The sequence below is a fragment of the Salvia hispanica genome, chromosome 4, assembly GCF_029641045.1.
Source record: "Salvia hispanica isolate PSC_SH4W2 chromosome 4, Shi_PSC_v1, whole genome shotgun sequence".
Lineage (NCBI taxonomy): Eukaryota > Viridiplantae > Streptophyta > Magnoliopsida > Lamiales > Lamiaceae > Salvia > Salvia hispanica.
In genome coordinates this window covers 19,096,471-19,159,686 of record NC_142695.1, presented here as the reverse complement: position 1 = coordinate 19,159,686, position 63,216 = coordinate 19,096,471, and the positions used below count along the sequence as shown (strand labels likewise).

Here is a 63,216-nt window from a genome sequence, read left to right as displayed (position 1 = left end):
GATTTATATGGATTTGTTCCTAGATAAATCTTGGATAGATTTGAATAATTATAATATAATATTATTTTATTCTATGGATTTATGTGGATTTACTCTGTGATAAATCCTAGATGAATTAGGATAACATTTATATTAATTTATTTTATCCTATAAATTTGAATAGATTTAATTCTATTAAGACAAATCTTAGATGGATTAAAATAAGTATTAATCCAATTTATCATTATCTTTTGGATTTATGTCCTAGATTGATTAGGATGTTATTGATATGTAAGAAAATCCTTATTTAATTGGATCTAGATAAATTTGTTTATCTAAGAAATCCTAAGTAATGTTTGATATATTCTGGATATCTATTCTAAATAGAATTAAGATTTGTATAAATCTTGGTTGATAGGATTTTATTTTTATCTTATGGATTATGATGGAATTGTTTCTATCTAGTAATATCCTAGTACGATTTAAATAATGATAATCCTAGATCAACGTTATCTTGAATTGTAGGATTTGATTTTATCGAAATAAAATCTTGAATAATCCTAAATGGATTTAGATAGTTAACTCTATCTTGATAAATCCTATCAGTAATTGGATAATTATGATCCAATATAAAACTTAATTATTTAATTGATTCTCCCTTGACTAAATTAATAATTGTCGATAATTATCCTGTGTGTTTAAATGCCATGCATTAGATGGATTTTTCTGTTTATTTGGTGTTTATCTATTTTAAGTGGATTATCTGCTTTATCTGCTTATGTGATAATTATGCAAAAACCATATAAAAATATCTAAGTGATGATTACAACAAGTGCGTTGTATACGGTCTCCATCGGTTGGACTGCCAAATTTTGTGAAGCTGATTTTCTAATATTATCGCCACCTACAAAGTAGGGACAATAATCCTACGAAAACAGTAAGTTCATAAGGGCGGACTTCTCACATAATAAATAGAATGAACTAGAAAGTGGTTCCCAATATTATTGCCACCTGCAAAGTGGGAACAATAATCCTAAGGAACTGCGAGTTTCAGGGTTCAACCAGAATTTATGAGATAGCTTGGTTTTGTTATCAGCACATGAACATTGTTATGGGAGTGTGTTGTAGAAATAAAATTCTGTAATGCTAAATCTGATGGTCGTGCTTAGGCAGCATTAGGCGTGTTGACCTCCAAAGGAGGAAGATATTGATGCGTCGGTGTTGTGACCAGTAAAATTGTCAAAGTTTTAATGCGTATTAACCTCCAAAGGATGATACAATTTATTGCAGTTGTAAGATACATAATTGTTTTGTGGTTATTTGTGATTATGTATTGAGCATGAGTATGTGATAATAAGTTTCTTTGTCAAATCTTCATTATGTCATTTAATATTTGTCTGCGATCCTTAAAGAAAGAAAACTCGAATGCCTAAATTATGTAGACCGGAAACGAAAATGGATAAAATTCTCATCGCTGAAAGCTTGGAGTTTATACTCAATGATTCATGTCCTCCATTTCCTCGACATAATTCCACGAAGAAAGTTCGAGAATGTATTATGCATGTACTTGACAAGCTCTTTGAGGAATAAGGTCAAGCTATTTTCCTTTAAGTAGCTCGACAAGTCTTGGTTAATGACGATGAAAGATGGATATCAATAGAATCTGTCAAGATGATTCGATTGGAATATCCTAGAGTGACAGAATGTTTTGAGGATCTTTTGATCACTCAAATAGTTTCTGACACAAGTCATCGCCTAAAGTAACAAGAAATGACTATAAGAAGGTTTAACTGAAAAGTAGAAAATCTTCAGAATAATAGTCGTTGTGTTACTATTAGAGGAAAGTAACATGATAGATGACGAGTTCATAAAGGCTGCATTTTTCTTAAGTCCTAGTTCATTTGAACAAAAGACTAGATATGGAAATGGGAGAGCCTGGATTGTCATCGAAGTTTGTTTAAAGCGAGAAAAGATGCTTTGTGAGTTGGATTGACCTATTTTATAGAAGGACAATGACTTACATGACAATGCAACTTCTAAGTAAGAGATCTTGATCCAGTTAGGTTTTTGTTGCAGTGGGAGCTATTAATGCTCAACTATTGTTTTATGGTTGATGCTTAAGGCATCATAGTATTATAATAATGTAAGCGCGACAAAATTGAGTATTCAAAAACACATCAACTTCTTAATCATTGAATGATAAAGTATTTATGGCTCTTAGCCTTAAGGCCAAGAAAATACTTAGAAATTGTTCGAACTGATCTAGACTATCAAGATTTTAACATTTCGTTAAATAGCTTGAGAGTTGAGAAAGTCTATTTGATGCACTATGATTTACAATCATTTGATTTTTCAAGAGATTCAGAATACTTATAGAAGTGCAATATAGAAAGACTAGTGAGTCTTAATGGTTTACACCATAAGAAGACGAGCAAAGGTTTATGATCAGTAGTGGGAGTCTAATCTCCATTAACGAATCTAAGCATTCATCTAATGAATGAGATAGTTATGTAAGAAGGAATCGAAATCTTTCTAAGACAAGTTTGATTATGTGATGAGTTGTACTCATTAAAATCTTATCATTGATGGGATAAACATTAAAGAAACTACCAACATCAGTACCTTTTACAAAACACGAGTTGTGGACTAGAGCGTCTCTAGTCTAGCACATCTCAAGGTGTAATGTTGTTCCAACACGTGTTGGAAAAGTGTCCAAGAAATTGGAGTTGAGTACTGAGGCATGTTTTAAGGTTTGTCCCAAATGATGTAAGGTTATAAGTTCTGTAATCTTCAAAGATATAATTCTTGTATGAAGATTAAGAGATGAACCACAAGCCTAACAACATGATAACTCTTATAATAAAGAGACAGATATCGGATTTTCCACGTTACCAAGAAGTCATACCATTAGAAACTATTGCACTAATAAAATCAACTTCAGTACCTAAGATTGTAAGAACCATATCGTAGTGGGAGCGTTCCACTGGAACACAACAAGTTCATGGGTCTAAGAGTGTCGCAAGACTCAGTCTTAGATCAACTTGAACATAATCCCTTTAACTACAATGTAGTATTGGTTCATTTGGATATTCATCCTTGAAAAGGTGATAGATTTCAAACTACAATCTAAGATAGACAACATGTTTTACAAGACTTGCAAAACTACCTATAGGCTGTGTCAGTCAGTGGGAGCTAGTATATTTGCAAGTGTAAATAAGGATCTCAAAAGGCTAGACAATGACAATGAGTTATGCCCAAAGAGAATTATCTTCTCGCTATCGTTGTGCTAGGATTTATTTGATCCTATTGTCTATTAGAACTTACATAAATTAGAATGTATGTATTATGATTGTCAAGACAACCTTCTATAAATAGAAGTCTTAAGGAAATCATCTACTAGAACATTCTAATGGGATATGTAATTAAGGGCAAGAAACGCATGATTGGAAGCTTATATAAACCTTCGTGGTCTTAGGCAAGCATCTAAATCAGAGTATATGTGTTTTATCAAAATTGTCAAATATTTGGAATTTGACTTGTGTCCTTAACAGTGCTGTAAGCACAAGGAAGTTGAAAGGTGCATTACGTATGGTATTATTGGTACTCTACGATGATGAAATCTACAAAAGTTGCAAACAACTAAGATTGACATCTGGCGTAGGAAACTGGTCGTCTACCCAGTTTAAGATATATGATTTAAGAGAAACTAATTACATTCTTAAGCATCTAAGTCCTTTTAAGATGCTAGAAAGAATGTTGACATTCTCTTAGGAATTTTATATCTACACATTGCTTGGAACATTTAAGCATTAGAAATTCCATGAAAAGGTTTATACCTCTCAAGATGGAATTGCCTTGTCTCTAGTCAAGTGTCGTTTGACGCTTAGTGAGATCAAGAATTATGAGACTAGTTTCGGAGATAGTTGTCTCATGTCTGCTATAATGTGTACTAAGTTTGATATTAGTTGTGCTTATGCATAGCAAGTATATATCATATTAACCATGGCAAAGAATTTTGATTGAGGTAATGAATATACCCTAGTGCTTGAGAAAGACTAGTAATTATATTCTAGTTTACCAGTCATTCATGTAATGTTCTTGGGGTTACACTGTCTTAGTTTTATGACTAATCAGTGATCGAGTAAGTCATCCTCTGAATATGTGTTTACCTTAGGAATATCTTCCTAATAGCTTTAATCGTAAGTTTGAGTACGCCTACGAGTATTATTTTTGGATTACTCTAGTAAAGGCTAACTCAAGGGACACACGAGTTTATTAAGCTAAGCAATCACATATGGGGATGAAATTAATTAAAGATCAAGTACGCAGCAAAGACATTATGGTGAAAAAGATATTATCAGAGAACAACCAAGCAGATTTTTCTTTCACCTTGTGAAATGAATGGTAGTTCGATATATCTAGTATCGATACCTGCTTTGTGTATAAGTAGGAGAGTTTTTGGCAGTGGGTATACTCGAAAGCATGTTTTGAGTATAAGTGGGAGATTGTTAGGTTTGGTATACTGAAAAGCATGTTTCGAGCAAGTTTCGCGCGAATAGAATCTTGCTTGTATACATAAAACTCTACAATCCACTTTTAACCCGATTCAGTATTATTCGAGCAGTCTCAGACGAATAGAATCACTATTATTATTACATTGTGTTTGCTTGTGCATTTATAAGATGTTTTACAAACATTTAAATGCATAAGAAGTAAACAAAGTCTAAGTCTTTTGCTTAGTAGATCGGTTGTGGGCGTCGTCCACTTTAAGGTAACACGGTCATATCTATGCAATGCTTTGCAAAAGAAAAAAGAAGAATTTCACAACCTAGATAGGCTTTGGCTACCTATCGTGAAAGGTTGCAATGTCAGTCCGCATATTTCTAAGCCTTACTGAAATAAGATGACATTGGTGTGGTATAGCACTGAACGGATCTAACAGCAAGACGTGTCTTTATGCTATCTACTGAAAGACTAGGTCTTGATAAAATAGTATTTCTTAATCTACATATGTTAGCATTGAGCATACGGTATTGATTATGCACTACTTTGACTTATCAAATGGTGCGGGTTTTTCGCAACCCAATAATCCTGATATATTGGGTAGTGGTGATTAATATCTAGCGGTGCTAGGATTGCTATTATGTTGAAACGTGCGCGAGGTGAGTCTCGTTTGATAATGTCTTCAAGAGGAGCTCGAACAAGGTTTTATTATTCGGAAAACTGGCCAGTTGGAGTTTTATTACTTTATGAATAATAAATAAGTATTTCTTGCTAAGTCCACTCTATGAATTAATAAGATATTAATCAATTAAGTCCATAGCAGACATTAATTAATTAATGGATATTTATATCTTAAGCGCGGGAAATAAATAATAAATAACAGAAACCCGAATTACTTGTAATTTCGGATTTGGATGGGGAGAGTTCAATATTACTTCTGTAGTGGCTGCTCGTAATATTCCAATTATAACTTATATTAAATTGTGGGTTCAATTTAATTAGTAAAAAGTAAATTGGATGAGCCCATATCCAAAACCTTCCATAGATCCCTGTCTGGGCCCAAAATGAACTTAATATAAATAGGAGAATAAAGGAGACAGAATTAACACAATTTTATTTCTTAAAATTTTCGAAAATTTTGAAAATCACCAGCTGTGGAGAATTTTGAATTCTTCACCTATTCTCAAAAGGATTTCTTCTGTCTTCTTTATTCGAGTTCTAGTATTTTGATAAGATCAGCCCACCCTGATATCGAGATATAGTTCGGGAACCAGAGAGAAGATCCGTGGTCTAGTATCGAAGATCATCACGTGGAGAAGGCGCAAGAAATCGTCGATTCTTTGGAGAATCAAATCGGTATCTAAACCGTAGAATTCATGTTTTAGGATTTACTTTCTTTGAGCATGAATTATTTGCGTTCTAGCATGCAATTATCTGCTTAACATGTGAATTGATTAATCGCATAATCGGTCAAATAGATCCTACGTCTGATTTATTTGTTACCTAGAATGGCTGACCCATTTTTCTTAGACCCGGAGTCTGAGGTAGAAACTGACAAAGAGAAAGGAGAGGCGGAAGAGCCCTCTAAGGAAGATCCGACCAACGCAACAAAGAGGGTTAAACCTTTTCCCTACCAAGGGGATGCCAAGAAGAAAAAGGACAACCTTGTGGATTTCATGGAGATCTTTGGAAAGCTGGAGATTAATCTCCCGTTCTTGGAGGCTATGAAGCTGCCCCCGTTCAGTAAATTCATTAAGGAGTTCATTGCGGGCAAGAAAAAATCCGATGGAAAGATCGTGATCGGGGAGAATGTATCTGCAGTGATTCAAAAGAGGATAATGCCGTCAAAGCAAACTGACCCAGGTATGTTTACCTTACCTATCACTATAGGAGGTGTCAAAGTCGAGCATGCTATGTGTGATCTAGGTGCATCTATTAATATGTTGCCGCTTTCCATATATAAAAAACTGGTAGGAGCAAGAATGATCGATACGAAAGTAGTGATACAGTTAGCTGATAGATCATGCATTAGCCCTGAAGGAGTACTAGAAAATGTGATAGTTAAAGTTCATGATTTTCTATACCCTGCCAATTTCCATGTGATTAAGATGAGTGAAAACGAAACTGCTGAGTCTAGTGGCGTTCTTTTAGGAAGACCATTTTTGAGAACCGCTAAGACTATAATTGATGTTTTTGATGGCACCATCTGTTTAGATTACAATGGGGAAAAATTCACTTTTAGTATTGATGAAGCTATGAGGAAACCACTTGACGTGGAAAACCTCCATTTTGTGGATGTGATTAACCCCCTGGTCCAGGAGTTTCTTGAGACCGAGCTATTGCAGGAACAGGCTGATACCTCGGAAATGACTGAATCTATGAGGAAAGAAGTTGCAGGATGGTGTGAAGCAGTTATTAAGCAAGGGCTATCTGATGAGGAAATCACAAAGTCAATAATGGATTTATGTGGCAAGACAGGATCCCCTGGGTCCAAGGGATAAGTCCAACTGGCCAGTGTGGAAAAGTTGCCAGAGTTGGACGAGCGGGCCAAGAAAGGAATGGAGAAGAATCCGTTGCCACCTGAAGTACCCCCTCCAAAGAAAGAGTTGAAAAACCTCCCTCCCGGTCTGAAATATGCCTACTTGGGCGAAGGCGAATCTCTGCCTATCATAATCAACAGCCTTCTGACCCAGGAGCAGGAAGTCAAGCTATTGGAAGTGCTGGGGAGGAACCAGAAAGCAATAGGGTGGACTCTATCTGACCTAGTGGGGATCAGTCCCGATCTATGTATGCACCATATCCGTTTGGAAGAAGGAGCCAAGGCACACCGGGATCTCCAGAGGAAACTCAACCCCAACATGAGAGAGGAAGTCTTAAAGAAAGTATTGACGCTGCTGGCCCTGGGAATCATATACTCCATTCCCGATAGTGAGTGGGTGAGTCCTGTCCACATGGTGCCGAAGAAATCAGGAATACAAGTAGTCAAGAATGACCGCAACGAGCTTGTGCCCACAAGGTTAGTCACGGGGTGGAAAATGTGCATACCGAAAACTTAATGCGGCCACACGGAAGGATCATTTCCCGCTACCCTTCATTGACCAAATGCTGGAGAGGTTGGCCGGAAAGCAATACTTCTGCTTTCTAGATGGCTACAGTGGATACTTCCAAATTTATGTCAATCCGGAGGATCAGGAGAAGACCACATTTACCCGCCCCTTTGGAACATACGCCTACCGGAGAATGCCTTTTGGTCTGTGCAACGCACCTGGGACATTTCAGTGATGCATGATGAGCATTTTCTCGGATCTACTGGAGGACTGTATAGAAATTTTTATGGATGATTTCACCATTTATGGAGATTCTTTCGAGACGTGCCTGGGGCACCTAGATGTTGTTTTGGAGAGATGTAGGAAGAAGAACCTGGTACTGAACTATGAGAAATGCCACTTTATGGTCAAGGAAGGGATAGTACTGGGACATATTGTATCTGAGAGGGCATCGAGGTAGATCAAGCAAAAGTGGAGGTGATCTCTAAGCTTCCACACCCAACGAATCAGAAGGAAATTCGAGGATTCTTGGGGCATGCAGGGTTCTACCGAAGGTTCATTAAGGACTTCGCAAAGATCGCCCAACCCTTAACAAGACTACTCCAGAATGAGGTGGAATTTGAGTTTGATGATAAGTGTAAAAAAGCCTTCCAGCTACTCAAGGATCGTCTGGTCACAACTCCGATAATCCGCTCACCCAACTGGGATTATCCCTTCGAGGTAATGTGCGATGCGAGTGACTTTGCAGTAGGAGCAGTGCTGGGCCAAAGGATCGAAGGAAAGAGTTATGTCATATTTTATGCCTCGAAGACTCTCAACCAGGCCCAGAAGAACTATGACACCACCGAGAAGGAAATGCTAGCTGTGGTGTACTCATTCGAAAAATTTCGGCCATATCTACTGGGGTCGAGGGCAATAGTGTTCACTGACCATGCAACCATTAAGTATCTCCTAGCCAAGAAGGAATCAAAGCCAAGGCTAATCCGATGGGTGCTGCTATTGCAAGAGTTCGACTGGGAAGTCAGAGATAAAAGAGGAACCGAGAATAGAGTGGCTGACCATTTAAGCAGAATTACCCAGGGAGAAGATGAGGAAGCCGTCCCTGATGCTTTTCCAGAGGAGCACTTGTATTACTTAGGGGAATCCACTAGACCAATCAGATGGGTAGCAGTGTTAGCATTAACTGGGCCCGAGGAGTCAGAGAAACGGAAAGGCAAGCCGAATGACGAGCCTTGGTTCGCGGACCTGGCAAATTATTTAGTTACTGGAGAATTACCTACCGCACAAGAAAACACTAGAGCCCAGAGGATGAAGATTAAAAGTGATTCCAAGTACTACTTTTGGGATGACCCGTACCTCTGGAAGATGGGTCCAGATCAAGTGATAAGAAGGTGTATTCCAGAGTGGGAGCAAAGAGACGTACTAAACCACTGCCATGCACTAGCGTGTGGTAGCCATTTCGGCCCAAGGAAAACGACAAGAAAGGTTCTGGATAGCGGTTTCTACTGGCCTTTGTTGAATAGGGATGCTTATGAGTTCTGCCAGAATTGTAACAGGTGCCAACTGACCGGAGGGATTTCTTTGAGAGATGAGATGCCACAGACTCCTATAATAGTCTGTGAGATCTTTGATGTTTGGGGCATGGACTTCATGGGCCCATTTCCATCCTCGTATGGAAACACGTATATATTGGTGATACGCCCGGATTTTGCACTGTTTTAAGGCCATTATTTGGTCCGTTTTGTTATCAAAATCACTCTACATGTCCATTATTTGCATATTCTATACATTTTGGTATTTTGACGTGTTTTGTGAGAAATGTGCATATTTGAGCCGAAAAGGGGAGTAAAAACGCATAGTCTGGAAATCTGGAGTCAGACGGCGACCAGCGACCGCCGCGAAGTTGTACGGCGACCGCCGGCACCCGGCGGTCAGAGCTATGTGGCGGCACGCCTCGGAAATTTACGCTAGGAGAAGAGTCTCGCCCGGCGACCGCCGGAGGACATGTGGCGGTCCGCCACCGAAGGGTCAGAGTCTCTGGACTCCAACGCGGCGACCGCCGGCCAAGGTGCGGCGGCCCGCCGGAGAAAGGCGGCGAATCCGACCAGCCCTAGATTTGCTCCAAGATTTACCAAATTTTGAAGATCTTTTCCTTCTATGATGAGGAATAATCTTCCCCTATAAATAGGACCTCAAGCTTCATCAAAAAGAGTTTTTCACACAACAAGAACACATTTATAGAGAAAGAGAGTGACTACTTGCAACATTCATAGAGATCAAAAGCTAGAGTACTTCAATTGTGCAAGGAGTTGGAGAAGGATTTCAAGAACATCAAGAACGACAAGGATTCAACCTACGGGTTTTATTTGCTTTAGTTTTATGTTCAAATTGCTTTCCCTTCAATCTATGTTTTTAGTTTATTCAGTCATGTGTAACTAAACTCATAGGATTCTAGGGATGTGTTAGTAGCAACTTTGGTTATACAATTCCGTTTTCTATTTAATATCCGTTTTGTTTTTACTTTGTTTCTTCCCTAAGTTAATCATGATGCTTCATAATTGAGTGACACAATTATGTATGATTCAATACAACTTGCTTCATAACTGTGACAGAGTTCTAGCGAGTTAGATCCACTTAGTAGACACTACAGTTAGCTTCCTTTAAAACGGCACTGTTAATTGAGAGTGAGGACTTTTCAAGGGTCTTAGGAGCTTTTTGGAGTTAAGTGTTAGGATTGACAACCCTAATGTTAGTAATCAACGTTTGTATCGCATGAGCATAAGCTAGGTGACTCGTCCTTTCAAAGTATTAACTGTGCTAGGGTATTGTAGTTTGGAATTTGTATAACCATAAAAGTGAAAGCACATCCCTGGAATTCCCCTTATCTATATACTTTTCTCTCCGTGATTTGCTTGCATTTAGTTGTTTACTGTTTTTAATATTTACTGTTTTCAAAAGTTTTCAAAAATTCTTGTTTCTCCAGATAGTAATTGAGTTCTAGTAGAAGATAGACACTTTGTGTACATCTTCCCCGTGTTCGATACCCGGTACTAACCTTTTGCTATACTATACCTACTCTGTATACTTGCAGGTATTTATAGTGCAAATAAATAGTGCATCAAGTTTTTGGCGCCGTTGACGGGGAAGACAATTCACTTTGGAGTGATATCTTCAAACGGATAATTTTACTACTTTGGATTTTTATTGCTTTTTGTTTTAATAATTTTTTTTTTTGTTTTCGAGTCTTGCAGGTTTTGTATGCGAACGCGTTCTGGGAAGTACATCTTAGAGCCGCTTGATTTAGAACTTGAAAGAACTCATAGAATAATAAGAAGTGAAAAAGGATCAGGAACAATGGGTGACCGAACAGATATTGAGAAGCTGCGGGATATGGTGAAGTTGCTGATGGATGAGAGAGATGCAGATAGAGCAGCCCGAGAAGCCATGGAAAAGAAGAACAGAGAAACATTACCTGTGATGAACATGTTCAATCATGGGAATATGATCACTTTTCCTAATGGCCCTCGTATTGATGCTAACAATTTTGAGTTACGCATGCCCCTTATCCAAAGGGTCGAGCAAACTCCTTTTTCAGGTAGGGCGACTAAAGACGCTAACCGCCATCTCTCCAAATTCGTGGAAATCGCAAACACTCTGAAATTAAATGGTGTCGACGACGATGCCATACGGGTAAGACTTTTTCCATTCTCATTGATTGATTCTGCTAAGGAGTGGTTTGAGTGTATGCCACCAGAAAAGGTCTCCACATGGAAGGACATCGTAGCTACCTTCCTCGACAAATACTACCCGCCAGGCACTATTTTGAAGCTCAAAAGTGAGATCTTTCAGTTCACACAAGGCCATGACGAGCCCCTCTATGAGGCATTTGCTCGTTTCAAAGCTCTTCTTCGAAAGTGCCCAAACCATGGCTTTTCCATAGACCATCAGGTAGGAATCCTCTATAATGGATTTAATGAAAAAATATGTGCTATGCTTGATTCAGGGGCAAATGGAGGATTTCTAAGAAAGACAGGAGAGGATGCCATGGCGGTGATCGAGGAGTTCGCCACCAACAGTCGGGGGTGGTCGAAGGAAAGGCATGCCACGAGAAGAGTAGCAGCCATAGAAGAGGCCGAAGAAAGTTCTTTTGCTAAGGAGTTAGCAGAACTTAGAGTCAGGATTGATCAAATGGACATCTCGAGGAAGGAAGATCCAATTCCGGCAACTTCCATAGTGGCGGTCAAGGCACCCGAAACTGCCATATCAACTGTGGAAGAAATCAACTACGTGCAAGGAGGCGGATTTAATGTTAGCAAAGGAGGAGTGGTTGAGCCGATGAAGAAGGAAGACAAGTATGAACAAGGAATCACGAAGATTTTGGAGGTAATTACGCAAGATAGGAAGATTAATGACACCAAGATCGGAGTGGTCGAAGCAAGGATAAACAACCTCGAGCAAGGAATGAACACAATCTCGGCAGCTGTAACCAATATTACCACTCAAATGGAGCAAATTCAGAAGAAGTTAGATGAGGATAGAGCAAAGGCAGCAGCAAGAGTGGATGATATTAACAAGAAGTGGGTGGCAAAGCAGAAATCTGGGGACTGCCCAGTCGCCGGCGGACCGCCGCACACCCCGCAGCGGCCCGCCACTGAGATGGCAGAGTCAACCACGCAGGACTGCCCAGTCGCCGGCGGACCGCCGCACACCCCGCAGCGGCCCGCCACTGAGAAGGCAGAATCGTCCACTAAGCAGGAGCTTGTGCGGCACAACGGGATTGTACTCCCTTTTCAGCCAAAGAGGAAGTTCAAGCTTGAAGAGCAGTTCAAGCAATTCCTTAACATGTTTTGCAAAGTCCATACTAACATTCCACTTGTTGAATCGTTGCAGGAGATACCAAAGTATGCGAAGCTACTAAGGGAGGCGGTAATGAGGAAAAAAAAGCCGACTAAAGCCGACCTTAAGCTACCGCATCATTGCAGCGAGATCATCCAAAAGGAAAGGGCAGTGAAGCAAAGAGATCCGGGCCAGTTCATCATTAGGTGCCGAATTGGAGAAGGGAAGGTTGACAAAGCACTGTGCGACTTAGGATCGTCCATCAATCTCATGCCACTGAAGTACTACGAAAAGCTCAACATCGGGCCACTCAAATCTTCAGATGTAACACTCAGGTTGGCCGATAACTCGTGCATCAAGACTGTAGGTATGATTGAGGATGTCTTAGTAAAAGTTGATGATTTTATTTTTCCTGCCGACTTTATTGTGCTTGACATGAAAGTAGACAAGAACGTCCCTCTAATCTTAGGGAGAGATTTTCTTGCCACTTGCAAAGCTTTGATTGATGTAGGTCGTGGCGAGATTACAATCAGTGATAATCATGGTCAATCCACCTATAAGATCGAGAGCGAGATGCTAAAGTTTGAGGAGGCAAAGCGGGCAAAAATGGAACAACCGTGCAGAGCAGTCATGGCTACCGACTTGACCAAGTCCAAAGATCCCATTGAAGCGGAGGATCCTTCTACCTCCACTATCTACATTGTCAAAGAGGTAAGACACTCTTCTAAAAAGGGAGATGCTAATTCTTCTACATCTGCTCCACAGAAGAAGAAACAGAAGAGAAAGAAAACACCCAAAGAGGACCCCGAGATATACGTCATCAAAACGAAAGAGGGGAAGTACAAGTGGTGGAAGAAGCTAGGGACCAAATTGCTCCCTATGCCAATTTTCAACACTCGAGTTATTGATCCGCCCAACTAGTGGGCCACTTCAAGTCGAGCTAACGACTTTAACAAAAGCGCTTATTGGGAGGCAACCCAATTCTCTTTTACTTTTTTTTTATTTTCTCGTTTTTTTTATGTTCTGTTAAAAAAAAAAAAAAAAAAAAAAAAAAAAAATAATAATTTGGTGGCGGTCGCCGCATTTAAAGCACGGCGGTCGCCACACGTGTGTTAACATGTGCAGGAAGGATCGGGCCTAGGGCAGGCTTAGGGCGGGCCAGAGTAACCGCTGCACGGGCCGCGGCGACCCGCCAGGATTGCTGTTTATGAAGGCCCGTGTGGCGGCCCGCCACGAGAGACGCGGCGGTCGCCACACGCAGTCCAGAGACGGGATTGCCACCATAAAAGGTATGTTTTCCATTCCTTTTCACTTTCCTTCTCAAATTCCTTCCTTGCACACAACCCCCACCTATATAAATCACCAAATTCACACACCCACACTATCATTCTCTCAATTCTCTCAAAGTCTAGAGCTCTTCTTCTACAAATTCTCTCCACAAAAAGGTATGAATCCTAACTCAATTTCTGGGTTTTTCTTTACTTCTTCCATGGATTGTGCTTTATTTTGGGTGAATTGTTCGGTAGAATCTCTTAATTCATGATGGGGGATGATTATGTGTATGAATTTTTGAATTCTATGGTTTAAAATTTGCTTGGTTGGTGATTATTAAGTTGTGAATGATGATTCTCTCTTGGTTTTTAGAGTTTAAAAGTAGCAATCATGTTCATAGCATTGTGAGGCTATTATTACTTCCATGAATTGCAATATTTGTGATTTTGTAGAGATTGTTGGTTTTTATGGATATTTGGTTGATACGTCTCTGCATGGGGGATGAATTCACGTTGGGGGATGATTTTTTGTGTCCTAATTTGGTTGTTTTGCTTAAAATGTTTTTATGCTAAAAATTAGGATGCTATTTTACCCAAGCTTGCATATAAGTTCTTATCTCTTGATTTTTACTTGGTTGAATGCAAGTTTGGGGGAACTTTTGATCTCCTACTTGTTGATGCTCTTTTAAGAGTGTAATTTCTTTTGTAGGATAATGGGATCAAAAGGGAAACCGGAGAATGCAAAGAACTTATGCATTAGCCTTGCCACGGAAGAGCAAAAGGCTATGTGGAAGAAAGTGTCAGCCCGAGAAACGGCACCTTCTAGATATCCCCACGATTTCCCTCTCCAAACTTTGGGGATCATGGAGGATTTTTGGAAGTTGTGCGACGTGGGTGATGGGAATGGCCTCGTCTACATGTTCCAAAGGAAGTGGCCATCGTTTCGAAAGTATACTCTCGAGTTCCTCAGCTCGCTAAAGGTTACTAAGGATCGCCGCCAAAATTTTCCACTTAGCATCGATTTCCGCCTAGGGAACCGTTGGCACTCGCTCACCATGGAAGAGCTTAGTGGGATCTTCCATTGCTTCGACCCCAACCCCGAAGAGGACAATGAATATGAATTTTCCGAGGTTTGGGGGGCGATGACAAATGAGCAAGAGCATGCAGCGGGCTATGCCAAGTCTTCATCAATTCGCAACCCCGTCTTGAGGTACCTCCATCGTGCTATGACTCAGCTTATGTTTGCTCGTATCGATGGGGGAAGTGTCTCCCAAACGGAGCTCAACGTGATGTGGTGCCTACTCAACAAGAAGGGAATCGATTATGGGACCCTCTTTACTTACTATGTGGATAGGATCACGAAGAAAGACGGGGGCGTCATTTGTTGTGGGGGATTGATTACGGCAATTGGCGAACATTTGGGGGTCTCTTTTGCCGGTATGACGGAGGATGGTGGAGAAAAGTTTATCACTTATGAGGTGCTATTTTCGGTGGGGCTTTTGAAGACCGATCATTGGGGTCAAGGGTATTTTATGCAAGTAGCGGGGGATCACTTTCCCGTTCCACTCCCGCAATTGACCAAGGTCGATGTTTGGGCAAACCAAGCCAATTGGAAGCTCGACACACCCGCCCACCGGAGAGCTATCGAGGCTAACCCCGTCAATGGGGAATTTAGAAAGAGGAACATTCCCTCTCGCATTCCTCGATTTGAGCCCGATGAGGATTCCGCATTTGATGCCATTGATAACTATGAAGAAGGCGCGGAGCATTCACAAGCTCAAAGGAGTGAAGCACCGCCACCACCGCAATCCCAACCACGACGAGAAGAGGAAGAAGAAGAAGAGGAAGTGGAAGGACATCGCCGCCGGACAAGAGCGAACCGCCGCCGCGGGAGGCCAAATCCGGAAGAGGAGTTTCAAGTCAACACCTCCGCCCAATTAGGAGAAATTTTCTCCTATATGCAAAACATGTCCAACGCTTGGGACAATCGATGGGCGGAGCAACAAGCGGAGAATGCCTACAACCGCCAAGGGTGGACGGCTCAAGGTGATTGGCGCACGGCGGAGCAAGAATTTTGGGAGCAACAACGTTTGGAAGACGTTCATCGGCGTCAACATTATGAAGAGCTCCGAAGGATGGCCACCGAAGCTAGAGAGGAACGAGAGACAATGAGAAGTGATATCACGTACCTCGTTGGAGCTTTCGAGGATCTTAGCGCCCGTTTCCCTCCACCTCCTCGAGATTGAAGAAGTCAAGCTCGATGACTTTAAATGAGCATTTGTACCATGTTTTTGGATATTTTTGAGACGATTTATTTCCTTGTTTTAACAATTTTTGCTTTAATTTTTAGTATTTTTTATTTTGGTTTAATTTTGTGCTTTGCAAAAATTTTCGCAGGTTCTGACCTCTCCGTGGCGACCGCCGCAAGCTCTGCGGCGGTCCGCCACCTGAACGCTGGAAAGCATCTTTGACGTGTGGCGACCGCCGAACAGCTGCGGCGGACCGCCACCTGGGCACAATCGTCCAACGCGATTTTTTGAAATTCTTCGAATTTTCACCCCGCTCAACCTCTACGCGAAATTTTTCAGGGTACGTTTTTTTTCAGTAGTATACTCACGTCCCTACCGACTCTACAAACTTATTTTACACTTTGTTGTAAATAAGTTTGGGGGGATAAAGTGGTGGACCGTGAGTTTAGGGTTTTCTTTTTGCTGTTAGTTTGTTTTTGTTTTAATTTTCCAAAAACCCGTAGGAGATTTTTGTGTTCTAAAAATGTTTTCTTGAATCCATGTCATGAACATAACATGAAGAACTTAGAAACACGCATGCTTAGAGACACATTAGACCGAGTTGCCAATGATATTATATTCCATCTATATTTAAGTGTGGCTTACGTTTTGATATGATGGTTGGGTGAAAAGGTGCATAATTAGTGAATTGCTTGTTCGCCTTGAATCGTGCTTTTACCTTGTGAGATTTGAGCCTTAAATTCTTTCTTGTGTGATTTATCTGTATGCATGTATATGTTTCTAGAACTTGCTCCTAGTCTGCCTAAGTTTACATAGTGTTTAAGTTGATTTAGGAGGATGTTAGGCCGTCTTTTCTTAGCTACTTTTATATCCAAAATTTTCGACCCTCTCAAATTTTTCCTTTGGAGCCAATTTTGAGCCTTTAAGCCTTTTCTTTGGAAGCCAAAATAAATGGGGGGACAATTCCTTGGGTTAGTATAGTTTTTGTTATCTTGTTTTGTAAAGGAATTGGAGAGATAAGGGGGAAAGTATAAAAAGTAGTGTGCTTAATATTAAGAAAGTACAAGTTGTGAAATTGAGAAAAATTCCAAATATGTGCTTGATCTTAGAAAAAAAAAAGAAAGGATGTGTAAAAAAAAAAAAAAAAAAAAAGAAAAAAAATGTGTGAAAGGTTGTGAAAAGAAAATAAAATCAAAGGATTGAAAGTAAGTTGAAGGAGAAAAATAAAGTGTTAAAAGTGCCTTAAGTTTTAGAAAAGTGGAGTCATCTTAACTCTACTTGGGATATTTTTATATTTGAGTCACTTTTTAGCCAAATATTCCTCACCTACCAAAGAGCCTACGTTACAACCGAAAAGAAAGACCTTTCGGACTTTTGATGCTTAATCACATTGAGTAGAGGAGGGATTAGACTTTGAGCAAGCCTATGGTAAACTTTGCATGATGCATGATTTGAGTGATTTACACTTTACCTTTATACACTTTGAGAGTGAGAGAAAGAACACTTCCCATCTTTGGAAGTTTGCCAAATGTGAGTGCTTGAATTCAAGGTGTTCCACGAGTTAGTAATGAAAGTGCACTATTAAGCCTTGCTTGATTTGATTGTGTTAATCCATGCTTAATCTATTCTTTCATCTTTTGAGGCAATTATGACGTCTAGTCCTTGTGCATTCCGTGCGTCTATTCTTGTGTCTTTAGTGTTTTGTTCGAGGACAAACAAAAATGTAAGTTTGGGGGAGTTGATACGCCCGGATTTTGCACTGTTTTAAGGCCATTATTTGATCCGTTTTGTTATCAAAATCACTCTATATGTCCATTATTTGCATATTCTATACATTTTGGTATTTTGACATGTTTTGTGAGAAATGTGCATATTTGAGCCGAAAAGGGGAGTAAAAACGCATAGTCTGGAAATCTGGAGTCAGACGGCGACCAGCGACCGCCGCAAAGTTGTACGGCGACCGCCGGCGCCCGGCGGTCAGAGCTATGTGGCGGCCCGCCTCGGAAATTTACGCTAGGAGAAGAGTCTCGCCCGGCGACCGCCGGAGGACATGTGGCGGTCCGCCACCGAAGGGTCAGAGTCTCTGGACTCCAACGCGGCGACCGCCGGCCAAGGTGCGGCGGCCCGCCGGAAAAAGGCGGCGAATCCGACCAGCCCTAGATTTGCTCCAAGATTTACCAAATTTTGAAGATCTTTTCCTTCTATGATGAGGAATAATCTTCCCCTATAAATAGGACCTCAAGCTTCATCAAAAAGAGTTTTTCACACAACAAGAACACATTCATAGAGAAAGAGAGTGACTACTTGCAACATTCATAGAGATCAAAAGCTAGAGTACTTCAATTGTGCAAGGAGTTGGAGAAGGATTTCAAGAACATCAAGAACGACAAGGATTCAACCTACGGGTTTTATTTGCTTTAGTTTTATGTTCAAATTGCTTTCCCTTCAATCTATGTTTTTAGTTTATTCAGTCATGTGTAACTAAACTCATAGGATTCTAGGGATGTGTTAGTAGCAACTTTGGTTATACAATTCCGTTTTCTATTTAATATCCGTTTTGTTTTTACTTTGTTTCTTCCCTAAGTTAATCATGATGCTTCATAATTGAGTGACACAATTATGTATGATTCAATACAACTTGCTTCATAACTGTGACAGAGTTCTAGCGAGTTAGATCCACTTAGTAGACACTACAGTTAGCTTCCTTTAAAACGGCACTGTTAATTGAGAGTGAGGACTTTTCAAGGGTCTTAGGAGCTTTTTGGAGTTACGTGTTAGGATTGACAACCCTAATGTTAGTAATCAACGTTTGTATCGCATGAGCATAAGCTAGGTGACTCGTCCTTTCAAAGTATTAACTGTGCTAGGGTATTGTAGTTTGGAATTTGTATAACCATAAAAGTGAAAGCACATCCCTGGAATTCCCCTTATCTATATACTTTTCTCTCCGTGATTTGCTTGCATTTAGTTGTTTACTGTTTTTAATATTTACTGTTTTCAAAAGTTTTCAAAAATTCTTGTTTCTCCAGATAGTAATTGAGTTCTAGTAGAAGATAGACACTTTGTGTACATCTTCCCCGTGTTCGATACCCGGTACTAACCTTTTGCTATACTATACCTACTCTGTATACTTGCAGGTATTTATAGTGCAAATAAATAGTGCATCAATTGGTTGCTGTGGATTACGTGTCCAAGTGGATAGAGGCCAAGGCTACAAGCTCAAGCGATGCGAAGGAAGTCTCAAAGTTCCTAAAGGCCAATATATTCAACCGATATGGCGTGCCCCGAGCGATCATCTCAGACCAAGGGACTCACTTCTGTAATAGGACGATTGAAGCACTGATGAGAAAATATGGAGTCCACCATCGGTTATCTACTCCGTATCATCCCCAGTCAAATGGGCAGGCTGAAATCTCAAATCGAGAAATCAAGGGCATCCTAGAGAAGACGGTGAATACCTCAAGGAAGGACTGGAGCAAGCGTCTGGGTGATGCCCTCTGGGCCTACAGAACCGCTTACAAAACACCAATAGGAATGTCACCCTACAGATTGGTATTTGGAAAAATGTGCCACTTGCCCGTGGAGATAGAGCACAAAGCGTATTGGGCAGTCAAAGAAATGAATATGAAGGCTCATGCCTGTGAGGAAGAGAGGAAGATGCAACTGCAGGAGCTAGAGGAATTGAGGTTGGAGTCATATGATTCGGCCATGTGGTATAAGGAGAGGACCAGACTCTGGCACGACAAAAACCTTCGGGTCTAGGAGCTGAAGGTCGGGCAGAAAGTACTCCTTTTTCAGTCAAAACTCAAGCTCATGCCTGGAAAGCTGAAGTCCAAATGGATCGGGCCCTACACAATCGTTGGCATTCGACCACATGGAGCAGTGGAAATTCAGGGAGTCAATGCTAACTCTGTTCCTTTCCTAGTTAACGGTCATAGAGTGAAAGTGTTTAGAGATAGTTCGGAGTTGTGTGAAGTGGAAGAAATTCCACTCCACACACCTTCCACTATTGCCTAGTAAACCATGTTTAAATACTCTTCGGGAATTACTAGGTCAGGTAGACAGGGTAAAAATTTTCGATCAGATGACTGGACCAAGTTAATTCCCAAGAATATTTAAACATTTAGGTGTAAATAACAAGAATAAGTTTTTTTATGAAAATACAAAAATATATATATATATATATATGCTTCTAAAACCCCAAAAGATTTTGAAAATTCTGATCGTATGTGGAAATGCACAAGTGTGAAAGGCTCATCTCTTTGACCCAGACGTTCAGCAAATTTCGTTATTTTTACTAAGTATTTTGAATTACCAGGTCAGAGGGAAGTGAGAAAAATTAGGGGGAAGTTTGAATTTTGAATTTCAAAAAGCTGGCGAGGCGTGCGGTTGCTTGCGTCAGAGACGCGACCGTTCGCCTGCAGCCAATCATGATATTCCTTTTTTTATTTTATTTTATTTTCTTTTTCTTTTCCTTTTATTTCTTTTATTTTCTTTTATTTTCTTTTTCCTAAAATAACTTCCCTAAGAAAACTAATTAACTTCCCCCACCTAAAATTATTTTCTCATAACTCACCATTCCCAAACTTTTCTTTCTCTCTGCAGATCCGAGAACCATCAAACCCACCGCCATCAACCACCGCCGTAAAACACCGCCGTAGACAAAGATGCAAAAAAATCCGGCTTCACGCTCAACCCGCGGGAAGAACCCACCGAAAGGAAAGTCCTGTCTGAATAGAAAGCAAGTGGATGAAGCAGAGGCAGGCAGGTCCAAGCGCCTGAGGTTGGAAGATATAGAGGAGATTGGGGATGATATCCCCCTGGTCCAAGAAACGCTACCAGCCGAGGAGGAGATCTCTCCGGAGGCTCTGGAGACGAGATATGAGGCGGAAAGAAAGAGGAAGGGTAAGCATGCTGCTAAGCCCCAACAGAAGAAATCTCGCCCCGCAAACACCACTGTGGTAATTAGCGAGCCGGAGGCGATCCGTGTGCCGTTTGCCCATCCAAATGAAGAAGAAGAGGCTGAGATACCAGCCATGGAGGAGAGCCCGTTCGAGACGATGGAGGTCCTTGTGACCAAAAGATTGTTGGAAGCCATGGTCCAGTTTGAGGACCCAAAGCTGCAGAAGGCGTGCGATGGCCGAGCCACGAATGGAAAGTCGGCAAAATCCGGAAAGAAGCTGTGCCTCTCGGACCTAGAGGAACTGGGAGTGGAGAAAAATTTCATCTCCTACTTCAAAAGCATAGGGTTTGAGTGGCTTCTCAACCACAGCAATGCGGAGGTGCCGGTGGCTCTGGCAAAGGAGTTCTTCACATCATTCAAGTTCAAACAATCTACGGATCTCGATGCAGACACAATCTCTTTCAGGATATTCAACGAGGAGATGGAGATGAGTATGAGGGAGTGGTCGTTGAGACTGGGACTATTGACACCCGGGGAGGAGAAAGAAGGAGCGTGGAATGAGAGAAAGATCGGCGCACCCAAGTATACAGCTGGCTTCGATGCTGAGGAGGCCTGGAGGATGGTTGCCCACAAGAAGGTGGCCAAGTACAAGACAAGCACATCAAAGGGGATAAACATCACTGACCCTGTACTCCGATTGGCACAAGTATATATCGGGTACAATCTCTTGGGTCAAGTGGGTGCAACCCTCACTACTCCAGAGTTGTATTTCATGTGGTGCATGCTGAACAACGTGAAGGTCCACCTCGCATACTAGACTGCCTATGCATGCCAGATAGTCAGAACTCACTCCGACCGCCATCTCTACACGTGCAACTTGCTGGGAGCATATCTCTAGAGGAATGTGTCAATGAAGATAGCCAACTCGGTAGCCAACCTGCCAATGTGTAGCGACCCAGGATACTTCGATCTCCCGTTCTTCTTCAACAAAGGATTGACGATAATGAAGGATGGCGTGTTGAGATTTTACGAAGTGGGAAAAACTGATGGAGTGAGGATAAAGACCGAGAAAGCGGATGAAGAAGGTGATGAGAAGGTGGCAGACGAAGGGTGACAGACGAGAATGGAGGAGACAATGTTGAAACTAGGAGCAAATACGGTGCAGCAACAAAAGATCTTGCTGAAGCTGCACCAAGAGGCGGTAGCTCAGAGGGAGATGATGGCCGCGCAAGCTGACAAGATGGCTCAGGCCGTGGAGACAATGATGAAGATGGTCACTGTGGTTGACCAAAAGATCCTCCGGGCCCAGCAGCAGCGCATGCCTCCCAAGTTGCCCACAGACTCTAGGCAACTGACTCCGGGAGTCACCCCAGAGAAGCCAGCCTCCGGCCCCCAGGGAATGCCACCAGAGAAGAAGAGAAAGGACAGCGAGACCACCACAGTGTACCAGAAAAGAAGAGGAAGGACAGCGAGACCACCACCAGCGTACCAGTGAAGAAGGATACTCCCAGGCCAGGGGAACAGAAGGCCAAGAAGGATGATGAACCAAAGCCCAGCCAGAAGAAAGCAAAGACGGTGCCCAAGAAGTCTGGTCCCACGGGGGACCAGAGCCAGAATTGACCCCCCCCCAACCAAGTAATTTTAAATTTCAATTTTTTTTTATGTCTTTTTATGTTTTATTTCGTTTTTTTTACAAAGCATGCCCGTTTTTTTTATGTGTCTGTGAATATTTGTTTTATCTTTATGTATATATGTGTTAGCTATCTTCTCTTACTTAGCCCGATGCTCGGTCTAAGTGTGAGAAGTTTGTTTTTTTATAGCATGCTTTGGTATCTGTTAATTTGTGTACCTTCTCCCACTTAGCCCGATGCTCGGTCTAAGTGTGAGAAGTTTGTTTTTATATAATGTGTGTTTTGTGAGTCTGTTAGATGTCGAACTAACTTAGCCCTGTTTTCCACTTCACAAAAAATGCTTGGGGACAAGCATGGTGAAGTGGGAGGGGGGAGGGAGTTAGTGCAAGTTAGTGTCAATTATATGTGTTTGTTTACTAGGTCTAGGAGTTAGTAGTAGTCAGTTAGTAAGAAATTATGTGTTTATGCATAACTGGTGAATAGAAAGCAAAGCCCCTTAGTGAGAGTGATTGAAGAGAGAATGCATGTCAACTTTGATGCCCTTTTCCTTAATAAATCAAAATCGGTTTGGATGAAGTAAGGACGATAGAATATGCCTCGACTAATCTAGCTGTGAAGCCCTCCATAAAAGTGAGTTATAAGCCTTAAACACTTCATACTAACACAAAAGGAGAGGGCTGCCACTTGATGCTTAGGGAAAGAACTTAGAAGGAAAGAATTTTTGGTGATAGAAGTAACCTCTCGGGCCTAGGGGAAGGGTACTGGAGGTATAAGTTGGACGAAGTCCAGGGTCTAAAAAGGGAGGAATAAACTGGAACAAGGTCCAGATAAAAAAAAAAAAAATTGGAGTAATAAGCTGGACGAAGTCCAGGAAGGAAGGAGAAAATTATAATAAGAGCTAAGACAGGGGAACTCTCTGACCCGGGGCATCAGTGGTATAGCATATAAAGAGCGAACGATCCTAACATCCCTGGTGAGGAATGAGTGATCGAGCGAATCCAACAGTTAGTGAAGTTAGGGGCTATCTTGACAAACTGACAAGCCGATTAGATAGAAAAAGGGAAGGGGAAGATTCGAAGACTGTAGGTTCTTGGATTGACCTCAATCTTGTGGGGATGGCTGCTAGAAGATAAATCAGTTTATGCATTTATATGTTTATGTGTTAATATGTGTTTTTATCTGTTTTCTTTGTCTAAGTCCTTAGCGTCTAGGTCTAGTAGTTTGAGTCTTTTTCTTTTAGAGTCGGTTAAGGGGAAACCATGCATTGAAACGTGCCTTATTCCTTTTTCTTGTCTTCATACTTGAGGGCAAGTATGGTTTAAGTGTGAGCAGTTTGATAAGGCTCGTTTCATGCATTGGTTTAGGGTTAAAATTCTGTGCATTTGGGGCGCTAATGTGCGTTTATGAGTTCAGGTGCGTAGTAAATCTGTCGGACCCAGGAGTTGCTGTTACCTGACCTGGCAGATGCAAAAGAGATGAAATTGAAGCAAAAATCAGAAGTCGTCGTTCAAACCTGGGAGAATCAAAAGTTGGCGACAGGAGCAGAATGAAGCGAGAGCAAATTATTTTAAAGAGTCTTACTCAAGGGCGGGAGCGTAAAATCACCAGAGGGGATACCCTAGGGATCAAATCCTCACATATATAAAGAGCTCAACCTTGAAGAACAAGACAGACCGTGAATAGCCACTTCTACGCTCTCCTAGCTCTAGTTCTAGTTCCATACTTCAAATTTTCATTTTCGACTGCTGCGCACTTGGACATGGAGGATTCTGGCCACCGTGGTTCTCATCGTCATCCTTGTTATTTTGCTGTGTAACACCGCCTTGTGGAGGCGAAAAAACAATCTTATCTGCTTTCGTTTAAAACTTGTTGGTTTTTAGTTCGCAACTCTAGTTTCTTACTTTGATCTACTGGATTCAGACCCATTTCTAGTTATTATGGAAGTTTATGTTTGCTTTTGGTTGGATATCTCTGAGTTTATGTTCATCTCTTGTTTTTAGCTTTCGTTCTTTGTTTGTTGTTGGATGTTTGAAGCTGAGATCTGTTGGTTTGTTGTTGGAGGTTGGGGATTTGCATATGGAGATGTTTGGATTTGTTGAATCTTGGTGTTTCGGAGTTGAAGTTTCGTATATTTGGTGCTTGATGTTTACGTTGTGCATGAGCATGGCTATTTACTTTCTGTTTTTGCATCCTTTAGGTCCAGTAGCGTAGATCTGTTAGTTTAGGCTTTAATTTTTCGTTTTAAGTCTAGATCTAGAGTTTTCTCTGTTTTCATGGTGTTTAATACTCTTTTTTCTCTGCTATTCTCGTTTGATTCCCGAAGAAGATGAAGTTGTTGGTAGTTAGAACCAGATCTGCTTTATGTCAGTACTTTTCTGCATGTACTTTACTTTTTCTGTATCTGCTAGACCTGTCAGTACGACTTACTTTGTCTCTTTTACCTTTCTGCATGCTTTTCCAGACCCTGGTAGTTTAAGGAAACTTGTCTTGCTTTTTGCTTTATGCTTGTTTGCCCAAATTAGGAAAGCCTTTCTAGTTAAGTTTACCCCAGTTGTCTCAGAACTTAAAAATATCTCAGTTTCTCCGAGTCATGTATGTTTAGTACGCTTTCGTTTCTTAGACCCAGTAGGTAGAGTAAAGTTCTTCTAATCCTTTAGACCAAATAGGTAGAGTAAAGTTTTATTTATCTCTCAGACCCAGTAGTTTTAAGTTCTCGACCCACAAAAATTGTGTGGCAGCAGCCAACCCCTTTTCCCAAAACATCCTCAAATGCAGTTTCGTAACACCTACTTCCTCGTGGGATCGATCCTTTACTTCCCTGTGCTAAATTGTAGTATAGTGGGTTGAGTTTTTTTGAAGGGACAGAGTGCACCCAACGACCCCTTTCTGATAAGTTTCATGATCTTCTAGCCTCTGAAGTCTAGTCGAATCCTCTGGACCTGTTAGATCGAGTGACACATATCACGTCGCACCTGCATTGTACTCTAGAGCTCTGTCAAGTGGGAACAAGATTGGAAATGTGGATTATCTACAAAAAGCCATGGAATACTCCAAAGACTAAGAACGAAGTATTGCAGCGCATTAATGTTGTCGGAAACAGCCATGAGTCATTGAAGAACTTGGCAACAACATCAAAGCATTATGAAGAATGTGTGAAAAACATGGATATAGAAGTGGAAAAAATGATTGTAAACTTCAGGCGTTCATGAAATATTGTAGAAAACTTCATTTAAATTCAATAACCAGTTCTTATTTTACTTTTAATATCTTGTTCACTATTTACTTCACTGTTGTACCTATTTACTTCACTATATGCATAATATACTTCATTACATACACAATATACATCATTGCACGCTCAATATACTTCAGTGATATGGAAAACAGTTCACTATAATCAATATTTACTTACTTATAAAGCATATTCACTTTCCTATAGAGCATATTCAAATGTTTACCAAAAATGATTTAAGGATCGTGTTTGTAACTATAGAATAGTTTTACACCACTCTACATTAGAGTTACTACAATGTATAATATTTCAACAGTAAGTATATATTCACTATAAATGAACCAAAACATGTAATAACTGAACTAAAGACTTGTAAGCTATATTGCTCTATTTTCATTTCAGTGAAGTAAAACGTACTTAGAGTGAAGTATTCCATGGTTAGAGTGAAGTGTTTGTGATGCATGTTTATAGTGCTCTGTTTTTTCATTTTAGTGAATTACAACGTGCTTAGAGTGAAGTATTTCATGATTAGAGTGAAGTGTTGGTGATGCATGCTTATAGTGCACTGTTTTTTCATCTCAATGAAGCAAACACTTGCTTAGAGTGAAGTGTTTGTGATCCATGCTTATAGTGCACTGTTTTTTCATTTCAGTGAAGTAACGTGCATAGAGTGAAGTATTTCATGGTTAGAGTGAAGTTTTTGTGATGCATGCTTATAGTGCACTATTTAATAATTTCAGTGAAGTAAAATGTGGTTAGAGTGAAGTATTACATGCTTAGAGTACACTATTTAATAATTTCGGTGAAGTATTTTGGTATATTATGCATATAGTGAAGTATATTCTGCATGCTTAGAGTGAAGTATACTCTAAGCATGTAATACTTCACTCTAAGCATGTAGAATATACTTCACTATATGCATAATATACATCACTGTACTCTCAATATACTTCATTGATATGGAAAACAGTACACTATAATCAATATTTACTTCACTATAAAGCATATCAATTATAATGTTGGGCTTGTAAGCAATAAAAAGAACACATATAAAGTGGTGTATGTATATTGTGCTTATAGTGAAGTATATTATGCATGCTTTATAATGTATAATGAGTATATAGTGATGTATGTTGTGCATATAGTGAAGTAAATTATGCATGTCATATAGTCTAATACTTTTTCATTTCTGTGAAGTATATTGAGCATATAGTGATGCATATAATATTTATAGTGAAATGTTGTTTATAGTGAATTAAATATGATGTTTGATATTTTAGTGAAGTAAAGTGAACTAATTTTATCTTAAAATGCACCATCTTCGATCATCTCATAATTCAATTCATGAGATGGTGAATTCAACTCTTGTGATGAAATATTGAATTAGTAGATCCTGAAATCGACAATTGACGATGGAGAAATTATCTTTTGACATGATATACAGATATAGTAGATTGCAAAATCCACAAGTGAGATGGAGAAATCAGCTATTGCAATGAAGATTTTGCAACTAACAATAGTGATTGCAATAAACGATGAAGATTGCAACAAATCAGCATGAGTCTTGCTACGTCTTGTTGACGCGATGGAATTTCTCGAGGAAGAGAGGAGTTCTACTGTTGTTACGACGTCGTTCCACATCGACGGCGTAGGAGACCTCTTAATGGCTGGCGGTGATGGATGAGAGGGATATGAAGTTGCTGGAGGCGGAAGAGGAGCAGGAGGAGGCGAAGGCACGAGCATGGAGGTCTGCCGGTGCTGCGAGCGGTGGCGGAGCGGAGGAGGGTGTCGCCGAGTTTGATTTTGCGTGAGCAATTTCTGGGTGAGATTGAATGGTTCCACCATAAAATTTGGTTTCCAATAATGCCCTTATTCTATTTTTGTTAATTAAATTTAAAAGGTTTGTTGCTTATATATTTAGCCTTTGAATTGACATATTGTATGGTTGAGATTTATTCTCTAGTTATACACTTAAAATTAGTTAGACCTTTGATCACACCTCTAATTAATATATATATTTACATGCTACTAGAAAAATGAGGTGGGGCATTTGCCCCTTCTCACAGATCCGTCCCTGTGCAATATTAGATTTTTTGTAGTTTTTATTTTGAATTAATGTAACGACCCGCTAAGACGTTACGACTAGAAATAATAATTTTTTTTGCTTAATTATATATACTTTTGCTTGTGACATTTTGTGTGATTACATCTAAGTTACGATAGATTGTCGTCGTCGTTTATTTTCAACATTAGGCAAATAAATAAACACACACACATACATACATATATATATATATATATATATATATATATATATGTAGAAATATAATAAGTTTAATTAGACAAATAGGATCCCAAAACCAAAATTTTAATGTCCGATACATCCAACAAAAGTTTAATTTATACATCGAATGTTCGAAGAAGGCGGGTAAATCAACGAGAGCAGCCACGAACTTGGACCGGTTTTTCCTACACCAAAACAATTCAAATAGATGAGTAAACCAAGATTCTAAATCATTATTAATACAAAATACATTATGTAATAAAAAAAAAAAAAAAAAAAAAAGAGCTGGATCCTAGAGGATCATCTTTTCAGCAACATTTAATGCTGCATTTATTGATATGGCAGGAGAATCATAACTCTCCTGACAAAAAAATATACTGGCAGAAGAATGTCAGCCAACTTGGCTTCCTTACACATATATACCGTCACTTTCACTGCCACACTCTTTCACAAACCAAAATATTCACCTCTAAAAAGGCAACAAAGGCAACAAGAATCCTTCCAAGAAAAGGACGTTTACATAGAAGAAAATCCAGTTGCTTAAAACAGCCTCTGTCCCAAAATGCTAAATTAGTATCTGATGGAATTAGCACCTCAAGAACTTAGTTGCTATAGGCTCTCAAGAACTTAGAAATGGCAGACTTTAAGGAGCACTAAGAACTTAGCTTAAATAACATAGAAATTTGCCGGAGAGACTTCCGGCAGCGAACTCGGCACTCCGTCGCCGACAATTGATAGCCCACGCTCCGAAATTCGCCACTGTTTTCATTCCTTAAAATCTGAAAATTTGAATTTACAAGTTCCAACTTCAAAAATAAAATCTTGGTAAATAAAAAGGGGGGGAAAAGAGGGAAAAAAATAGATGAACAAGAAGAAGGTTGATTACCCTATCTGTCGGAGAACGACCTCGGTGGCGGAGGCGGTGCATGCCGGCGGTGAAGGAGGAGGACCGAGAGAGGGAGAGAGGGAGGCCTCCACGGCGAGCCGCCGTGCTCTCAGCCATGGCGGATCCAGAAAGGGGTCGGCGTCGGCGCTGGGGCAGAACCGTGGTGGCGGTGGCGTGACGGCGGGCCCGAGGTCGACGGCGGCGGAGTGGGGGAGTCGGAGATCTGTAGAGAAAGGCGGAGAGAGAGAGAGAGGGAGAGAGAGAGATGAGAAAGGAGGGGGGGGCGGAGACGCCGTCGAAATCGGCGGCGGTACGATGGCGGCGCCGGAGGGGTGACGTCCGGCGGGGTCAGTGGAGGCAGGAATTGCAGCTCTTCTGTTTTAGGAGAAATGATGGAGGAAGATGAAGTTAGGGTATTTGAGTGTGGGTTTGTTAATTGGGCTCATGAATAAATTGTTTAGGTTATGTAAGATATAACATCAAGCCCAACTGCTTTTAATTATTTAGGCTTGTAGTTATAATGGAAGTAAGCCCAACTTTGAATTTAAATATTCTGGGCCTAAGAGTAAATGGTTAAGCAACATATTTAGTAATGATCTAAGTTGCTATAACTCGTGGAATACTATTAAGACATGGAACCCAATTTTAATCAGAATCGGAAATAACAAAAGAAATCATAACCAATAATGTAAGTTTAGAAATTTCTTAAGGAATAATAATAATAATAATAATAATAATAATAATAATAATAATAATAATAATAATAATAATAATAATAATGTTAGTATTAGTAATAGGTTTATCTTCATTCTAAATTGGATTAGTTTTAAAACTAAACTAGTACTTTCTCATTGTAAAATTTTCAAAAGGGTACGTTCGCAAGTCGAGTTGGAACGAAAGAAGTAAGGAAACTAAACGACCAAGGTGAGCTTTCTTATACTAAAAATATAAATTATATTTTGTGAAAAACTCGAACACATGTTCGTGATTTTAATGATGTTGTCTTGCCATAAATGTTTTGTGTATGATGCCTATCTGTTGGCTAAGGCCAAGTGAATTATGAATGATGATATATAAGTCGAATTCGGGTCCCAGTGAGGGTGGTGTCCCCGCTCGGACTAGTGTACACGGGATACCTCTGACCGTGAACGGACGGCAGAGAAGGTGACCGTGGAAGGTGGCCACCTTCCCGGCACAAGGATACCTCTGTCATGATGGGCAGGGAAGGTGACCGTATGAGAACACCATCCCAGCGGCACAAGATGATCAGATATGGCAAAGTACAGGAAAATGGGCCCAAATGTTAATATTTTAGTAAGCTCAGGTCTTTTAATAAAATCCCTGAGTGTTACTGTAGTAATGGCTTGACAATATTTTTTTTAAAAAAATGTATATGTGTATTTTTTCGGCAATATGTTCACTGAGTACCTTCGTACTCAGCCCTGCATATATTTCTAAATGTGCAGGTTGATCGTGGAAGGGTGGATCAAGTGTTGTGGAGGGCAGACTAGTAGCTATATAAGAATAAAACTCTCGGAGGTTCATGTCTCCACACATGAACCGCGTTCTTTTGTTTCCGCTGTGCCGTTGATAAGGGCTCGCTTATTGTTAAATTTCTAAACTCTGATAAGTCGAACTTGTAAGAACAGTCTCTCGAGTCCCCTTGATCGAATATATTTTGTTATAAGTAATATCCTTTAATATTATAATCATGTGTCTCCTTATGTCTCGACTTTAATCTCCCCTAATTTCTATCCCCGCTTCTTATAATCCCTCCTTAGTCGCGATAAACCGAGTTATGCTATCCTTAGCTAACTGCGGTCGTGACAGAGTGGTATCAGAGCCAGGTTCCATGCTCTGAACCCGAGAGTCTTTTCAATAATCTCTAGTCTAGCATTGTTCCGCTAGACTTTTCGTCTAACAAGAGAGACTCCCAGCACCCACCCTAACACGCTCAACCAGGCAAAGGTAAGTTGTTTATATATTGTTTTAAAAAGCAAGCTTGTATCTCATATTTACAGATTTGTGTATTGAATATTATACTTAGCCGGGTAGAGCAGAAATGTATATTGCCAACGCTTTCCTGAGCTAGGCAAACGACACCAAGAACTTTATAACTACTATTCTCGAACGACCAATAGTGAACATGTAGGACGTGATACAAAACTGACTTTTAGGACTCCTTCTAGTGCTCAATTACGACGTAGTGAGGATACGACTCGTAGTGACATAGCATACGTATTGCATCACGTTTACTTTCTTACGCTTTATACGCACATTTATGTATGAGTATACGAGGATCTGATCGACACACACATTCTTTGTAGATGGTGTATCCCACGGTCTCAGACATTTTGTTCGAGTACCTCATCTTCGTGATGCTTGAGGGTGATGATCTCGGACTATTCTTAGCGCACTTCAGATGGCTTTGGGCGAGGGCTTACTCCGTCGGGGTCTCACACTTCGATGGTATTCAGCTACTGATCAGGCTCCTGCCCTCTGATTAGGTAGGTTACGCCCTTGACCTCACTCGTTACTACTTATTCCCTGTGCCCCCGTTCTTTGACGTTGTGGGGAACTTTCTGGAGTTCATCGGAGAGCTCCACCTATGCTTCATTCTGCACGGGCAGGCACCGAGGGGGCCATACGTACGCCCAGGTGACCTGGCAGCTGTAGGGTTCGCCAGAGTGTTCCTGCAGCCGGTACCACCGCCCGAGCCGGTTGCTTCACCACCAGTTGCCCCACAGCCAGTTCCCCCACAGCCCGAGGACCTATTCCCTCTTTCGCCATCTTCCCTGCTAGGACGTCGGACTCGCAGGGAGTTTGAGGCAGGGCCATCCCGTCTCCCCGTGGATGAGGATGACCTCTACCACATCAGCTCCTCGTCACCGAGCCTAGCCGGGACATCAGCGACCGACTCTGAGGCCAGGGAGCTACGAGCCGCTGCTGCGGAGAGGAGGAGGAGGGGCAAGGCCCCCATTTCTTCTTCGGAGATGGAGGAGGACGAGCCGAAGGTCGTTGTGGGCACCGGTCGTCTACAGCCACTGCCACTCCCTACTGAGACTCGCCCAGAGACACCGCCGGGAGAGATAGTTCCTCCTACTCGCCAGGAGCCCACACCATGGGAGCGTAGGCCCCGTGCGTGGGCTAGGCGCCATTGGGGAGTCATCACCCGAGGACCACGTGCGCCAGGAACCACTATGGAGTCGGCCTTCAACATCGACGAGAGCTCGGACGAGGAGGAGCCCGAGGAGGAGGAGTTAGGGACCGCAAAGAGTACTACCTAGACATCGTGTTAGTGATGGGGTGTTTATGTATATATATGTGTGTACACCAGAAACGGATCCATTATGAGACTGTTCTGGTTTATGTTGTGACTGGCTGTAGTATTTTGACATCACGGAAGTATTCGTGTGAGTGCTCCGTGACTTGACCTATTTTGACTAGCATCTGTTTAGTAACGGATGTGATATTTTGCGATGCCAAGAATGGTTGTATGAAAGTCCTCTGTGAGGCAATTTTTCCCTGTACATACACTCTTATATATAGATATATGTTTGTTTGCTACTTCCTGTCTTTAGTAGAAATTGGTGATAATTGTTGGTGTAAAATAAAGTTCTTTTACTTCTTAATCTTTACAATAATAGTAACTCCTAAAGAAATGTTTTATCGATATAGAATGGCGCCAATGATAGCTGGACGACCCCGAGGAAGAGGAAGAGGAAGGGGACGTGGTAGAGGGCCGCGACCCGAGGTTGAAGAACAACGAGCAGACAACCCACCACCATCTCCACCTCGATCACCTTCGCCTCCACCTGCCCCGATGGTGGATAGGACGATTGTGAACACTTTTCTGAAGAAGAACCCGCCAACCTTTGATGGAAGAGGCGACCCCGCAGAAGCAGAAGCGTGGATACGTACGCTAGAGCGCCTGTTTGACTTACTGCAGTGCACAGATCAGGAGCGTTTGATTTGTGCTTCACTCCAAATGACTGGGTCAGCAGATTACTGGTGGGAGGCCCGCAAGAAAACAATGACCCCGCATCAACTAGAAACCCTAACTTGGGAGCGGTTCAAGACAGGAATTTACGACAAGTACATCCCCAAGAGCTATAAAAAGCAAAAGGAAACAGAGTTCTACAATTTAAAACAAGGACGTATGTCGGTAACGGAATATGATCGCGCCTTCTTTGACATGTCCAGATACGGAGCTGATCAAGTGGATACCGATGAAAAGATGTCCGAAAAATTTTGTGCTGGCTTGAGGTACGAAATAAGAGTAGCATTGGCCAGCCGTGGCATACTACCATATAACTGGCACTGGATATCGAAGCTGCATTGCCTAAGGAGAAACCTACACCCAACCCCACAAACATGCCACTGCAGACCACGACCCAAGCCCCCAGGGACAAGAGAAAGTGGGAAGGGAACCAGAACCAGTGGGGACAAAAGAGGCCATGGCACGGACCACCCCTCCCTCAAAACTTTATAAGGCAGCATCCCTTCAACCCAACCGGATACACTCAGCCAAGGCCCAATCTCTGCCCCAAATGCAACAAACCCCACAGCGGAATCTGCAGGGCCGGAGAGATGACTTGTTACATTTGTGGAAAGAATGGCCACATCGCCAGGAACTGTCGAAATGGACCGCAGGGAAGAGGTGCACCAACTAATCCGCCGGCACAACGTCAACACATGCGAGCTCTGCAGGCAAATACTCAGAACAACCCACACCAAGCCCCGCATCCACAAAGACAGAGCCTCCCAACACAAGCCAGGGCGTATGCATTGGGACAGAACCAGCAGAAAAACAACCGCGGGAATCTGGCAGGTATGGGCACCCTACTGAATGTACCTGTTGTCCTATTGTTTGATACTGGTGCTTCGCACTCCTTTATATCCACCTCGTGTGTAGACACCTTAGAACTCCCAACAGAACCAGCAGAACCTAGAATGACGGTGTCCTCACCTGTAGGAGGAATCATAGAAATAACACAAAAGTGCTCGAACCTAGAAATCACGCTTGGAGAACGTAAGGTTATCGCTAATAACTTGGGGGTCATGAAAATGGGAGATGTCGATATCATACTAGGGATGGAATGGTTGACCAAGAACCATGCCACCATCAAGTGCAATGAAAGACAGATTTCTTTTCAAACTCCAGGAGTAGGGCAAGTCGACTTCCATGGAATCACTATGAATGAACGAAAATCTATAATTTCAGTCTTGCAAGCAGCCGCGCTGGTGAGAAAAGGGTGTCCCGCCTATCTCGTCTACTTGAGCGAGGAGCAGAAGGAAGAAAAGGAGATTGAAGACGTGGAGATTGTAAGAGAATTTCCAGATGTGTTTCCGGATACGCTGCCGGGACTACCCCCTGACAGACAACTAGAGTTCACCATTGATTTAGAACCAGGAGTTGCACCGATCTCTAAAGCGCCGTACAGGATGGCCCCAAAGGAACTGGGAGAACTCAAACTACAACTGCAGGAACTCTTAGACCTGGGTTTCATCAGACCCAGTGTATCGCCATGGGGAGCTCCTGTACTCTTCGTTAAGAAGAAGGATGGAACCTTGAGGATGTGCATAGATTACCGAGAATTGAACAAGGTGACACTCAAGAATAAATACCCATTGCTAAGGATAGATGATTTATTTGACCAGCTTAAGGGAGCCAGTGTATTTTCTAAAATTGATTTAAGGTCTGGGTACCACCAACTAAAAATCCGGTCTGAAGACGTGCCCAAGACAGCTTTTCGGACCCGGTACGGTCACTATGAATTTGTAGTAATGCCTTTTGGACTGACCAATGCCCCTGCCGTGTTCATGGATTTGATGAATCGCATATTCCACCCATGATACGCCCGGATTTTGCACTATTTTAAGGCCATTATTTGGTCCATTTTTGTCATCAAAATCACTCTACATGTCCATTATTTGCATATTCTATATATTTTGGTATTTTGACGTGTTTTATGAGAAATGTGCATATTTGAGCCGAAAAGGGGAGTAAAAACGCATAGTCTGGAAATCTGGAGTCAGACGGCGACCAGCGACCGCCGGCGCCCGGCGGTCAGAGCTATGTGGCGGCCCGCCTCGGAAATTTACGCTAGGAGAAGAGTCTCGCCCGGCGACCGCCGGAGGACATGTGGCGGTCCGCCACCGAAGGGTCAGAATCTCTGGACTCCAACGCGGCGACCGCCGGCCAAGGTGCGGCGGCCCGCCGGAGAAAGGCGGCGAATCCGACCAGCCCTAGATTTGCTCCAAGATTTACCAAATTTTGAAGATCTTTTCCTTCTATGATGAGGAATAATCTTCCCCTATAAATAGGACCTCAAGCTTCATCAAGAGGGAGTTTTTTATCCGACACACAACAAGAACACATTCATAGAGATCAAAAGCTAGAGTACTTCAATTGTGCAAGGAGTTGAAGAAGGATTTCAAGAACATCAAGAACGACAAGGATTCAACCTACGGGTTTTATTTGCTTTAGTTTTATGTTCAGATTGCTTTCCCTTCAATCTATGTTTTTAGTTTATTCAGTCATGTGTAACTAAACTCATAGGATTTTAGGGATGTGTTAGTAGCAACTTTGGTTATACAATTCCGTTTTCTATTTAATATCCGTTTTGTTTTTACTTTGTTTCTTCCCTAAGTTAATCATGATGCTTCATAATTGAGTGACACAATTATGTATGATTCAATACAACTTGCTTCATAACTGTGACAGAGTTCTAGCGAGTTAGATCCACTTAGTAAACACTACAGTTAGCTTCCTTTAAAACGGCACTGTTAATTGAGAGTGAGGACTTTTCAATGGTCTTAGGAGCTTTTTGGAGTTACGTGTTAGGATTGACAACCCTAATGTTAGTAATCAACGTTTGTATCACATGAGCATAAGCTAGGTGACTCGTCCTTTCAAAGTATTAACTGTGCTAGGGTATTGTAGTTTGGAATTTGTATAACCATAAAAGTGAACGCACATCCCTGGAATTCTCCTTATCTCTATACTTTTCTCTCCGTGATTTGCTTGTTTTAGTTGTTTACTGTTTTTAATATTTACTGTTTTCAAAAAGTTACAAAAATTCTTGTTTCTCCAGATAGTAATTGAGTTCTAGTAGAAGATAGACACTTTGTGTACATCTTCCCCGTGTTCGATACCCGGTACTAACCTTTTGCTATACTATACCTAGTCTGTATACTTGCAGGTATTTATAGTGCAAATAAAAAGTGCATCAAGTTTTCAGTAGTATACTCACGTCCCTACCGACTCTACAAACTTATTTTACACTTTGTTGTAAATAAGTTTGGGGGGATGAAGTGGTGGACCGTGAGTCTAGGGTTTTCTTTTTGTTTGTTTTTGCTTTAATTTTCCAAATACCCGTAGGAGATTCTTGTGTTCTAAAAAATGTTTTCTTGAATCCATGTCATGAACATAACATGAAGAACTTAGAAACACGCATGCTTAGGGACACATTAGACCGAGTTGCCAATGATATTATATTCCATCTATGTTTAAGTGTGGCTTAACGTTTTAATATGATGGTTGGGTGAAAAGGTGCATAATTAGTGAATTGCTTGTTCGCCTTGAATCGTGCTTCTACCTTGTGAGATTTGAGCCTTAAATTCTTTCTTGTGTGATTTATCTGTATGCATGTATATGTTTCTAGAACTTGCTCCTAGTCTGCCTAAGTTTACATAGTGTTTAAGTTGATTTAGGAGGATGTTAGGCCGTCTTTTCTTAGCTACTTTTATATCCAAAATTTTCGACCCTCTCAAATTTTTCCTTTGGAGCCAATTTTGAGCCTTTAAGCCTTTTCTTTGGAAGCCAAAATAAATGGGGGAACAATTCCTTGGGTTAGTATAGTTTTTGTTATCTTCTTTTGTAAAGGAATTGGAGAGATAAGGAGGAAAGTATAAAAAGTAGTGTGCTTAATATTAAGAAAGTACAAGTTGCGAAATTGAGAAAAATTCCAAATATGTGCTTGATCTTAGAAAAAAAGAGAAAGAATGTGTAAGAAAGAAAAAAGAAAGAGAAAGACAAAGAAAAAAAAAAAAAAAGAAAAATATGTGTGAAAGGTTGTGAAAAAAAAAACGAAGGATTGAAAGTAAGTTGAAGGAGAAAAATAAAGTGTTAGAAGTGCCTTAAGTTTTAGAAAAGTGGAGTCATCTTAACTCTACTTGGGATATTTTTATATTTGAGTCACTTTTTAGCCAAATATTCCTCACCTACCAAAGAGCCTACGTTACAACCGAAAAGAAAGACCTTTCGGACTTTTGATGCTTAATCACATTGAGTAGAGGAGGGATTAGACTTTGAGCAAGCCTATGGTAAACTTTGCATGATGCATGATGTGAGTGATTTACACTTTACCTTTATACACTTTGAGAGTGAGAGAAAGAACACTTCCCATCTTTGGAAGTTTGCACATGTGAGTGCTTGAATTCAAGGTGTTCCACGAGTTAGTAATGAAAGTGCACTATTAAGCCTTGCTTGATTTGATTGTGTTAATACATGCTTAATCTATTCTTTCATCTTTTGAGGCAATTATGACGTCTAGTCCTTGTGTATTCCGTGCGTCTATTCTTGTGTCTTTAGTGTTTTGTTCGAGGACAAACAAAAATGTAAGTTTGGGGGAGTTGATACGCCCGGATTTTGCACTGTTTTAAGGCCATTATTTGGTCCGTTTTTGTCATCAAAATCACTCTACATGTCCATTATTTTCATATTCTATACATTTTGGTATTTTGACGTGTTTTGTGAGAAATGTGCATATTTGAGCCGAAAAGGGGAGTAAAAACGCATAGTCTGGAAATCTGGAGTCAGACGGCGACCAGCGACCGCCGCGAAGTTGTCCGGCGACCGCCGGCGCCCGGCGGTCAGAGCTATGTGGCGGCCCGCCTCGGAAATTTACGCTAGGAGAAGAGTCTTGCCCGGCGACCGCCGGAGGACATGTGGCGGTCCGCCACCGAAGGGTCAGAATCTCTGGACTCCAATGCGGCGACCGCCGGCCAAGGTGCGGCCGCCCGCCGGAGAAAGGTGGCGAATCCGACCAGCCCTAGATTTGCTCCAAGATTTACCAAATTTTGAAGATCTTTTCCTTCTATGATGAGGAATAATCTTCCCCTATAAATAGGACCTCAAGCTTCATCAAGAGGGAGTTTTTTTTCCGACACACAACAAGAACACATTCATAGAGATCAAAAGCTAGAGTACTTCAATTGTGCAAGGAGTTGAAGAAGGATTTCAAGAACATCAAGAACGACAAGGATTCAACCTACGGGTTTTATTTGCTTTAGTTTTATGTTCAGATTGCTTTCCCTTCAATCTATGTTTTTAGTTTATTCAGTCATGTGTAACTAAACTCATAGGATTCTAGGGATGTGTTAGTAGCAACTTGGGTTATACAATTCCGTTTTCTATTTAATACCCGTTTTGTTTTTACTTTGTTTCTTCCCTAAGTTAATCATGATGCTTCATAATTGAGTGACACAATTATGTATGATTCAATACAACTTGCTTCATAACTGTGACAGAGTTCTAGCGAGTTAGATCCACTTAGTAGACACTACAGTTAGCTTCCTTTAAAACGGCACTGTTAATTGAGAGTGAGGACTTTTCAAGGGTCTTAGGAGCTTTTTGGAGTTACGTGTTAGGATTGACAACCCTAATGTTAGTAATCAACGTTTGTATCGCATGAGCATAAGCTAGGTGACTCGTCCTTTCAAAGTATTAACTGTGCTAGGGTATTGTAGTTTGGAATTTGTATAACCATAAAAGTGAACGCACATCCCTGGAATTCTCCTTATCTCTATACTTTTCTCTCCGTGATTTGCTGGTTTTAGTTGTTTACTGTTTTTAATATTTACTGTTTTCAAAAAGTTACAAAAATTCTTATTTCTCCAGATAGTAATTGAGTTCTAGTAGAAGATAGACACTTTGTGTACATCTTCCCCGTGTTCGATACCCGGTACTAACCTTTTGCTATACTATACCTACTCTGTATACTTGCAGGTATTTATAGTGCAAATAAAAAGTGCATCAAGTTTTTGGCGCCGTTGCCGGGGAAGACAATTCACTTTGGAGTGATATCTTCAAACGGATAATTTTACTACTTTGGATTTTAATCGCTTTCATTTTTATTTTATTTTATTTTTCTTTTTGTTTTAATGGATTTTCCTGCAGGCGTAGGAAATCCATATGGTTATTTTGATGAGCAGCATAGGGGATCGCACTACGTCCCAGACTGTTCTGATTACTCCTATGATGCACAAGAGTACTGTTCTAACGATTATGAAACATGTGCAGGTATGGAGGATCAACCCCGCTCCAGTTGGGAGGTTCTGTTAGAAGTTTGCATTACTGAGGTTCTTAGCCATAGACAGGCGACGAACAAAAGGTTGGAGAATTTGGAAAGAAATACCAGCGCCTTGGAAAGAGGGTTGGCAAACCTCGCTACTCAAGTCGGGATGCTGGAATTCAACCTTGGGATCTTAGCCACAACCATAGGAAACAGGCACACTCCAGGGTCGCTTCCTAGCCTGCCAGAAATTAACCCGAAAGGAAAATGTCACGCGGTGCAGCTACGCAGCGGGACTACATATCAACCTCCGGAGGCAGGAGACCTGGGCAGGAGAGGAAGAGAAATAGAAAAACCACCTGGTACCTTGTCTGTCGATGATGTGCGGTGGCCCGCCGCATTCCAACACGGCGACCCGCCGCGTACTCACCAACAGGACGAGGAAGATTCTGGAATTGGCATGGCTGAAGACCCGGCGGTCGCCACGCCCCATCGCGGCAGTCCGCCGGCCGATAAACAGCAAGCAGATGCTTTACCACAAAGCAGTGTCACCATTCCATATCCTCAACGATTAAAGAGCAAGAAGCTTGACGCTCAGTTTACCAAGTTCTTGGAAGCAATGAGCAAAGTCCACATCAACATTCCACTGGTAGAAGCCCTTCAACAAATGCCCAATTACGCCAAATTTTTGAAAGATGTTGTGGCAAAGAAGAGAAAGTGGGGGAAGTACGAGACAGTGGGCCTAACGGAGAGCTGCAGCGCTATCATTCAAAAAGGGTTACCCACCAAGCACAAAGATCCAGGGAGTTTTACATTATCTTGTGTTTTAGGGAATGATGTGAGAGGTAAGGCGTTATGTGATTTAGGATCCAGTATTAATTTGATGCCTTTATCTTTTTACAGGAAACTCGACGTTGATAGTATCCGTCCCACCTCAATCACGTTGCAAATGGCAGATCGTAGCACAACAACGCCAATGGGGATAGTGGAAGATGTCTTGGTAAGAGTGGGAGAGTTTATTTTTCCTGCTGACTTCGTTGTTTTGGATATGCAGGAAGACAAGAAGGTGTCTTTGATCCTTGGAAGACCATTCTTAGCCACTGGCGGAGCCATGATAGATGTACAAAAGGGAGAGCTGACATTGAAGTTGAACGATGAAAGCATCACATTTAACATCTACGGTGCACTGAAATTCCATGGAAAGGAGGGGGCAGAAGGCTATCAAGAATGCAGTGTCATACAAATCGTTACCGACTGTGTGGGAGAAGTAGAAGTCACTTATCATCAAACCCAGGATCCTCTTGAGTCTTGTCTCATAAACTCATTTACTCCTAATGCTGATTTATCATCTTGTGATGCAAGTGTTTGTGCAGTGGTGACAGAATTGGAAGCGCTACCGGAGAGAATTCCTCAAAAGGGAAATGCATTTTTGCCATTGCGTACCCCCGAAGAAGAGGAAGAAAGAAGGCAGGCAGTGGGAAAACCACGGGGACCACCAAAGGTGGAGCTAAAGCCGCTCCCCGAACATCTCAGGTATGCATTCTTAGGGCCAGGTAACATTTTTCCAGTTGTGGTGTCCGCTGCATTGAATGACGAGGAGTGTGAAAAGCTTTTGTGTGTGTTAAATAAGTATAGGTCTGCCATAGGATGGTCTATTAGTGATTTAAGGGGGATTAGCCCGACCACATGCATGCATAGAATTTTACTTGAGGAAGGGCATAAACCTCGTGCGCAAAGCCAACGTAGACTTAATCCTATCATGCAAGATGTAGTACGAAAAGAGGTAATAAAGTTACTAGATGCAGGGATTATCTATGCAATATCTGATAGTGAATTGAAGGTGCTGGCAGCGGAAGCGGGCGCATAAATCAATCACATAATAATCAGATCTATTTAGCAGATTATTTAGACAAAAGCTATTCGCGTAATTATCACATGTATCATGCTCATAACTTGAATCAATCATGCTTTAAGAATATTGAAACCTAAAACATGCTTTTCTACGGAGCAGAAAAATACCTTGTTAATTCTCCAAAGAATTGAAGATGGCTAGCGACTTCTCCACGTGATGCTTTGAGTACTAGACCACAAATCTTCTCTCTGGTTCCCGAACTGTACTCTAATATCAGTGTGGGCTGATCTTACTAGAGTACTAGGACTTAAATAAAGAAGACAGAAGAAATCCTTTTTGGAATAGGAGAGGAATTCGAAAATTCCTACAGCTTGTGACAGCTGAAATTTTCGAAAATTTTAGCAAATAAAATTGTGTTGTTTCTATCTCCTTTATTCTCCTATTTATATTAAGTTCCTTTTGGGCCCAGACAGGGATCTATGGAAGGTTTTGGATATGGGCTCATCCAATTTACTTTTTACTAATTAAATTGAACCCACAATTTAATATAAGTTATAATTGGAATATTACGAGCAGCCACTACAGAAGTAATATTGAACTCTCCCCATCCAAATCCGAAATTACAAGTAATCCGGGTTTCCGTTTAACTTTCATTTCCCGTGCTTAAGATTAAAATGTCCATTAATTAATTAATGTCTGCTATTGACTTAATTAATTAACTTCTTATTAATTCCAAGAGTGGACTTAGCATGAAACGCTTATTTATTATTCATAGAGTAAACGCACTCCAACTAGCTAGGTTCCGAATAATAAAACCTTGTTTCGCGCTCCTCTTGAGGACATTATCAAACGAGACTCAGCTCGCGCACGATTCAATATAATAGCAATCCTAGCACCGCTAGGTATCGATCACCACTACCCAATATATCAGGATAATTGGGTTACAAAAAACCCGCACCATTTGATAAGTCAAAGTAGTGCATAATCAATACCGTATGCTCAATGCTAACCTACATTGATTAAGAAACAAATATTTATCAAGACCTCGCCTTTCAGTAGATAGCCTAAGGCAAGTCTTGCTGTTAGATCCGTTCAGTGCTATACCACACCAATGTCATCTTATTTCAGTAAGGCTTAGAAATATGCGGACTGACATTGCAACCTTTCTCGATGGATAGTCAAATTCCATCTAGGTTGTGAAATTCATCTTTTTCTTTGTTTAGAACTGACCGTGTTACCTTAAAGTGGATGACGCCCACAACCGGTCTACTAAAACAAAGACATAGACTTTGTTAAGTTAACTTATACACTTAAACATGCATTAACATCCATTAAATGTAAAACATAACAACATTATGACAAAAATAATCTGTTTTATTTATTGGAAAATAAAATAAGAGTTTTACAGTATTCAATCACTCGAAACGTGATTTCTAGTATACAAACTCTAACATGAATGGGTAAGTCCTACGCAAGTAGTAGCTAAGAAAGGGGGGATGACTGTAGTGCCTGGCCAGAATGGAGAGATGATAGCCACTAGAGTAGCTACAGGATGGAGAGTATGCATTGATTATAGGATGTTAAATGCAGCCACTAGGAAAGATCACTTCCCTTTACCTTTTATTGATCAAATGCTTGATAGATTAGGGGGATATGATTATTACTGTTTTCTTGATGGTTATTCTGGTTATAATCAAATTGCTATTGCTCCCGAGGATCAACATAAGTCTGCCTTTACATGTCCTTATGGTATTTTTGCGTATAGAAAAATGTCTTTTGGGCTATGTAATGCTCCCGCTACTTTTCAGCGATGTATGATGGCTATATTTCATGATTTAATTGAGAAAGTAATGGAGGTTTTTATGGATGATTTTTCGGTATTTGGAAAATCCTATGATCACTGTCTTGAAAATTTGGCTAAGGTTTTGCAGAGATGTGTGGAAACTAACCTACTTCTCAATTGGGAAAAATGTCACTTTATGGTGAAAGAAGGTATAGTTCTAGGACATAAAGTGTCTTCTGCAGGTATAGAAGTCGACAGGGCAAAAATTGCAGCCATTGAAAAGCTCCCGCCTCCGTGCAATGAGAAGGGAGTAAGAAGTTTTCTGGGACATGCTGGCTTCTACCGGAGATTCATCAAGGATTTTTCAAAAATCTCTAAACCTCTTTGTAAATTGCTTGAGAAAGATGTGAAATTTGATTTTACTTCTGATTGCTTGCAGGCTTTTGAGACCTTGAAGAAAGCTCTAGTGAGCGCTCCCATTCTCATTACCCCAGATTGGAGTCAACCATTCGAGATTATGTGTGATGCAAGTGATGTTGCAGTTGGCTCAACTTTGGGACAAAAGAGGAACAAGATTTTTAGAGTCATTTATTATGCTAGTAGAACTTTAGATTCTGCTCAAGCTAATTATACGACTACCGAAAGGGAGATGCTCGCTATCGTATATTCTTTTGATAAATTTAGAACTTATCTTGTGGGGACTAAAACCATTGTTTACACTGACCATGCAGCTATAAGGCATCTGTTCGCAAAGAAAGAAGCAAAACCCAGGCTCATTCGATGGATTTTGTTACTTCAGGAATTCGATGTTGAGATAAGAGACAGAAAAGGGTGTGAAAATGTTGTGGCCGATCATCTGTCGCGGTTGGAACATCCGGTGGAAGGAGAAGACTTATCACTTGAAATCAACGAGGATTTTCCCGATGAACATCTGTTTTTCACTCAAGCCACTTTCCCATGGTACGCTGATATTGTCAATTATTTGGCAGCCAAGGTACATCCTCCTGATCTCACTCCTTATCAGAAGAAGAAATTTTATAGAGATGTACGATCTTATTTTTGGGATGAGCCCTACTTGTTTAAAAGATGTGCAGATACTATACTTAGGAGGTGTGTACCTCAAGAGGATTGGGCAGCCATTGTTGAGAAGTGTCATTCATCCCCTACTGGAGGACATTTTGGTGTGCAAAGGACCGCAATAAAGATTTTGCAAAGCGGTTTCTATTGGCCCACCATATTCCGCGACTCTGCTAGTTTTGTTCTTCAATGTAATGAATGTCAGCGCACGGGGGGGATCACTAAGAAGAAGGAGATGCCTATGAATACCATTATTGAGGTGGAATTGTTTGATGTATGGGGGATAGATTTTATGGGACCATTCCCAAAATCAGGAGAGTACCAATATATCTTACTTGCAGTAGAATATGTTTCTAGATGGGTGGAAGCAATTCCAACCAGAACTAACGATTCTAAAGTGGTTACTGCTTTTGTTAGAAAGAATATTTTTTGCAGGTTTGGTACTCCTCGTGCCCTCATTAGTGATGGAGGATCTCACTTCAACAATAGATGGTTAGACAACGTGTTGGACAAATATGGAGTCAAGCATAGGGTCACTTCTCCATACCATCCGCAGGCGAATGGACAAACGGAATTAGCAAACAGAGAGATCAAGTCGGTTCTTCAAAAGACGGTGAGTGTGAACAGAAAAGATTGGGCACTTCGGTTGGAAGATGCGTTATGGGCTTACCGCACTGCCTACAAGGGTCCCATAGGTATGTCTCCTTATCAACTTGTGTTTGGAAAGTCATGCCATTTGCCTCTTGAGTTGGAATACAGGTCGTATTGGGCAATCAAGAAGTTGAATCAAGATTTTCAAAAGGCCGGTGAGGAAAGACGTCTTTTTCTTAATGAGATGGACGAATTTCGAATGGAGGCTTATGATAGTTCATCCATCTACAAGGAGCGAATGAAGGCTTATCATGATAGGATGATCAGTCCAAGAGAGCTCACCTTGGGGGATGTGGTTTTGTTGCATAACTCGAGACTATCTTTGTTTCCCGGGAAATTGAAGTCCAAATGGACTGGTCCATACATAATCAAGAAAATCTATGATAGTGGAACAGTTGAGTTACTAGCCCCGGATGGACAGTTGTTTCAAGCAAATGGTCACCGTGTTAAGAAGTATTACAGTGCAGACAAAGTGTTAGATGAAGAGGTTGGTCTCGAAGAGCCACCCAAGGAGTGAAAAAGGGGGGTAAAAGTCAAGCTAATGACTCTAAAGGAGCGCTTGTTGGGAGGCAACCCAACAATTTTTGCTTTATTTTTAAGTAATTTTGGTTTTGGTTTAATTTTGTGCTTTGCAAAAATTTTCGCAGGTTCTGACTTCTCCGTGGCGACCGCCGCAAGCTCTGCGGCGGTCCGCCACCTGAATGCTGGAAATCATCTTTGACGTGCGGCGACCGCCGAACAGCTGCGGCGGACCGCCACCTGGGCACAATTTTCCAGCGCGATTTTTCGAAATTCTTCGAAATTTCGCCCCGCTCAACCTCTACGCGAAATTTTTCAGGGTACGTTTTTGTTTTCAGTAGTATACTCATGTCCCTACCGACTCTACAAACTTATTTTACACTTTGTTGTAAATAAGTTTGGGGGGATGAAGTGGTGGACCGTGAGTCTAGGGTTTTCTTTTTGTTTGTTTTTGCTTTAATTTTCCAAAAACCCGTAGGAGATTCTTGTGTTCTAAAAAATGTTTTCTTGAATCCATGTCATGAACATAACATGAAGAACTTAGAAACACGCATGCTTAGGGACACATTAGACCGAGTTGCCAATGATATTATATTCCATCTATGTTTAAGTGTGGCTTAACGTTTTAATATGATGGTTGGGTGAAAAGGTGCATAATTAGTGAATTGCTTGTTCGCCTTGAATCGTGCTTCTACCTTGTGAGATTTGAGCCTTAAATTCTTTCTTGTGTGATTTATCTGTATGCATGTATATGTTTCTAGAACTTGCTCCTAGTCTGCCTAAGTTTACATAGTGTTTAAGTTGATTTAGGAGGATGTTAGGCCGTCTTTTCTTAGCTACTTTTATATCCAAAATTTTCAACCCTCTCAAATTTTTCCTTTGGAGCCAATTTTGAGCCTTTAAGCCTTTTCTTTGGAAGCCAAAATAAATGGGGGAACAATTCCTTGGGTTAGTATAGTTTTTGTTATCTTCTTTTGTAAAGGAATTGGAGAGATAAGGAGGAAAGTATAAAAAGTAGTGTGCTTAATATTAAGAAAGTACAAGTTGCGAAATTGAGAAAAATTCCAAATATGTGCTTGATCTTAGAAAAAAAAAAAAGAAAGGATGTGTAAAAAAAAAAAAAAAAAAAAAAAAAAAAAAAAGAAAAAAAATGTGTGAAAGGTTGTGAAAAGAAAATAAAATCAAAGGATTGAAAGTAAGTTGAAGGAGAAAAATAAAGTGTTAAAAGTGCCTTAAGTTTTAGAAAAGTGGAGTCATCTTAACTCTACTTGGGATATTTTTATATTTGAGTCACTTTTTAGCTAAATATTCCTCACCTACCAAAGAGCCTACGTTACAACCGAAAAGAAAGACCTTTCGGACTTTTGATGCTTAATCACATTGAGTAGAGGAGGGATTAGACTTTGAGCAAGCCTATGGTAAACTTTGCATGATGCATGATGTGAGTGATTTACACTTTACCTTTATACACTTTGAGAGTGAGAGAAAGAACAATTCCCATCTTTGGAAGTTTGCACATGTGAGTGCTTGAATTCAAGGTGTTCCACAAGTTAGTAATGAAAGTGCACTATTAAGCCTTGCTTTATTTGATTGTGTTAATACATGCTTAATCTATTCATTCATCTTTTGAGGCAATTATGACGTCTAGTCCTTGTGCATTCCGTGCGTCTATTCTTGTGTCTTTAGTGTTTTGTTCGAGGACAAACAAAAATGTAAGTTTGGGGGAGTTGATACGCCCGGATTTTGCACTGTTTTAAGGCCATTATTTGGTTCGTTTTTGTCATCAAAATCACTCTACATGTCCATTATTTTCATATTCTATACATTTTGGTATTTTGACGTGTTTTGTGAGAAATGTGCATATTTGAGCCGAAAAGGGGAGTAAAAACGCATAGTCTGGAAATCTGGAGTCAGACGGCGACCAGCGACCGCCGCGAAGTTGTACGGCGACCGCCGGCGCCCGGCGGTCAGAGCTATGTGGCGGCCCGCCTCGGAAATTTACGCTAGGAGAAGAGTCTCGCCCGGCGACCGCCGGAGGACATGTGGCGGTCCGCCACCGAAGGGTCAGAATCTCTGGACTCCAACGCGGCGACCGCCGGCCAAGGTGCGGCGGCCCGCCGGAGAAAGGCGGCGAATCCGACCAGCCCTAGATTTGCTCCAAGATTTACCAAATTTTGAAGATCTTTTCCTTCTATGATGAGGAATAATCTTCCCCTATAAATAGGACCTCAAGTTTCATCAAGAGAGAGTTTTTTTTCCGACACACAACAAGAACACATTCATAGAGATCAAAAGCTAGAGTACTTCAATTGTGCAAGGAGTTGAAGAAGGATTTCAAGAACATCAAGAACGACAAGGATTCAACCTACGGGTTTTATTTGCTTTAGTTTTATGTTCAGATTGCTTTCCCTTCAATCTATGTTTTTAGTTTATTCAGTCATGTGTAACTAAACTCATAGGATTCTAGGGATGTGTTAGTAGCAACTTTGGTTATACAATTCCGTTTTCTATTTAATATCCGTTTTGTTTTTACTTTGTTTCTTCCCTAAGTTAATCATGATGCTTCATAATTGAGTGACACAATTATGTATGATTCAATACAACTTGCTTCATAACTGTGACAGAGTTCTAGCGAGTTAGATCCACTTAGTAGACACTACAGTTAGCTTCCTTTAAAACGGCACTGTTAATTGAGAGTGAGGACTTTTCAAGGGTCTTAGGAGCTTTTTGGAGTTACGTGTTAGGATTGACAACCCTAATGTTAGTAATCAACGTTTGTATCGCATGAGCATAAGCTAGGTGACTCGTCCTTTCAAAGTATTAACTGTGCTAGGGTATTGTAGTTTGGAATTTGTATAACCATAAAAGTGAACGCACATCCCTGGAATTCTCCTTATCTCTATACTTTTCTCTCCGTGATTTGCTTGTTTTAGTTGTTTACTGTTTTTAATATTTACTGTTTTCAAAAAGTTACAAAAATTCTTGTTTCTCCAGATAGTAATTGAGTTCTAGTAGAAGATAGACACTTTGTGTACATCTTCCCCGTGTTCGATACCCGGTACTAACCTTTTGCTATACTATACCTACTCTGTATACTTGCAGGTATTTATAGTGCAAATAAAAAGTGCATCAACCCATATCTCGACAAATTCATTCTAGTCTTTATAGACGACGTCCTCATCTACTCAAGGAACAAAGCGGAACACGCGGAGCACCTGAGGACCACACTCGAGACGTTGAGGACCGAAAGGCTCTACGCTAAATTCAGCAAGTGCGAGTTTTGGCTCAATGAGGTCAACTTTCTTGGACATATAGTAACGGCGGAAGGAATTCGGGTAGACCCAGCAAAGGTAGAAGCCGTGCAAAACTGGAAATCGCCATCCAGCCCAAACGAAATTCGAAGTTTCCTGGGACTGGCCGGTTACTATAGAAGATTCATCGAAGGATTTTCAAAGATTGCAAGACCGATGACACAACAACTCAAAAAGGGCATCAAGTTTGAATGGACTCCCGAATGCGAAGCTAGCTTCCAACTGCTAAAGGAGAAACTAACCACCGCACCCGTGTTGGCAGTGCCAGAACCAGGGACAAGTTACGTAGTCTACACAGATGCTTCGAAAAATGGGCTCGGGTGTGTTCTAATGCAGAATGGGAAGGTGATAGCTTATGCTTCCAGACAACTCCGACCCCACGAACTGAATTATCCAACCCACGATCTGGAATTAGCAGCTGTAGTGCATGCACTGAAGATTTGGAGGCACCACCTATATGGAGTTAAGTGTGAGATTTTCACTGACCACAAGAGTCTGAAGTACTTCTTCGAACAAAAGGATCTGAACATGCGGCAGAGGAGATGGCTCGAGCTGGTGAAAGATTATGATTGTAGCATAAATTACCACCCTGGTAAGGCCAATGTGGTAGCCGATGCACTGAGTCGAAAATCTCAACAACTGGCTAACCTGGCGACCCAAGAGGAGGCCCTGATACGGGAATTCACCAAAATGAGGATAGAGATAGTGCACGCACCAGAAACGGTTGAAGCGAGGATCGCCACTTTGGTACTAGAACCCGACCTGAGAAAACGAATAGTAGACGCACAAAGACATGATGAAGCTCTAGAGAAAATACGACTGAAGGTGCGAACCGGTGAGCAAAGCAATTCTAGAGAAGAGGCAGACAACGCTCTGACTTTTGAAGGAAGGCTGTGTGTACCCGCCAACCTGGATCTAAGGAACGAAATATTGAGTGAGGCACACGACACCCCGTATACCGCCCACCCCGGGAGCACAAAAATGTACCAGGATTTGAAGAGGAAATTTTGGTGGGATGGCATGAAAAGAAGCATCGCATCGTTTGTCGAAAGGTGTTTGACTTGCCAACAGGTCAAGGCATTGCACCAACGACCTTACGGGAAGTTACAACCGTTGGAAATTCCCGAATGGAAATGGGAACACATCACCATGGATTTCGTGACCGGCCTGCCAAAACCAAGCGCGGGAATACTGCCATGTGGGTCATCGTTGATCGACTTACGAAGAGTGCCCATTTTATTCCCATCCCCATCACATATGGATCGGAGAAACTAGCGCAGTTATATATTCGAGAAATCGTGCGTCTGCATGGAGTGCCTGTGTCCATCACATCAGATCGGGACTCGAAACTTACATCCGGTATCTGGCAAAGCATGCAAAGAGAATTGGGAACGAAATTAAATTTCAGCACCGCATTCCACCCCCAAACTGACGGACAATCTGAGAGGACAATTCAAACCCTGGAAGATATGTTGAGGGCCGTCGTACTCGATAGAGGAGAAAACTGGGAATCCATCTTGCCCTTGATAGAGTTTGCCTATAACAATAGTTATCAAGCCACCATCGACATGGCGCCTTACGAGGCACTATATGGAAGAAAATGCAGGTCTCCACTCTATTGGGACGAAGTAGGGGAAAGAAAAGTATTAGGCCCAGAATCCGTGGCGGAGATGATTGAGATCGTGAGACAAATCCGGAGTCGGATCAAGGAAGCGCAAGACCGACAGAAATCCTACGTGGACGAACGTCGAACCGATCTGAAATTTACCATTGGAGAGAAAGTCTTCTTGAAAGTATCTCCAACTAAAGGGGTAACAAGATTTGGACTCAAGGGTAAGCTAAAACCACGATTCATTGGACCCTACGAAATTCTGGAGAAAGTGGGCCCAGTCGCATATCGCTTGGCACTACCACCCAACTTTGGAAACATACACAATGTGTTCCACGTCTCCCAACTTCAAAAATACATGTTTGACCCAAAACATGTGATTCGTCACGAAGAAATCGCTCTGGAACCCGACCTGAGTTACGAAGAAAAGCCGGTGGCAATCCTGGATAGGAAGGTGCAACAACTCCGAAATAAATCGATTGCTACGGTGAAGGTTTTGTGGAGAAACCACGGACAGGAGGAGGCAACCTGGGAGCTGGAAGAGAAGATGAAGGAAAAATATCCCGAGCTTTTTGCCTAGGAAATTCTTAAATTTCGGGACGAAATTTCTTTAAGGGGGATAGTATGTAACGACCCGCTAAGACGTTACGACTAGAAATAATAATTTTTTTTGCTTAATTATATATACTTTTGCTTGTGACATTTTGTGTGATTACATCTAAGTTACGATAGATTGTCGTCGTCGTTTATTTTCAACATTAGGCAAATAAATAAACACACACACACACACATATATATATATATATATGTAGAAATACAATAAGTTTAATTAGACAAATAGGATCCCAAAACCAAAATTTTAATGTCCGATACATCCAACAAAAGTTTAATTTATACATCGAATGTTTGAAGAAGGCGGGTAAATCAACGAGAGCAGCCACGAACTTGGACCGGTTTTTCCTACACCAAAACAATTCAAATAGATGAGTAAACCAAGATTCTAAATCATTATTAATACAAATACATTATGTAATAATAAATAAAAAAAAAAAGAGTCGGATCCTAGAGGATCATCTTTTCAGCAACATTTAATGCTGCATTTATTGATATGGCAGGAGAATCATAACTCTCCTGACAAAAAAATATACTGGCAGAAGAATGTCAGCCAACTTGGCTTCCTTACACATATATACCGTCACTTTCACTGCCACACTCTTTCACAAACCAAAATATTCACCTCTAAAAAGGCAACAAAGGCAACAAGAATCCTTCCAAGAAAAGGACGTTTACATAGAAGAAAATCCAGCTAACAACAAATCCTTCTTTTTTCCACATCACAACAAGGTGAGTACCAAAAATCCTTACTTTCCTCCCCATATTCACAACATGACATATAGGTTTCAGCATGACATATAGACCAAACATGTCTCTGCCATAATTTCAAATAGGTAGAACCCCAATTTGGCATCCATTAATATTTTACACATAGGCAAAGACGTCTCTGCTCAAGACACAAATTTTTGTATCCAAACATGTTGCACGTAGGCTTAAAACAGCCTCTGTCCCAAAATGCTAAATTAGTATCTGATGGAATTAGCACCTCAAGAACTTAGTTGCTATAGGCTCTCAAGAACTTAGAAATGGCAGACTTTAAGGAGCACTAAGAACTTAGCTTAAATAACATAGAAATTTGCCGGAGAGACTTCCGGCAGCGAACTCGGCACTCCGTCGCCGACAATTGACAGCCCACGCTCCGAAATTCGCCACTGTTTTCATTCCTTAAAATCTGAAAATTTGAATTTACAAGTTCCAACTTCAAAAATAAAATCTTGGTAAATAAAAAGGGGGGGAAAAGAGGGAAAAAAATAGATGAACAAGAAGAAGGTTGATTACCCTATCTGTCGGAGAACGACCTCGGTGGCGGAGGCGGTGCATGCCGGCGGTGAAGGAGGAGGACCGAGAGAGGGAGAGAGGGAGGCCGCCACGGCGAGCCGCCGTGCTCTCAGCCATGGCGGATCCAGAAAGGGGTCGGCGTCGGCGCTGGGGCAGAACCGTGGTGGCGGTGGCGTGACGGCGGGCCCGAGGTCGACGGCGACGGAGTGGGGGAGACGGAGATCTGTAGAGAAAGGCGGAGAGAGAGAGAGAGAGGGAGAGAGAGAGAGGGAGAGAGAGAGATGAGAAAGGAGGGGGGGGGCGGAGACGCCGTCGAAATCGGCGGCGGTACGATGGCGGCGCCGGAGGGGTGACGTCCGGCGGGGTCAGTGGAGGCAGGAATTGCAGCTCTTCTGTTTTAGGAGAAATGATGGAGGAAGATGAAGTTAGGGTATTTGAGTGTGGGTTTGTTAATTGGGCTCATGAATAAATTGTTTAGGTTATGTAAGATATAACATCAAGCCCAACTGCTTTTAATTATTTAGGCTTGTAGTTATAATGGAAGTAAGCCCAACTTTGAATTTAAATATTCTGGGCCTAAGAGTAAATGGTTAAGCAACATATTTAGTAATGATCCAAGTTGCTATAACTCGTGGAATACTATTAAGACATGGAACCCAATTTTAATCAGAATCGGAAATAACAAAAGAAATCATAACCAATAATGTAAGTTTAGAAATTTCTTAAGGAATAATAATAATAATAATAATAATAATAATAATAATAATGTTAGTATTAGTAATAGGTTTATCTTCATTCTAAATTGGATTAGTTTTAAAACTAAACTAGTACTTTCTCATTGTAAAATTTTCAAAAGGGTACGTTCGCAAGTCGAGTTGGAACGAAAGATTCAAGTAAGGAAACTAAACGACCAAGGTGAGCTTTCTTATACTAAAAATATAAATTATATTTTGTGAAAAACTCGAACACATGTTCGTGATTTTAATGATGTTGTCTTGCCATAAATGTTTTGTGTATGATGCCTATCTGTTGGCTAAGGCCAAGTGAATTATGAATGATGATATATAAGTCGAATTCGGGTCCCAGTGAGGGTGGTGTCCCCGCTCGGACTAGTGTACACAGGATACCTCTGACCGTGAACGGACGGCAGAGAAGGTGACCGTGGAAGGTGGCCACCTTCCCGGCACAAGGATACCTCTGTCATGATGGGCAGGGAAGGTGACCGTATAAGAACACCATCCCAGCGGCACAAGATGATCAGATATGGCAAAGTACAGGAAAATGGGCCCAAATGTTAATATTTTAGTAAGCTCAGGTCTTTTAATAAAATCCCTGAGTGTTACTGTAGTAATGGCTTGACAATATTTTTTTTTAAAAAATGTATATGTGTATTTTTTCGGCAATATGTTCACTGAGTACCTTCGTACTCAGCCCTGCATATATTTCTAAATGTGCAGGTTGATCGTGGAAGGGTTGATCAAGTGCTGTGGAGGGCAGACTTGTAGCTATATAAGAATAAAACTCTCGGAGGTTCATGTCTCCACACATGAACCGCGTTCTTTTGTTTCCGCTGTGCCGTTGATAAGGGCTCGCTTATTGTTAAATTTCTAAACTCTGATAAGTCGAACTTGTAAGAACAGTCTCTCGAGTCCCCTTGATCGAATATATTTTGTTATAAGTAATATCCTTTAATATTATAATCGTGTGTCTCCTTATGTCTCGACTTTAATCTCCCCTAATTTCTATCCCCGCTTCTTATAATCCCTCCTTAGTCGCGATAAACCGAGTTATGCTATCCTTAGCTAACTGCGGTCGTGACAATTAAATAGTTTTAAAATTTTAATCATACAATTTGCCGTTCTATTGATCAATATAAAGATTTTAACCATACAATTTTTTTATTTCAGTTAAAAACATTTTTTGTTTGATTATAATAGTAGAATTCTAAATTACATGAAATAGAAAGGAATTGGAAAATAAAAAACTAAAGTATATATTATAGTTTTATTGAGCAGTGATGTAATTTTAGGATTTAAATTATGTAATTTAATTTTTTTACTTTTAATTATAATAAAAAGCGTATTGTATTTGATTATAAATTTATAATATAACATTTATAAATTACATATAGAAATGAATTAATAAAATAACTAATTAAAAAAGTACTACTCCATATCATACTAATTGTGTTGTTTTTCTTAGTGCTCTGTGATTGTTGGAGTATAGGTCCAGTATTTTAGTGCTATGGAACCAAGTATTCACTAAAAAACTTATCATTTTGGTCACACAAAAATTGAGACGCAATCACTTATATATGTTGAAAGTTTTAAAAAGTACTTCATCCGTCCCATAAAAGATGTCAAACTTTCCTTTTTAATTTGTCCCAAAAAAATGTCACATTTTCCTTTTTGGAAAAAGTTCTCTCTCACATGCATGAATATAAAAATTATATTTTCTCTCTCCATTTAACACACAAAACAAAACCTCCTAAAATCCCGTATTGTCTCACAAGTGTGACATCTTTTGTGGGATGGAGGGAATAACAATATTTAGGACGCAAAGAAAGTGTCCCTAAATTAAGGACAAATTAACTTAATTTTTAGGACACTTTCATTTATATTCTCTAATTTTAGTTGAAAAACTAATAATGAGGACGATTTTTAAAGCGTTGGTAATATATTTAGAAATACAAATTAATGTCCTTATTTAGTATTAAAAATGTCTTAACCATTTTTTTAAAGTGATTGTACCGTGTCTGCCTTGCTAATACTTATATTTGAAAATCTTTCCCCCTTGGCCCCATCCCAATTAATCCCACATTCTTTTAATTTTCGATACAAAAGAATTGGTATTAAAGGAAGTTAATGTGTAAAATCTCTAAATCTCTAGGCTCTCTTAGAGCATCTGCAGTGGTGTAAATTTTGTCGTCCGTCCGTCTGTACCAGCGACAAGGACGACCTTGTCCGTCGTTGCGAGCTGTCCGTCCGTGCCAGCGGCACGGCGCTGCTCTTAGCTAAGAGCACGTCCGTGCCGATGAGCAGCCATACGTGACGTCTTCTGATTGGCCAACGGCATAGCCGTTGGCATATTCAAAAAATTTTTAAAAAAAAAATCAAAATTTATTTAAAAAATGTTTTTAAATAAAAAAATATATTTTTCCACTTCCCAAAAAATTATATCCGTTTTCTAACCACTTTTAATTTATTTTTCAATTTTTTTCCCCAAAAATCACATTTTCATCTATAAATACCCCCACTTCAACACAAAAAAAATCACATTCTCATCTATTCTATCATCTACATTCTCTCATCTTTTTTCTCATATTCTCTCATCTAAATTCCCACCACACTACACAATGTCCGGCTCCGGCGATCATCCCTCCGGCAATCGCGGTTGAAACCACGATTGGTTCGACTCAGACTCATTCCCTAGTCCGGAAACGAAATTTACAGCCCCTCCTCAAACCCAAGGTTCTCAAGCTCCGGGTGGCTACCGTCCTTACCCGGTGCACGACCAAAATGCCTCCGGGTCGGGTGGGCACCCAAACCCGGATCGGGAGGGAGCAGCAGCTCTACTCCTACTCCTACTTCTATTCCTACTTCTACTCATCCTGTTCGTGGCACCCGCACCCCGTACACTCCGGGTGAGATGATGGCGATTTTCAAAGCCTACTTGGCAGTCTCCGAAGATCCGGAGACTGGCACGAACCAAACCGGGGAAACGTATTGGTGGCGCATCACTCGTCTTTACAATGAAACCCGGTCGGGGGGGGGGGGGGGGAACCATCTATCGCAATGATAGTATGGTGCGCAATTGCCTCTTCAGATGCAACGAGGCAATCGGTAAGTTCCAGGGGTATTACCTCCAGGAAGAGCGATCGGCGGGGAGCGGCACAAGCGAGCTCGACATCATCACGGCCGCCTTGGCGACCTACCAACGCATGGAGTTCAAAGCGTTCAAGTACCTCGATTGTTGGCAGGAGGGGCGCCTACATCCGAAGTATAGGGGCGGCGTAGTAGCATCCTCCTCCAGCTCCTCCAGCAAACGGTCGAGGTCGGTAGCCCTATCCGGCAGCGCCTCCGATGATGTGGCTATCCAGCTTGTCGGAACTAACTTGGGTAGCCCCGACGCTGGCCCGAGCAGTTCCCGCCGGCCGCAAGGAAAGAAGAAGGCGACGACCACCCGCCGTCGCGCCTCGACTCCATCCGCCCCCGCCCCCGCTCCCTTTGTGCCTCCTCCACTCCCGAACAACACGTTGTGGACCCTCATGGGTCAACTCTATTTGAACGATACGTCTAAGATGACTCCGGAGCAACTTGCAACACATGAGCAAATGATCCGGGGTCTCAAGAGGCAATTGGGGATAGAGGACTTTTTATTTTTTAGGATTTTAATTATGTAATTTTAAATTTTAATGCATTTTAATATTGTGGAAATGTTTTTATTTAAATTGAATGATAGAATGGTGTGATTCTTGAGCTTGTCATTAGCTAAGAGCACGGATGTGAGAGTTTTGCTCTTAGCTAAGGTTAAGGAGTAAAAGTGGGTCCGGGCCCATTCCGTGCTCTTTGTATCACTCTAATTTCATGAATTAACGCCCACTTCACCATGTGCAGACACAATGATAGGTTTTTTTCTTAAAGATTAATATTGATTCTCCATTTTATATCGACAACGACAATTAGAAAACCGATAAAAAAAAACATGACTCTTTTCCAAATTAAAAGGCGCGTCCATTTTGGTTGTAAGAAAATCTACGTAAAAATGGAGTACTCCCTCCATCCCACATAATTTTACGCAGTTTGACTTGATACAAGTTTTAAGAAATGTAATAGAAAGTGAGTTGAAAAAATTGGTGGGACGTGAGTCCTACTTTTAAAGTATTGGTTTTATAATAAAATGTGAGTAGGAATGAGTTAGTGGAATATGAGGTCCACTACCAAAAATGGTAAAAATGAAATGAGTAAAATTATGTGGAACGGACTAAAATGGAATACTGGGTAAAATTATGTGGGACGGAAGGAGTATTAAATAGTACAATCACATTAATATGACAATCACTTGACGATAATGTAATTTGAGTGCTCCTAAATACATTTTCAATTTTTTTACGTGCCGAGCTAGACCTCTACCGGCTACAAATTCGAACACATTATTACCCAAATCAGCCTGAAGAACACATACATTCAACCGAAACATTACCCAAATTAGCCTAGATAACATACATTCCACCTAAATAAATTTTGTCTCGCATCAATGTATCATCCCACTCAAAAAAAAAAAAAAAAACACAAACTAGAGCAATTAACAACATTCCTAAAACAGACACATATTAACTCCAAAGACAGTTGTGAAAACTCAAATATTCCTACCAATATCTATCAAAATCCTCCCCCATAAATACCTGATATCCCACAAAACTCACCAAACCACAAACATGAACTCCTCATCCTCATCAAAGCAAAGCGCCCCAGCAAGAAAGAGCAAAGGCAGGCAGAAAGTGAAGATGGTGAAGATGGAGAATCACAGCAACCTTCAAGTGACCTTCTCAAAGCGCCGCGCCGGCCTCTTCAAGAAGGCCAGCGAGCTCTGCACCCTGTGCGGGGCCGAGGCCGCCATCGTGGTCTTCTCCCCGGCCAACAAGGTCTACTGCTTCGGCCACCCCAGCGTCGAGGACGTCGTCGACCGCCTCTCCGCCCCTCCCCCTCCCACCCACCTCCTCATGGAGGCCCACCGCAACTCCAACATCCGCGACCTCAACATCGACCTCACCCGCCTCGAGACCATGCTCCGCTCCGAGAGGGCCCGGGCCGGGGAGATCGACCGGATCACGGAAGCCGGACGCCAGAAGGGCTGGCTCCCGGCCTCGCTAGATGGCCTCGACCACGCGCAGCTCGGCGCATTGAAGGAGCGCGTGGCGGGATTTAAGAAGGAGCTTGATGATAAAATGCAGAAGGAAATGGTTAGGGTTTCGGAGTCGTCTCAGTCTCAGCGTTTGCATTGCCACAGTGGTGATCCTTTATTTGCTTATCCGACGCTGTCGCTTGGATTCGATCATCTCTTGCCTTATTCTACAATGAGCAATGAAGGGTATTATCATGGGTGGAGTGGTGGTGGTGGTGGTGTGTTTGATGGGAGTAATGGCGCCTCTTCATCTACACTTCCTAATCATATGTTTTTTCCTACTATTTAGATTCTTCCTTTTTTGTGAGTTGCAATTTTGTTAATTTGATTTTGATGCTTCCTTCAATACTACTCCATATTTATTCTTCAATTAATTCTTGTATGTGCAATCGGCAACTGATCAAAAGAGGAATCAATAATGAAATACAACTACTATAGTAGTACTATGCTGTTACCTACTCACATATGATATGACTCACATAGGCATTGATTGTTCCATACAAGTCAGGAGCATAATTAAGTAGCTAGGTATTATTCACCCACTTATTTTAAACTAGGATTGTAGTATTACACATATGTGTTTCAAGTAAAAGGGTGGAACAAGCAGGTGGTCATATTTTGATATATTGTGTTGTGTGTCAAGCCATGCCCATCTCCATAGTGGTACATATACTGCGACATCCTTCCCATATCCACTGCACATTCTATAAAATCCTTGCAAAATGGAGAATCCTTCCACACCCTCTCCTTGTTCATCTTCTTCCACATCTCCCCGATCATCCATTTCACATGCTCTCGCGCCTCTTCCTCCGTGGCATTGTTGTCATTCATGTAGCACTGGATTGATTTTGGCACATCCCCTCTGCTAACTTCATGCTGAGACAAGTTATTAAAAGTAGGGTTAATTAATTGGTTGTAAACTCAAGAACTTGCTATATCAATGGCATTATGTTACCGAAGAGGTTCCTAGATCATCAGCAAGCCGCAAAATCATTGCTGAGCAACGAACTAAATCATGGTATCCATAAATTCTGTCGACAGCTTCCTTTGTAAGAGATTGTGTTACTCCGAAAAATGCATGTGTTAGTACAACAGGGCCTGCCACTGAGATCCATGAGTTATTCATGTACTCTTCCAGACTTGGTTTGTATCCACTGTGGTACCACTTAGCCTCCACCAGATATGCCTCCACCAAATCCGTCCACTGCAATTACCATATACTACTATCATATTAATTCATTCATTTTTTTCTTTTTCATAATTTGCTTAATGCAATTATCAATAATAAATTTTAATTTACCGATTTTCGCAGATAGGGGATGATGTTGAAACCTTGCTCTTTCAGTACATCATAGGCTGTGTCGTTGATAAAGTTGTACAGTCCGAGAAAACACAATTGCATGTAGCTAGGAAGTTGGTCGATTGAACTGATATCCCATCTGAGATTAAATTAAATAACATTAGTGACGGATGCAGAAAACTAGTTTCTATATATAGTATCAAAGTTGATTTAGAGTACACCTCCGTATGGCCTGTGTGAATTGTTGGAGTTCTTCTAAGGTACCATAGACATCATAAACGTCGTCTATAACTGTTATAAGAGCGATGGATTTGTCGACTGCCATTCTCCCCATTCCATGCTGACGAGGTTGCACGATCCCAACTCCCCAATAGTAACATTCCACCAGCCTGTCTCTCACGAAGGGGAGCTTCTCCGCAAACCGGCCATTTCTCCACCACCTATATGTGAATAATTAATGGGAAAATTAAATTAGCTAGTTAGTATACATATGTATATATGTATATGTTGCACTTGACTGTAAGTCTTATTTGAGTTCTTCTTGATATTGTGCTTGTACAATATTGGAGTCGAGTATGGCAAGCTCCAACACTGTTGGATTCATGTCGGGACTCTTCTTATATGCATCAATCCACAAACTTGCGTTTAACCTCTCAATCCTCCAATGGATTGGGATATCAAGAGAATAGCGTATCCATGCTTCTAGGTTAGAGTCATGAATATCATCATTCACTAGTTTTTGCTGCAGAACTTTGGTTGAGAATTCTCTAGCTAGCTCGAGCGTGCTTTCACCTTCCGTTAACAAGAACGAAGACTCATAGAGTTGCAACACGCCTCTTGTGTCATCAATAAGGCTTTGTTTGAACTCACCCTCCTCGTTCTTGAATCTGTCAAACACATCTGCCAATAACAATCGAGGAATTAATTTTTACCGAAACGTAACATTAATTCATCAACTTGAATAATTAAATTTTTATTTACCTTGACCAACTTGATAACCATGTTGTCTTAGGAGTCTGAAGGCAAGAGCTGTGGAGTACAAATCCATATTACTCTTGTCATGTGTAGTATCCAAATATATAGAGTTTAAGATTTGTTTAAATTCATTCTGCAAATGTTGAGATAGACCTAGTCTTTGCAACTCATCAATCAACTCAAGCTGTCGGATGGGATCGGTTTCTTTCTCCACCATCTTCTTCACTTGCATAACTAGCTCACTAGCTCTTTTCCTGTGCCTTTCCTCCTGCAAAAATTGAATACTATATATCACACTAGAGAACTTATTCATCAGTGTATATATATCATATAGACATAGTAATTAATAGTACCTTATAATCACTGTGGAGTGATTGAATATAGTCGACATCCCAACGAGAAGGACTGTAGTTTCCAGATCGTCGTTCTGCTGCTGGGAGCTGATCAGCATCGAGTTGCAAGGAGCAACGGAGGCGGTGACAAACTGCATTACTAATTCTGTTAGTAGAAAGTTTTGAAGACTTGTTGTCTGAGTTATGAAAACGTTTAGTTGGGTTGCTAGGAAATGCCATTTGCATTACAAGGCTACACATTTTGAGATTATAATCTTTCTAATATACTCTCTTGAACTGTGTTTTTTTGCTATTGGGGACATGTAATAGAGCTATTTATAGGGTGATGTTCCTTTCCTCAGGTGCTTCAACTACCACAATTGTTTGTATGCAACGCAACTCTACATTTAGAAATCGTTCGCTTTTCATTAATGGAATTAAATACTACTCCAATGAACCAAACCACTCTATGAAAAAATCTTTAATGCTTGGAGTTGGATGTCTCCAATGAACATTTCTTCTGAATTCACTTTAACCTCAATAATATAGACAACATTAATATCATGGAGTACATAAAAATACCTTGTTGTATGCATAAAAAATCATACTCCTTATATCATTGTTTTTAGGGGTCCGCAGAAGGGGAATGTCAAGCCAGGAGCCAAGTCACACACCGGTAGGCGAGCCGTGCCTTCGCCCCCTCGACCAATGATGTCGGTGTGTGGACGACATGCCAATGAGATGCATCGATTTGTCGTTGCCGATTTTTATTATACTTTGATTTTCAAAAATTGTCAATAGTTGTACTAGTTTTTATTTATTTATTTTATAATTTGATTATCATTTCAATTATATAACTCTTTATCTTGATTATTTAATTTTGGAAATTTTAATCATTTATTTATATTTGGAATATCACAATTTAAATAATTATATCAAAATTGAAGATTAAGAAGGATGAATTAAAATCAAGTGGCGAGACTATGAATAACTAAGGTCTGATATAATTTGAGATTTTGGATTACCTAAGGGACAATTAGTAGTTTGTGTATACATAGTACATTAGTACTCCTTAATTAACACACTGCATACTTAAATTACTACTCTCTCCGTCCCCGATTAAGAGTCGCACTTTTCCATTTTGATCCGTCCCTAATTAAGAGTCACACTTCATTTTTGCCTTAAATAGTAAATAGGTCCCACATTCCACTAACTCAATTCACTCACATTTTTTATAAACAAATATAAAAAAATGGGTTTCGCATTCCACTAACTTTTTCAACCAACTTTTCTTTACATTTCTTAAAACCCGTGCCCAGTCAAAGTGTGACTCCTAATCGGGGACGGAGGGAGTACTACATTTAATTCTAAAATAATTTTATAACTTAATACTCACTCCTTCCCTGAAAAGTAGGAACATGTTTGACAAGGGTTTTTATATATAATTGTAAAGTAAGAAAGAAAGATAAAGAGTACTATTATAGTATAATAATATATGGAGTATATATAATGTTAGTGGAGAGTGAACTTCACATCATTGTGAGTACTATTATAGTATAATAATATAAGTTCTAATTAAAATGATAGGTAAGGGTAATGTTTTGTTTAATTATTTCAAATATGTATCATTATATGAGTAAATTTTTATTCAAAATTATAGTATTAACCAACAAGGGGGTGATCAATTGCTAACTCATCATTTAATTGCTAACTACAACTAATTTAAGGCCATAGAATTTTAGAAAACGTGTGGTCTACAATTTGCCACGTGTAATTTTCGTTTTTATTAATTAAATCGAAAAAGATAAAAAAAACTCTAAATTAGGGTTTTGGATGAAAATGTCAATATAGTGTTTCGAAAATATCAACACAATGCTTTAAAAATATTAACTCATGGCTTATATTGACATTCTACATGTATTATATTGACATATTTTATATAGTATGTAGACATTTTGTGCTATATGAAAAAATTAAAAAAATTTGAATTTTTTTTTTCCAGATTTTGGCGTCGGAACATATGCATGTAGGATATCGTTGGAATCCTTATAAAATTATCTTTAATTTGATATATGTTATATGAATTTAAAGGTTTGAGATTTCTTTTAAAAGTTAGTTATAACTAAACATGTAGTTAATTGACATTAATACCCCTGTTGATATTTTTTGGAATTAATCATATGGCCTTATTGACGTTTTTCGTTGATCGTATTGACATTTAGGGATTGATAATCTAAGCCCTTAATTTGAATATCTAATGGCTATTATTTAGTTGTAGTTAGCAATTAAGTTATAAGTTAGCAATATAACACTCCCCTAGCCAACAATTATGATACATATTTCAATTATATCTGTATCATTCATATTTTAATCCAATAGATGAAATTTAGTCTTAATTATGTATTGTACTCCTTCCGTACCAACTAAGTTAAGTTAAAATTTTTGAACATGAAGATAAAAAAAAATTGTGTTGAAAAGTAGGAGAGAGGTTAAGGAATAAAGTAGGAAAAATAAAGATAGAGTAAAGTAAGAGATGGAAAAAAAAAAGAGTGGTTGAATATTTTATTTTATTTTTGTCAAAAAAAAATGACTCAATTTAGTTGGGACATCCAAAAAATGAATACGACTCAACTTAATTGAGACAGAGAGCGTATTAAATATGTGGTTTCACCTTAAAGTAGGAGATGGATCATGTCAAAAATTTTCTTAAAATCAAAACACAAAATTATATCATTTTACAGATACATTAATATCAATTAGCATCACAAAACATATCATTTTTTACTTAATATTAGTTCACTAATTCATGAAATAAGTTTGTGACTGTATATTATTTTCTGACTCAATATCAAATAACTGACGTGTTGATTCATAAAATCATTTTTGACTCA

General features: G+C 40.5%; 1 protein-coding gene, 1 non-coding gene and 2 pseudogenes across 3 annotated transcripts; 2 read left to right on the top strand and 2 right to left on the bottom strand.

Annotated features, from left to right (window-relative positions):
- Positions 1-11,354: 11,354 nt before the first annotated feature.
- LOC148927412 (small nucleolar RNA R71) lies at positions 11,355-11,461 on the bottom strand. Its single transcript, XR_016129708.1, has one exon. It is a non-coding gene; the product is annotated as a small nucleolar RNA R71 (small nucleolar RNA).
- Positions 11,462-31,199: 19,738 nt separating this feature from the next.
- On the top strand, positions 31,200-32,108 carry LOC148927411 (uncharacterized; annotated as a pseudogene).
- A 25,158-nt stretch (positions 32,109-57,266) lies between these two features.
- Positions 57,267-58,007, top strand: LOC125194791 (agamous-like MADS-box protein AGL62). Its single transcript, XM_048093013.2, has one exon. The coding sequence runs from the start codon at positions 57,321-57,323 to the stop codon at positions 58,005-58,007; it is 687 nt and encodes a 228-aa protein (XP_047948970.2). The 5' UTR covers positions 57,267-57,320.
- Positions 58,008-58,169: 162 nt separating this feature from the next.
- LOC125197332 (cineole synthase 1, chloroplastic-like) lies at positions 58,170-60,598 on the bottom strand (annotated as a pseudogene). Its single transcript, XR_016129028.1, has 7 exons — positions 60,347-60,598; positions 60,000-60,261; positions 59,537-59,918; positions 59,240-59,458; positions 59,019-59,157; positions 58,674-58,922; positions 58,170-58,594 (listed from the first exon to the last, which is right to left on the bottom strand). The product of XR_016129028.1 is annotated as a cineole synthase 1, chloroplastic-like (transcript).
- Positions 60,599-63,216: the final 2,618 nt, after the last annotated feature.

What these genes read in the sequence shown, in the direction of transcription:
- LOC125194791 (XM_048093013.2), top strand. Translation starts at nt 57,321, where the DNA reads ATGGTGAAGATGGAGAATCACAGCAACCTTCAAGTGACCTTCTCAAAG.